At 33.3% G+C, this 72,089-nt stretch overlaps 1 protein-coding gene across 1 annotated transcript; it reads right to left on the bottom strand.

Annotated features, from left to right (window-relative positions):
• Positions 1-38,611: 38,611 nt before the first annotated feature.
• LOC149559899 (17.8 kDa class I heat shock protein-like) lies at positions 38,612-39,685 on the bottom strand. The gene is made up of 2 exons (XM_089824358.1): positions 39,381-39,685; positions 38,612-39,065 (listed from the first exon to the last, which is right to left on the bottom strand). Exons 1-2 carry the CDS (start codon positions 39,601-39,603, stop codon positions 38,797-38,799), a joined length of 492 nt encoding a protein of 163 aa, XP_089680484.1. The 5' UTR covers positions 39,604-39,685; the 3' UTR covers positions 38,612-38,796.
• Positions 39,686-72,089: the final 32,404 nt, after the last annotated feature.

The following is a 72,089-nucleotide window of genomic DNA, read 5'->3' as shown; positions in this document are numbered from 1 at the left end:
TTGCTTCATCTGAGCTCCTTGAAGGAAAAAAATCTTCAATCTTTTCTTCAACATACTTGAGGTCATTCATCTTTTTTCTTTTTAGGGATTGGGAAAGATGTTCGTTTGCTTCCTTGAGTTGAACTATGGTCATCTCTAGATCTAGCTTTTCATTTTCAATTGCCTTGTTAAGTCTGAATATCTCCATTTGTCCTTAGATCTTTACTCAAGCTATTAAACTTTATCCTGAGAACCACAATGATATAATACCAATTGTTGGAAATATTCAAGATCTGATAAGTTACTGAGAGGGGAGGGGTGAATTAGTAACTTCAAAAAAAAAAATTTAAATTCACCACAAATCCATCTATACTACTGCATACATTAGTACTGAAAGATAAAACATTCATCACACAAAAGAACACAATGTTTTGGTGACCTAGAAACCTTCCAAATAGAAAGTAAAACTAGGGTTGCAACACAAAGTTGGCCTATTAAGGCTTACATTGACCACTTCTGGTGATCTTCCCTGTTAGGAGCATAAAGGACTACTAGGTCCACCTTGTTAGAGGATATACAAACATACAATGAATTATGCACTCGGTTAAGAGATTTATACAAAGACTATTAAGTCTACCTTGTTAAAGGATTTAAAAAATGATTCACCTGCTAGGATGAAGCAATGGATCTACTTACAACTACTTGCTAATAAGATCCTTTATGCACCGATCACCTTATGTGATAGGTATGACTTTTCTGCTCATGTATTGACCTTGCTGCATTCCTTAAACTACTGTTGATAATCCTTTGCATGCACTTCTCAAAAAAAATACTTCATAGTACTTCAAATACAAATGATATCTTACAATTCATCTTACATATATACCTTTCCAATTTACAAAACTGCAAGGTCGGCCAAAATACAAATGAACAACACATTACAAAGTCAGCCTAATAGTAAATAACTTAGGTTCACTAAACTGACTCGGTGACCTTCTGATACTCGGCATCCACTGCATTACACGACATCACCATGCACTTAGTAGAAGTGAAGGCTCAGTCCATAATAATCACTCGATGTAGTTCTAAACTTGATGACCATTGTGACTCGGTAGATGTAGTGTCACTCAGTAAATACTGCATACTAAGTTTACCTTGCTTCACTCAGTAAACACTACTTCTTCCAATGTTTAGTTTACACTAAATTTCCATGACACAAACTTATTGCTCAGTAGACACTATGAAGTTCAGTAGACACCGTTGGTCTTCACATTGCTTGTATTCACTCGATAGGCATTGTTCTACTTGGTGTAAATTACTGAACATTTCAAAGCTTGGTTAACACTAGAATGCTTGGTGAGTGTAGGAAACTAAGTGTTAAGCTCGATTGCTACACTGATATAGATAAGTGTTGTCACTAATGGAAATAATAATTTAATGCCAACAAGAATGAACATTGAGTCATTCAACCGAAATGATTTGGCAAATTGACCTATTGCCTCCTAACTCAAAGGATTATTCCATTACTCTCAGAATGAGAAGCTGGCAACCAAACCTCTAGTACAAAGGATTTTGTAAAGCTATATGAATATGTAGTATTTAATCTATATGAGATGCATATTAAGCTAAGAAATAAAAGAACATATTATTCTAAATGAATTCATTTTAACACTAATATAAGATTATAATGCTATAAAATAGGAATCTATGGATGTATGAGAAAAATGAGTAGATATTCCAGCATAAATTTGTTACAAATTCAATTCAACCTCCATAATGAGGAATTGAAGGCCTCTTAAATAGAATTCTAGAAATCAATCAATGGTCAAGATCAACTGGCATGAACAATCAAGATTGGAGATAAGACTCAGTCGGAACAGAAAATTACTTGTGCAGATGAAGTTAACTATTTCGGATCTGAATGCGACGAAGTGTTAACTAATTTTCTTCTAAGTGTGAGAGAGAGTTAACTAATTTAAATCCATTTAAAGATATAGTTCTCTTAGAATTTCCATTTCTAAACTAAAGAGAAGATTTGGAGAGAATATTTAATTTAATAAAACAAGTTATGAGCTCATAAATGCATAAACCTTAATTAATTGAATAATTAAATTCAATAATTAAAAATGAGGATATTATTAAATTGAATATATTTAATTCCTTTATACATTAGCTAAAGAATTAATTTAATTGAATTAGGTATGACCATTTATAATTAAATTAAATTTAATCAATAGGTTTAATGTAACTAATTTGAGTCAATACTTAGGAATTAAATAAAGAGTGGGATTAATGCAGATTAGGGTTTTCTGCATTTGACACTTAGGTCAAGTAGCAAGTATCATAATAACAATTGCCTAGTACAATAGGACTTAGAAATGATTAAATAAACCAAAATTGGTTAGCATGAAAATGTGCAAATTTTGGGGTATTACACAAACCAGCACCAACTTTAAACTTCTAAAAACAACACATGTTCATAGTTAGCTTAACAATACTAGCAATCTTTAACCTAATATGCACAATAGATTATAAAATAACATAGAAGCCCATAAAAAAAAAATTTCCATTCAAGTCCTCTTAAACAACATAAACATAAAGACCCCATGGAGTCCCAAGTTCATAGGTGTAATCATAAACAAGAAAAAAGAAATAGACATAGGGCTAACTACCCTTTTCAAGCCCATGATTTTCCTCCTTCTCAGGCACATCCTTATGCCCATCCTCACCTTCCACTGTAATTGGTTTGTCCATGATGGTTTTTAACCAATCCTCATCTAGGAACTCATAGATGGATCGAGTTGTCTTAGTGACTTTTCTCGAGTCCTTCTCCTCTTTGTTAGCCTATAGAAAATAAAGGGTGGTGGTCATGGAGTGCATCACCTTGGTGCAAAACTCCACCAAGGTTTTGAACATCTAGTAAATAGTATTTTGGTTGTCGGCTAGGTCCCTCGTGGAATTCTCCAGCCTTTCTAGTCTCACCTTGCTATGGCTATGCTTTCTCTTCTTCCCAGCACCTTTGGGAGCTTCTTTTCTCGAGGATCTTCCCCCCAACTCCTAGCTAGGGTAGCCTTAATCTAGATCTTGTGTGTGTTTCAAACCTGGATGATGTCTTTGCTATTATATATGTGGGGCCCTTAGACCATGTTGACCATTCCACATCTTCTACCTCTTCTCCTACTCAGTTCTAACTTCTACTATCACTATTCAGCCCTCTCAACACTCTAGATTCTTTGTTGACATCCTCCCTAATGAAGTTTATTTTTTAGGGGATCCTTGGGATTGCATCGTCGAGAGTAAACTATTAAACATTTCTTTTTCTTTTATACAAATATTATACTAACATGCATAAACAATGAGAAATTTAATAGATTAAGAAACTGCAAAATTTATTACATGTATAATAAATCATCCAAAAATGTAATTAATTATATTGTAAAAGGAAAGAAAGATCTAGTTCTCTCATTGAACATTTCTCACAAAAATTGAATGACTTCATATTTTATACTATTATGCTTAGATTTTATATCATGTGTCTCAAAATTATGTGAATGAATCAAAATTGATCCTTTTATAAATTATTAATCTATTATTAAGGAGCACAATAACTAGATTTTTATTAGTGGGAGCCTCTTCAACCTTAATTGTGTTTTTGCAAATGAGATTATGTACCTTTTGCTTCAAGAGTAAAGGAAGATTATATTGCTCCTTTACAACACTTGTAAAAGTCAATTAGAATCATCTAATGGAAAAATAAAAATAAATCTAATCAGACTAGTACTCTATAAATTTTTAAGTCATTCATTAATTTTTGATGGTTAGGGAATCTCATGGAAGAATTTTATTTTATATTAAGAATTTCATTCACATTTTCCTAAATATCACTACCCTTGAAAATTTTGTTCATTTGTTATACTTAAAATGGTAAGAAGCATTTGAACTTCAAGATCCATATTTAAAGCCACTACATACAAGCCACTTGTATTCAAGATTTTTGTTAAGATTAACCACAGACAGAAATAAGAGTTACATGCAAATATAACTAATATCATAAAATAATAAATCACATATAAAAGAACACAAGATACAAAAATTTAATATGTTTCAGCCAATCCCTGGGCTACTCACCAACATCAAGTCAAATGTACTATTGTCCAGTAATTACAATCTACAATCTCTCATAGCTCAATACTATCACAAGAAGATACAAACTCATCATACATTATGAAATCCCTAACTCTAAGACATTCCATACGAGCTTTTTTCTGCTTACAAAATTAGGGCTAGAATAAATTGTGCAATAGAAAAATAGCAGCCAACGCTTTTTACAGTCATAAAGTTCAATGAGCTTTCACAGGTGTTTCCCCCAAAAAACCTCAAGAGGGCATTTCCCCTTGACCTTGTCTTGGGGTATTTTCCCCAATACCCCCATAGTAAAATCTAGGGGGGAATTGTGCTAAATAAAGTTGGGAAAACTCAACCTCTAATACTAACAAGGTTTCACATCAAAATAATCTCCCACTTGGAGACTAGTTAGACTCCACAATAAACCTTTGAGTTTGATTAGTCTCCACATCACAACAATCTCCCACTTGGAGAATGATCATAACACTCCTAAACTTGTAGTTCCCACTAGAATATCAAACCACCCTTGACTCTATTTTTCTATTATTTTGTTCACTCGAGAAGGAGAATCAAAGGTGAAGAGGAGTTCAGGTTCTCCCTTTTCACTACCTTGGTAAACATATCTATTGGATTATTGTATGTATGTATCTTCTCAATCTTTAACTATTCATCATCCAAAACTGACCAAATGAAATGTTACTGTGATTGTTGTGTTTTTTCTTTAAATACAGAGCAGAATTATTTGCAAGATAAATGTCACTCTAGCTATCTCTAAATAAATAATTATCCCTTTGTGGGTGTCCCAATTTTTCCATGAAGAATCGAAGCCATATCATCTTCTTGGATTCCTATGTAGCAACAACATACTCTACCTCTATAGTAGATAAAGCATTTACCTTCTACAACTAAAAAATACAACTCACTATTGTCCTACCAATAGTAAATACATAACCTGTAGTACTCCACTTGGTATCAATATCCCGTGACAAGTTTGAGTTGGCATAGCCTTGTAAATCACTAGTAGAGCCCCCAAAATGTAAACAATTATTGGATTCTCCTCATATCTGACAATCCATTTGACTACATTCCAATGCTCAATTCCTAGATGACTCATATACCTACTAAAAACTCCTATTGCATGTGCAATATTGGGCCTAATACATACCATAGAATACATTAAACTTCCTACATCTAAGCATAAGGTACCTTGGACATTTTGGCCTCATCTTCTTGTGTCTTTGGAAACATCACTTTAGTTAATTTTAAATGACCAAGTAAATGTGTGCTGACAACTTTAGCATTCCCCATAGAGAAATGTTGCAATACCACCTCAATATAATAAGACTAAGATAATGTCAAGTTTTTTTTCTTTCTATCTCTAAAAATTTTCATACCAAGGATTTTTTTTGCTGCCTCCAAATCATTCATTGAAAATGAATATGCTAATTTTCTTTTTAACAACTTAATGTCATCCATGTTAGACCTAGCTACAAGCATATCATCAACATATAAACATAAAATATGTAGATGTCATCATCCAATCTCTTAAAATTAAGACAATGATCTGAATGATACCTAGTGTATCCATGCTCATGCATAAAACTATCAAATTTAAGTTACCATTATCGAGGTGCTTGCTTCAAGCCATATAAATTTTTCTTAAATTTGCACACTAAGTTATCCTTACATTTGACCTCAAATCCTTGTGGTTGTACCATATATATTTCTTCATCCAAATCACCATGAAGAAAAAGTTGGTTTAACATCAATTTATTCCAAATATAAATCTTCGGTAGCCACAATACTTAAAATAGTGCAAATAGAAATCATTTTAACAATGGAAGAAAATATCTCATCAAAATCAATGCCCTTTTTTTGTGCATATCCTTTTATAACCAACATGGATTTACATATTTTCTTACCTCCATCATCTTCTTTTAGCCTATAAAATCATTTATTTTGTAAAGACCTCTTATTTGTAGGTAACTTACATAAATCCCAAATCTAATTTTTTAGAAAGGAGTCCATTTCTTCTATCATTGTAGACTCCAATAGAATCTTTGTAGCCACCTACACAACTTCATCATAAAATTTAGGTTCACCAATATCTATTAATAAAATAGAATACAAAGAGGGAGAAAATATTTTCGAAGGTTTTTTTAGCCTTGTTGATCGTCTAACATTCACTGGAGTGTATGGTATTTGTTGTTGAGGTTTTTGCAGAGCATAAGGTGCTAATGGAACATCATCATTTGGACTATCATTCAGCACTACATAATAATTTTCTTTCTTCTCATGTTGTTGCAACATATCTTTGTACAACACTTTCTTAATGAATATGACATCCCTGCTTTTACAATTTTCCTTTCTCAAAATCCTAAAGCCTATAACCAAATTCATCAATGTCATATCCAATAAAAAATAATTTTTTTATTTTTCTTTCAATTTGGTTATATTTTCATAAAAAGGTTTTGAGAAAATAATAACTTGCCTTCTTACCAGCCCATGCTTCTTCTGGAATACCATAGCCCAAAAGAGTAAAGGGACCTGTATTGATCAAATATACAATAGTATCGATAGCCTTAGCCCACATGCTTAAGGGTAGCCTAACATGCAACCTAATGCTCCTTGCACACTCCATTATTCTCTTATTTATGCATTGACCAACTCAATTTTCCTATGGAGTCCTTGAAATAATTTTTTATCTATGAATACCATTAGAGGAACAATAATATTCAAATTCATTTATACAATACTCACCAACATTATCAGATCTAAGACATTTTAATCTTTTACCAATCTCATTTTCAACCAAGGATTTCCATTTTTAAAAATGCTTGAAATACATCAATTTTTTTCCTAAGAAAATAAATCCATACTTTTCTAGTTGCATCGTCAATTAATGTAACATAATAATAAGATCCACCAAGTTGAGATACTTAAGCTAGTCCCCATACATCTATATGCACAAGCTCAAATTTTTCATTTTTCATTGTGTTCCAACTATTCACAAAACTAACTCTCTTTTATTTCCATACACACAACTTTCACATAAATCCATATTGACACATTTTAGACTTGTTAAAACTTTCTTTGAATGAATTATTTTCATACCTTTCTCACTCAGGTGCTCATGTTTCTTATGCAGAGCATTGTTTTAGAATCTAGAGCAATTACTTGTTCTCCCTAATCAAATGTATCAATTTTTCCTAAATATTCATTTTTCTCTAAAACAATTAAAATGGAAGGAATGGTATGACCTATACAAAGATATAAGGTGCCTACTTTTATACCTTTTGCTACTACAAGGGAACCTTTTAAAACCTTCCATTTTTTATCATTAAAAGTAATTGTGCAAACTTCAACACCCAGTTGCCCTACTGAAATTTAATTCCTACTCATCCTTGGAACATGTCTTACCTCTTATAGTAGCCAATGATTCACATTCTGTAACTTAATCATAATATTCTCCTTTCCAAGAATATGATAGGGTTCATTATCCCAAAAATAAAGTAGCCCAAAATCCCTATAGCTTGGACATAATCAAGAAAATAACCTCTATGGAGAGTAGCAAGAAATGAATCTTGGGAATCTAAAACATATGAATTATCAACACTTTCTAAATTAAAAAAGAAAAGATTCATCTTTAGATTCATTACTTACCACATTTTCTTCCTTGTTCCCTTCTTTTTTTGTTTCCTTCACTGTTCTTTTGAGTCTAGCAATCTTTCTTCTTATGCCCTAGTTTTCTACAGTACCAACAATCTCTTGGTCCTCTTGATTGAGAACACAAAATCAAGAGAGCCCTTATTCTTCATCAAAATTAACATTTACAAAAGATAATTTATGGGTAACTTTATTAAACACTTTTAAATGATTCCAATAGATCTACCTTCTGCCATCTACATATTAAATAAATGCTTTGTGAAAAATGCCTTGTTTGAAGCAGAGTTCTTTTTATACAACCTTGCTAGGGTATCCATAAACTCTCTTTTTTTCTTCATTTTTGTAATATTAAATGTCACTAATTTTTCCAAGCACAAATAAATAATTCCAAGTTTTTTTCGATCTAAAATATCCTAGTCCTCATCTATCATAGAGGTCTATTTCTTGGATTTTCCTTCCAATGGCCTTCATGAATCCTTCTGATAAAGATAATCCTCCATTTTTATTTTCTATAACTAAAATTTCTACTCATTAAACTTCTCAACCTTCAACTTACCCTCGTCTTCCACTGCTCTCACTCAACAATGGGACCTTCTTGCAAAGGATAGCCAAAAAATATGATGACACCTCACTCTAATACCACTTGATAGGATTAACCACTGACTGAAATAATATTTACATGAAAATATAACCAATATCAAAAAAGTATAAGTCACACAAACGAGAACATAAGATACAAAGATTTAAAGCGGTTCACTCAATCCTTGGGATACTACTACCAACAACAAGTCCAATATTATTACTATCTAGAGATTACAATTTGCAATCCCTTGCAGGTCAATACCATTACAAGAAGCTACAATATCATCATACATTATGAAATCCCTAACCCTAAGTTATTTTATACAAGCTTTATATAGCTTACAAAATTAGGGCTAGAATAAGTTGTCCAATAGAAAAATAGTAGCGAGAAATTTTTACAATCATAAAGTACATTGAGATTTTAGGGGTGCTTCCCTCGAAAACCCTCGTAGGGGCATTATTCTTCAACCCCACCCTATACTACAATAGGTAGCACACTTGGGGCTCTACTCTAAGAACCTATAAGGGGCGCTCCCCCCAAACCCCCAAAATAAAATCTACAAGGAAACTATACCAAATAATATGGGGAAAATTTAACCTACGAATCTGGTTAGGCTCTACATCACAACATTGTAACATGTGTACACATATCTATAGAAGAAGCTAAAAATTTCAAATACACATTGTCTTGAATTATTATTATTAGCTCCTTGATAAAGATAGTTAGCTTTTAAGTAAAATAAGGGGTTAAACAACTAGACCATAAAGATTGGAATAAAATAGCATAACTAATATGATCAATAAATCATCGGCCATGCATAAATAAATAAACAACTATTACTCAAATACCTATATTAATTTCGAATTGCTTTCGAAAAAAATTATTGAAATCACAAAAAATGGAAGAAAACACCAATTAGGATTCGGTAATTGTTAAATTCCAAGGATTATTGTAAATGTACTAAGCACTGCCATATTCAGTATGTGTTTTCCAAATGGAAAAATCCTCTTTTATATATATATATATATATATATATATATAGAGAGAGAGAGAGAGAGAGAGAGAGATGTCCCTTCATGAGACATGTCTATTCATTAATATAATGAACACATATAGATAAAGGATAAAGACATATGAATTGACTAAAATTTTAACACTCCCTCTTAGTCAAAAAGGATAAATACATTTTGATAATCAAAGGTAAAGGATGATCAATATTTTGAATAACCCAAAGATAATCAATTAGATGATATCTAAGCTCTTGGTTATTATATTAAGATCATTTGTATCATATCAAGTGCTCCTTAAAAGAAACAATTACAACTTATTCAAGCTCCTTGTGAGCAATCACACTAGAAACAACAATTGGAAGACCAAGAGTCACAACTTAGAATCCACTTTTTTACAATGAGACTAATACAACCAATAGAATAACAAGAGTTACAACTTATAATTCCACAGAGATGTCCCTCTTGGGATTCAAATTAGGGTGCCCACAATCAGAACTCATTGCTTCAACCAACTAAGTTAAACCCCTTGGACTTAGCTCTTAGTTATTGAAATACCTAGAATGCATTTATACAAACAACCCAAAGATAATCAATTTGATGATATCTAAGCTCTTAGTTGTTAGTCTCACAAAATGCATACTTACCTAATATGCATCTATACAAAAAAATCAAAAACAATCAATTTAATGACATCTAAGCACTTATTTGTTAGTCTCACAAGATGCATATTCTCATGATTTAAGTACAAAACTTACTCAAAATATATAATTTTAGCCAACCGAAGCTGCCACAGATCAACACTCCCTCTTAGCTAGGAAGGATAAACACATGACATATATTACACCATTAGTAATATTAGGAATGATAATTTTTAAGGATATATTTGATCAGAAGATATCCACCATTTTGATATCACATTTGATATCATGAGTATTGGTCTCCCAAAATACATGATATTCACCAATTACTCAAATGTTTGATATCATATCCAATATCAAGAGTATTGGCCTCCTAGAATATCAATGATATTGACCAAGTCCTCAAAATAAGGTTTGATATCATATCTAATATCAAAGAGAATTGGCCTCCCAAAATATCAATGATATTCACCAAGTAATCAAAAGGTTGATCTCATAATACAAGTTATTGTAAGATCATCACAGTACAATAATTTTTTTGAGTACAAGTGACATCAGTTGGAAGTCATCACTACCTCATGATTTACATAGGAGGTAGCCACATTAAAATCACATAGCCACAAAGTATATTTACAAATCATAGTCCTCTTAACTACTACAATTTATTGATCACTAGAGAATCCTTCTCAACATGGTTTACTCCCTCTAAATCAATAAGATCAAGATCAGCAAGGTTGACCAAATCACATCCTCTATCTAGTCCCTCTCTTTCAAGGTTTCCTCTAATGAAATGTCAAGCTCCCTTTGAATCTCAATATCCCTCTTCCTACAATACCATTCTTAGAGGAAAAGACCAAGGCAAATAACTCATATTTAGAAATACAAATACTGATTAAAGAAATAAGATATTTAAGGATAATACATATTTATATCAATATCCTTTTATTTAATCATTCATTCTATTGACATTATAATTGTAATTGAAAGCAATTTGCCTATTACATTAATTATTTTAGATGGAGATATTTACATCTATCATACACCACACTGAGGATTCACTTAATCTCCATGCAATCTATGAACCAACACAAAAGAATTTATATAATCATATTGATAATTTATTCATTATTAAATTTTATCATATGTAACTGTTCAATATAGATAACTATTATCATATACTAACTAATACTCATCTTTATAAAAAATAGAATGCATTGACAAACATCTTACCTCCCAATTACCCTCACCTTTAGTATTATCACTCGATCCTCTTAGTTTTCTATTTCTATTTTTTTCCAAATAATATTAAATTGTTGATCACTATCATGTCCTTCTCAGCCATATTCTATGGGGCCCAATGTCTACTCATATTGTATATTTTGCAAGAAATTCTCTATTGATTAATGTAGTGCACTTAAATAATTGACTTTGGATTTTACACATTCTTTTGAATTGAATAAAATTCTGCAACTCCTCATTATTCACATGATGCATAAATGGTAGCACATATCTTGCCCCTAGATTCATTCCTCTGAAAGTGTCTTCTAATGTGCGACCAACTCTGTGAATTACAAACTCAGACCTTCTTCCATAAATGTCTGCATTGTTGGCGATGGCTCCCCAAGTGCCAACATCATGATTATAGCAATAGTGGATGGCTTGGTGGCTAGAAATGAAGAGTTTGCTAAATTGTAATGTGTCCACTTCTAGATTGGATTTGAATGAAATAAGCTATTATGGTCTTAATTCTTCTAATGTATTCTCTTTCTCTATCTTTTAATTTATTCTTCCTTTCCCTCAAAATCTATATATATTATTAGAATGAGCACCTTCTCGGTACTCATTTAGTCACTATCTCATTGATATTTTCCTTACTCACTTATTTGTAGAGATTAGTTGATACTAATTTTTACTTTCTACTTATTTGTTTTGCCTTGTCTCTTTATCATTCCACACTATGAGTCTATGTCTTGTTCGTTTGCTCCTTGTTTGTCCACTATTCCACTATGTCCTCACTACTACAATTAGATTTCTTTATATTTTATCACTATTAATTTTCCTTAATCATAAACCTTTTCCCTAGGCCGATTTCTCTATCGATGAACATTGTTTCCTTGACTTTCCATCATGGCACATGCCACAATACCTGATAATTGTCTTATTGTAGTGGTCTTCCTTTTACACATCTAATAATTATGATCCTTATATATAATTGTGTATTTAATACAATACTATAATATAAATGATATTTAATGTACATCTCCATTTGTTCAGTAATTTAAGGAAAGCTTTGAATGCACATTACCTTAATTTACCTTTTAAAAAATCCAATGTTTATAAGGTTATGAGGACTACCGACCTTGGGCTTCAAATTTCATAATAATTCTAAGAGATTTAATAATACTTACAATAATTACTTTGATGGGATATATTCTATGCATATTTTCCTGTCCGAGTATATCATCCATGTGGCTGGTGACATACATATCTCCCGCAGTTTCCAATATCAAATTATTCGACTACTTTGAAACATATTATCCTTCCATACTTCTTGGTCTTATTTAACATCTGGGATTCCTATATCATTGAATAACTCCAACTCATGGACTGATAGGTTTCATATATTTCACGTTTCTGATTGACGTCTCTTTTTGTTTCAAATAACTCAAAACAATGAGGAGTTTATTGAAATCCTTCAAACAACGTTGAAGATGCCAAAGAGTGAACTAAAAATGGTGTTATGCTTGTGTTTATTTCCTAGAGGATTGCTATTATGGCCATGGCTTATCATTCACAGCATTTTGCACTCCATGATTGCTTGCCACACTATAAGCACAATCAGAAGTATATGATATTCAAGACCCAAGAGTATGGGTCGAGAAAACACTTGTGTGACTTCTCAAAATTTGCAGGATTCACCAGAAGCATTCCTCGATTCCCCAATAATGTTTACAAGGAGAATTTCTTCAAATCCCCAAGTGCTCCATTGGTTGTGACAGCTTTGCTATGCATCAAACATGATGCCTTTACATTGTATGGCTTGTCAGTACACTATTTTTCCACAGCATAAAGTAGAATCTTTTGGGTGCAATTGCCCTTGCATTTACGCTCTATTGGTTTGTGTATGATGTCGATTCAAAAATCTGAGAGATTCAATAGAATGAAGGTTGAAACCGTCAAATTACTCTAACTATTTCTTTTTGCCTCCATCTTCCATATGTTGAAAAAGTTTGTAAGAGTCTAGCACAAACTTCTCCAACATAACCCGCAAAGATATTGCTCACAAAGCTGTAGAATGCCTCTCCAACATATCTAGTATTTACCATAAGTGGAAGACAATATTTGTCACTTTTATCCCTATAAACTCCCATATAGCAGGGCCCATGAGTTTCACGACATCCTCTTCTTCTGATGACCTACTATAGAGAAGATCACCAATTAGCGAGGAAAACAACATGACCATCCTAGCCCTCCATCATCATTATGTATCGGTAACACCTCTCGCCATTTTGTAGGGTTGTTATATCACATTGATCATGATGGGGACACAATCCAACAACAGAATAGACACAATAGAAAGGGGGAATTATATTAACTGAGAAAATAAGCTAGTACAAACAGTGCAGAGAAAATAGACTTCAAAACATGCCCTACGGGCTTACAATAGCATAAATCTGGAGAATATTTCTCCTTTTAGCACCTCCTCTCAAGCTCCAATCCGAACTGCCTTTTACAATGCCAAAAATCTCCTTAAATAGACCCCGGAGGGTTAAGGACTAGGAGTACATTCTAGAAAGTGCTAGTAGGCATCCACCGACAAAATAGAAGGTTCCAGAAGCTGCGTTAGAAGTCGGTGCAAATCTAGAAGAATCCAGAAACGGTAGCCGAACTTTCGGGAGGCATAACTTTTGAACCGTAGCTCCGATTGACGAACCGTTTACATTTTCGGAAAGCTCTCGAAGCGCTCTATAGCCCTATGGACAAGCTTCGCTTGTCCCCCATTTTTCGACCCTTTTCGAGGTCATTTAATGCCCCAAACCTGACTTTGAAGCATTCTTAGGAGGTCTCCAAAACTCGAAAAACTGCAATAACTTTCAAACCGTGGGGCCTTTTGACCTGATTCTTTTTATGGAATGCTCTAAATCTCAATTACATTCATCTGGCCAAGTCACACCTTCTAGGCCACCAAAATGATGGCCAAATTGCATGCTCCTATTTTTTCAGGATTTTCAAATGCAATGATAGTTGAACTATGAGAGTTGGAACCTTTATTTGAGCCAAATGGGTATCCAAAAATGTAAAGACATGAAACAGAAACTAAGTCTAAGTACATTTTTTGGGTGACACAGGATTGCCCTTATACCTCTGGATGCTCCTACATCAGATCATGATCACTGTGAATTGTGCAATGAGACTATCACACATGTTCTGGTACTAAATTAAAATTTGAGGCTCATTGCAAATGTACTAAGTATTGTCATATTTGGTATGTGTCTTCTAAATAACCTCTTATATATATAAAGAGAACAATCGATGAAGAGATATGTTTATTCATTAATTAGATGATTAATATAATATGAACTTTAATTATAGTTATATATAAACTTATATCTCATATATGATGAACACACACATATATAAAGGATAAAGACATCTGAATTGACTAAAACTTTAACAATAATAACCACTTAATAGAAAAGTTATTTGAAGTATTTAAAATTGTCTTTGTTAATAACTTTTCAAAAAAATTACCCATATAGGTGTATAGAACCTAAGTTTTTTTTTGTTCACTAAATGATCTAAGCCATTTATTTTATTATATTTTATTATATTTTATTATATGTTTCATTTTACATTTTACACCCTATTCATATCAAGGAACAAGGAGGATAAAATGGGGAAAGAAAAATCCCAGTGTTTCCTATGACTTTTCAATCCTGAATACAATCATAGAAGATGCCCACCCTAGTTTAGTGGCAATATTATCAGCTTTAAGTTGGTTTATACTTAAAACCAGATTTACAGGATAAATAAATTTGCATGTGATGGTTAGATGAAGATTATAATCAATGTAGTGCAGGAAAACTCTTTCCTATTTTCTAAGAGAGTTTGGTTGAAAATTTTATTCTAGCTTTCATCTGTGACTAGGAAATTCAACTGATTTCCCTGATCTATGAGAATACCTGCAATTTTAATTTCCTTAACTAAGATGATCCAGATGTTAGTTTACATTTGTTTCATCATATGGTGAAATTTGACCTTTGAAGGGATTATTGTTGAGACTAATCCATTTCTATTTAAAAATTGATTTAAATTTTAAAATTTGAATTACCTTTAGAAAGAAATATTTATTGGATACATAAGAGATTAGTTAAGAAGATTATGATATCTATATTGTTGTGGCTTGATAATCTTATCATCTGGATTACACAAGATTATACATGCTATAATAGCTAATTAAAAATGAGCATCAGTGGAAGGATGAAAACCATAAAAATGTGCAAGCGAAGTGAAAAAAGGAGGAAAAATTAGATAGAAGAAGGAAAATAGGAACTCATATACAAGTGTTGTCTCCTTGTAGTCTTACTTTGAAAGTAAGACTACCAAGGGCATAACAATAGTATAAGGGAACCACGAAAGTGTAAAAGTACAAAGCTATGTCACCTTTTAGGTTGACTTGTTAGAATGGCTAAATTTGAGTATTTCTATCAAAAAATCAATTTTGTTCAAACATATGATCTAGATAAATTTATTCTAGCCAAGTTATATATGTTCTCACACTTTTCCAATTAGAAATATCTATTAAATGCATATTCTATATTAGTTTGTTTGCAATTACTAAAGAAGTAAAATAATTTCACAAAATTTACATTTCAATAACTCTTACTCTTTTTAATAATATATTTTTAATAACATATAAACACCATTTTATAGAAATGAAAGTCAAGAATATCCTCACATAGAGTTTATATTTTTTTAATTATATATAGTATATAATAATTTTAAAATTCTACAAGAATGTATTTTAACACTCAAGAAGATGTTGGTTTTGAGAAAGCAAAAAATAGTAAATCATATCAAAAAAAAAAGAGCATGATGCTCGAGAATCCTCTTCTAGAATGTATAAGTTTTCTTTTCATTAGAATAGATTTATTTTGAAAATGTGATGGGAGATGAGAACTATCAATTTCAAGTGAGTTGAAATTTGGATTGTTATAAAAGAGAAAACATAGGTCAAAAGCTAAATTTTATTTTTGATTGATCTAGTTATATATGTCATCTATAACATAATCTGATATCAAAGGGGAAAAGGTTACATCCATATTGTTTTGTGGTGGGAACTAGACCCCTAATTTTTAGCATTTTTCAGAAACTAAAATATCATCCTTAAAAATGAGGAAAACATATCAATTCTTATTCAAAATAATCATTAAAAATAATAATCCTAAACTTCATCCATTTCTACACATTTAATTAGCTTACTTCATTTTCAAATTCTAAAAAAATAATACTTGTTTTATGTCATTACAGTTGAATAGTTATAATTTTGTTAGTCTTTTCCTTCATAAAGGGTGACAGAAATTTGTGATTTTAACCAAAAAGACCGACACTAAAAATGCAAAAGGGACATCAACAAAAGGATGGATATGAAAGGACCATAATTGAATAGTTGCACTCAGCCAAAGAGGGATGAAAGCCAAAGGGATAAAGAAACAAATGAGAAAGAAGAAGCCCAATAGTAGCTAATAATAAGTTGAGAGATAGTACATGAAATCAAAAAACTAGAAGGAATGAAATCAAAATAGGGGAAAGGGCACATAAAGAGTGGAGCAAGGGGAGGGAAATAATGATATCGAGACACACCTAGATAAATAGAAAACTCAGTGGCTAAGAAAGGAAAGGAGGCATGGGTAAAGAGAGGGAATTTGAATGGAAGAAAGGAGATGACATAAATCATCCACCAACTATCAAGATGTTAGAACAAAATATGTGAATGTGAACAAATGGAAGAGGAGAAAATGAGAAAAGAGGAAAGAGAGATAAAAAGGATACAATACTAAGAAAAGGATTAAAAAAATAAGAATCATTATCTCATAGGGAGGATAGGATAAAATAATAAGAAATAAAAATTAAAGGTATTCATAACTTGGAGAAGATGCAAAACCAAATTAACACTATTGATTAACAAAAGATCTTTATAAATCTACATATTTTAGTTTAAACTAATATTAATGCACTAAAAATACTTAAATAGTTCACTTCTTTGGGAGCATCAGGGATAATCATTTTGTCAAGCAATATAAATTCTTGCAAGATAGTAATTATTGAATCTTTAATATGGTGGTTCTAAAATATGTCAAGCTTTGGTAATGTTAGTTCCTATGTGTGTTAGTTGGAATTTAGAATTTTGTATTTGCAAGTATTTGTATCTAATTTTAACCAATGTTGATGTCCATAATAATCAAATCAAATCTATTAAAGGTTTTTTTTTAAACTATGCAGATAAAGCTATGAGAGAAAATTGAATAAACCAAATTCATATTTCACCAATTTTAGGTGTACAGGTTGAGAGCTACTTATGAAAGGAACCGTTTGGTTAATTCATCAAGGGGGAAATTGATTCGATAGAATATTGCATGTCTAATGTAGGTAAAAATTCAAAAAGAGATTTTGAATATGTTATGGCATACTTATTGTTATTGATGGATATAGTATCTTGACATTTTCATCTAGGAGACAATTTAAAAGAGAAAAGGTTGAAGAAATTATAAGTTACAAGTTAAATTTTGGAGTCTACTAGTGCTTGGTAATTGTGAGTATTTATAGATGAATAAATTAAAGGGAAAGTGAAAAGTGAAACAAAATGTAAAAAGCCAAGATTAGATACCTTGTGATTCTATAAGGTGCACAGAGCATAATGGAAATGCTCTTCACAATATTTTACAATCTTTTATCAATTAAATAAACCAATTATTAAGATATTATTAGGAATGCAAAAACTATATAGGGAAAATCTTAGATGGCATATGCCATGTTTTTTATACTCTTGTACCAATAACATTGAGTTTGAAAATATCTATCCTAGTGGGTATTCTTTTAGGTTTCAGTTCTAGATTTGCAAATGGAAAATAGATACTCTAGTAGTTTGTGCCGATTTAAGTAATAAATTGAGTAACTTTAAACATATCTTAAAATTTTCTTATAATGAATAGTCTAGGAGGTAATAGAAATATATATGCCTCTTTTCAAAGGGTTTTAAAGTGATGGTTTGAATGTTAAATACGCCATAGAGTAATTATCTAAAATTTGAGCAGAATGTCTATACATAAAGTATTTTAGTAAAATCTAGACCATCTACTCCATTTTTAAATATTTCATCTTCTTATTTGTTTCCTTCCCTATATATGTGTTTGAAGTCTAAATCTGAGAAAGAAGATAAGAGATGAGGGCTTTGTTCTAGAATGAAATGGAGTTTCCACTTAGGAGTTTTTCTAGTTCCTAAGGAATTGATAACTATAAGACCTAAGTTGTTTTAAGACCACTTATTCCATTCCACAAAAATCATAGGAATACATCACAATATCATAAGATAGAGTCACATATCTAAGATCCTTAATTCATCACTATCACTAACATCTGATAAGCATTGCATCTATTCACTTTTCTATCTAGTATATTTTGTTGAATTGTTGATCTAAGATAAGAAAGGCATGGTGACTATATGGAAGCCACTATGAGGGGTATAGGTGTATGTATGGATATTAAGTGTTATGGAAGGAGCATATCCAATGGCTATAAGATAATGTAGAGGGTAAATGGGAAAGGTTTTAAGTATCAAATGGTTGTATTAAGATGTCATGATACCAAGTTAGGAGTATTAGTTTAGGTAGTACTAATTGTTGAACATTGGTCTATGGAAGAGATGGGAGTAAGGTTAGATGCACTGGTCACTATAAAGTAAGCTAGCTTAGTAGTAATCTATTGTATTAGGTCCAAGAAATTTACTTGTAAGCATATTATGACATATCCACATTGTGTATAAACATCTATATCCGCCAACTCATTTTTAAAAGTTTAAAGAGGAGAAATGGAGAAAACCACATGGGAAAAACCCTACTCCAAAAAGATATGGAAAGAATGTTCCAGAAGATAGGAAAAAAAGATGATCATGAAGAACACCACTGAAGCATGAAGCTACAAACACTACCAAACTAATGGTCTAAAGAGCCTCCACTATATAGAACATTACTAGGTAGAGAAGACTAAGTCTGAAGAGTTGATCAATCGAAGATGGAAGATATCTTCATGGCCTCCAAAAATAGGCATGAAAGAATTTGTATTTGGTAAATGATCCATCTCACCAAAATCCATAGGTGTCTAGCCACTACAATCACCTAGTACATAGGATCAAATACTAAATACATAGCTCACTCCATCGAACCAACAAAGCACTACAACCAACATAACCCCCCCATAATGCTGAGAGGTAAGACATGAACACTAAAACTAAATGCAAAATCTCCTATAGAAAGAAGAACCAAGACCATCGAGAGTGCAAAAGAAGTAAAAACACTTATAATGGCACGTTTCATCAACACATCATGAGGTTAATGTCATGGAAGGAACACTCACTTGACAAAGGAAGATGGCAAATATGGCCAATATGAAACCCCCCAAGGCACTTTATAATTTAGTGTGAGTACAACAAAACACAAAGATGTGCAATATCCCAAAATGCAATAGGGTGGCACTTTATCTCAATGAGTTTGTAAAAATACTACAAAACAATGTCAAAAAATATCAAAAGAGACATAAGGTTGATATGATAGATAGTATAACCCATGAAAAATCATCTAAAACAACAAAATTGATCCTTGGACCTAAAACAACCAAGATATCCATCAGAATGCAAAAAAGAAAAAAACTAAATGGGATGTGCCTAAAGCAAAATTTAGAAAATAGAATGTCTCAAAATATGTCTCTTGGAGTGAAAAATAGAACTTTCAATTTTGATAGCCAAAATAGACCACCAAAAAGAATCAAAAAATCCAAATAAACTGCACCATCATGATAGGTTCAGAATCAACTTTCCAATGATATCTCATTTGGCAAAAATGGAGTTCGAATGAGCAAGTAATGGTCAAAAAATACAAGAATGTCGCCTCATGAAACATGCCAAAAATCTTAATTTTTGAAAAAAAAATTGATTTGTGTGAAAAAGTCAGAAAATTGTTGCTTTGAGAAATGTGCCAAAAATCTTGATTCTAAAACAAAAAAATCTTGATTTGCATGCCAAAAATATAAAAATTACTACCTCAGGAAATCTTCCAAGGAATCATAAAATCAGAAACGTACCCAATCTAGGAGCAAAATTTTTTTGCCTCACATTTCAACTGTGCCCAAATTCAACAAATTTTATATGAAAATTGGGGTTTTTGGGCACTCTGAGCTCAACAATGATGTCTTTTTGGGCTCAAAGTGCACGAAAAAATAGTGGCCCCCCGAGATTTAATACAAAAATCCTCTAAAAAATAAAACCCTCTAAAAGAAAAGCATAGATTTGAAAGCCAAGTCAAACTTCTCATAAACAGAACAGGGGTGTCAAGATCTAGAGCTATGATACCATGTTGAAGTTGATGAAAGATCAATCCCACAGATCCCAAGAATCACCTATGTGCAAACATTTGTCATAGAAAGAAAGAAGCAAAAGGCTATGGAAGCTAAAATTGTTAGATCCATAGATGAGACATTCTTGATGAGCAAAAAAAGAGATTGTTATAATCAAAAGTGAATTAAATCTCCATGTATGTTTACAATGAGAGATCTTCCTTATAAAGGAGATTGAAACTCTAAAAAGGTCTAACCTAGGTTGCATCATAATAATTAATAAAAGAATTAATTACAAAATGCCTAAAGTTTAGCTTAAGAAAACTAGAGTTAATTAGGAAATATATAATTACTCTAACAATAACATCATTAATCGTACTCTAGATTGTGATCATTATCAGAAACAAAGTAGACTTTATTTCACCAAGTTGAGTTATATTAGTCTTTAGATGAAAACTCCTAATTAGGGGAAAAAAGAGAAAAATCATTGACCATCAATGATAAAAATAAAATCCTAATACATTAGACCAATTTGGATAGAATAGGAGAAAATGGTAACATAAAAAAGCACATAATCTTGTGTTTGTGCTTTTTTGTTTTTTGTTTTCTCTTAGAAATATCCACACTTGACTATTACATTAAACTTCCATTTTAGATTTGACATGTCTTTGATTTTTTAATTTTTTTTTTTTTGTAGTGTTTATGAAAAAGATATTACAATAAGCACACAATTTGTGTGTGTGTGTGTGTGTGTGTGTGTGTGTGTGTGTGTGTGTGTGTGTGTGTGAGAGAGAGAGAGAGAGAGAGAGACAAAGACAGAGACAGAGAGAATGTGTGTGGGTGAGTGTGCACATGCATATTTGTGTGTGTATGTGTGTGTTTGTGTGTTTGTTGATGTTCATGTGTGTGAGCATAATGTACAACTTTTTAAAAGAGGTAGATTCATAGGAGGAAACAAGTTCAACAAAAAATGTTCAAGGTAAATAGAATTATCTTAAGTTTACCTATGCTAATTAATTAAATGTGTTAAACTTGTATTTATCAACTAAGGTTCTTTAAATGTGTGTCATCTGTGTGTGTGTGTTTTTGGATGTTGGATAGAGATTGTTGGAAGCTTTTTTTGCATGTCAGAGATTGTTATGTGTTGACATTAGTGTTTTGTCATTAATATCAACATAGTATTTTATGTTTCCCATAGTATGTTTTTTTTGTTGAATTTAGATGATTTTTTTTTTTTCATTAATTTCAAAATACCTTTTTATGTTTTCTATAGTGTGTTTTGTTTGTACAGTTTAGATGATTTTAGTTGTTCAGGTGATTTATTGAAGATCTTGTGTTGCTATTCTAATTGGTGTTCAAATATGTTTGCAGTTGATCTTGGTCAACTTACAAAGGTTCATGTGAAAAATTAAGCGAGTTATGATTGATTTATTGGTAATCTGTCCATTAGGGATAACTTTAAGAAACCTATCTTTAGAAAAAAGTATAAAATTTTGGCGAATCGAACATTAGTTCAGTGGAAAAATATTAATTTCTATTGGTGAATTTTTATTTTTAAGTAGGAAAATTTTTAATCTTATTGGCAATTACTTTTCAATCATATGAAATTTCTATAAAATCCTGGCAAATCGTTCAATATTGATGAAATTTTGGAATAAAATACACATACCTAGACACAATGATTTTATTATTATTATTACTATTATTATTACTATTATTCTTGTTGTTTTTTTTGTTGTTATATGTAGCCTAATTAATTATCAAACTTTAAGGTTAAATTTAGCCCACTTTTATCATTATAGTTTCTTTCCAAATTATTTAGTGGTGTTTTGAGGGAAGCACCCCTATTATTTTTAACCATCTAATTATCCTATTTCAAGAAAAACTTTTAAAAGGATACCAAGTTTTAAAGAAAGTTCCCAAAGTAAAGACATGTGTCCCCAATCAAAACTATTTCGTGGAAAATTGCAAAAGGATAAAAGGTATGGACAAGACACCTTATGAACTATGGTCTAGACACTCACCATCAATCAAATATTTTAGCATATTTGGGAGAAAATGTTATATTAAGAGAGACGATGACATTGGTAAGTTTGATCCAAGAAGCGATGAAGGTATGTTTCTTGGCTACTTATTGAAAAGTATGGCTTATAAATGTTTCAACTATAGAACTAAGACAATAGTTGAATGCGTAAATATAAGGATTGATGAGAAATTTGGAACTAAAGACAAGATAATAAATTATACTTCAGATGAAGAAGAGAGTAACCTTAGAATTTTTGGATAGAATGTTGAAGTTTTGTTTAAGACTAACAATGACTTGTAGAATGATGTGCTAACTTTTTAGCAGAGAGGAGAACATAGTTCTGAACCTAGAGAAGAGATAAGAGTTGAGATGTCAACTCCTACCCCTAACAAAAATCTTACAAGGAATCACCCTCTATAGCAAATAATTGGAAGTAAAGACAAAGTCATTATGACAAGGAATAGAGTAAATAGGGAGATATGCTTGACATCTCAAGTTGAACCCAACTTCATAGATGAAATAGTCAAAGATAATTATTGGATCCAAGCAATGAAGGAAGAATTGGATCAGTTAGTAAAGAATGATATATGGGAGTTAGTTCCTAGACCAAAAGACAAGAATGTGATAAGAAAAAAAAGGGTTTTTAGGAATAAGATGAATGACCAAGGAGAAGTTGTAAGAAAAAGGTCGTACTTATTTTTAAAGGTTATTCACAGCAAGAAGGTATTGATTATGAGGAAACATATGGATATGGAGCAAGAATGGAAGCAATAAGGATGTTCTTGGCTTATGTAGTGAACAAGTCAAGATCTATCATATGGATGTTAAATTTGCCTTTTAGAATAGAGAACTAGAAGAAGAGGTTTATATTGAGTAACCTAAAGGTTTTCCTTTATCAGAAGACAAAGACATGGTATGCAAATTGAAGAAAGCTCTTTATGGTCTAAAGTACGCACCAAGAACCTAGTATGCAAGGTTGGATAGTTACTTGGCAAAGCTTGGATTAATTAAAGGTACGATAGACAATAACTTGTATCTAAAAGAAATTGAAGATAGTTTATTGATCATTGTAGTATTTTTTGATGACATCATTTTTGGAGGTAATTTGATGAAACTAGTGATAAATTTGTTGAGGAGATGAAAAATGAATTGAAATGAGCATGATAGGAGAAATGAGGTTTTTCCTAGGTTTGTAGATTGTGCAAAATAATGATGATAAATTCATTTCACAAGATAAGTACCTAAAAGATTTGTTGAAAATATTTAGGTTGGAAATTTGTAAATCTATTGGTACACCTATGATTATTGGTCACAAGTTATCCAGCAAAGATGAGACACCTACATTGGAGCAGAAGAAGTATAGATCCACGATTGGAGGTTTGCAGTATCTGACTCACATGAGACTAGATATAGCAAATGCAGTTGGGATTGTAGAAAGATTTCAAGCTAATCCTAAGGAATATCATTTTGTATTAGTAACAAGAATATCTAGATATTTGAAAGGGACATCTGATTGTGGAATTTGGTATGATAGATCAAGTGATTTTACTTTGTGTGAATGTATTGATGTTGATTGGGTATGCAGTATGGATGATAGAAAGAACACTAGTGGTGGACCATTATTTCTTGCAGGAAAATTAGTTTCTTGGTTAAGCAAGAAGCAAGATTGCATTTCACAGAGCATTGTTGAGGTGGAGTATATTGAAGCAGCAAATAAATGTAATCAGGTTATGTGGATGAAGCAAATGTTGAAGGATATCTGAATTGAGATTGAAGAACCTCTTATAATTTACTTTGATAACACAAGTATAGTGAGTATGTCTAAGAATCATGTATTGCATTCTAATACATAGCATTTATCTATTAAGTATCATGTGTTGAGAGAGAAAGAAGTGGAAAAGGAGATTAGACTGGAGTATGTAAGTACTAAGGATCAAATTACAGATATCTTTATAAAGCCCTTTCCTAAAGATACATTTAAGTACTTGAGAGGTATGCTTTGAGTTATGCCCCTACCTACTTTTGAATAGTTAATGTAGAGAGTGCATCAGTCCAGTGGTACGAAGCACTATTATTTGACTAGATTGAATGATGATGCTTCCTATGTGGGGAAGTATCTAGTATGTACTAATTCATTGAGGATTCTTGGTATTTGGTATTGAACAATAGCTTTGGACACTTGAGCTAGTTGATGACTTGGAGTAGCTAATTAAAAATTGGTACATTGAGATTGAGGTCTTTGACATTGTTGTTAATGGGGAAGAGAATATGCATGAAAAACACTTCCTAAAGCATAGGGTAGAATATGCATGAGAGAGGACAGATGCAGCAATAGAGTTTTACTTGTTATTCTTGGAACTTAGATGTTTTTCATCTATGTTGCCATCAATGCCAAAGAGAGAGATTTTTAGCATGAATTTTGATGATACTACATTGGAGGAGTACCCTGAGCGTAAGAGAGTATTAATATGTTAAATTTATCACTATATTTTTTCATTGATGTCAACATGCAATTGTTTCTATAAAGACTGGCAGAGTAGCAAATAGAGATCTTGATGGTATAGATAATGGTTTGATTATCTAGTCATGTGTAGTTATGGACATATACAACACTATGTCCTAATGGCATGGTTAAGTACGCAAAGTCTAAGTTGATGTCATATGAAAGTTGTAGAAAATGTATACAGAATAGTTCAAAGATCGTGTATTGGGAAAGTAGTTCCTGATGATTGTTGTCTATCTTACATCCTAGATGTAATGAAGAGATGCACAATCAAACAATGATAGAGGATAGTAATATGATGATGTTAGCAAGTGTGCAAGCCTAAGTATCACATGTGTGAAGTTTTTTATAGATTGTGAGCTGACAATGATATTGTAATTATCATTAATTAATTGTCTTATTTTAATTAATTAGGAAAGCCTCAAGGATGAGTCAAGGAATTATTATGAAGATATGGTATAAAGGAAAGATGTTTTCCTTGATTGTAAAGAGAGGAATCAAGAGTGATGTGTGTATATAAGTGTGAAAAGAAGTTGAGTGCTTACTGAATGCGTGTAAGAAATCTAATAGATTATTGGATGTGAGATTCGAGTTCTGGTTACAAGATCTGAAGGAGCAGAGGTTTGGTAGATAGGACAGAGATAGAGGAAGGACGTACATTTTATTTCTATTATTTTGCAAGATATATTACAGAGATAATTTGGGCAGTGGGTTCATTGGTCTTTCCCTTGAAGTTGTTTAGGTAGTGGTTCCAGCTGTCTTCCACAACTCCTAATAGGGTTGGAATCTCCTAACAGTGATTCAAAGTCTCCTAACAGGGATTCATATTTATTGAATTTTGTAACAGACTCCTAACAAGGTCCATCCTCTAACGAAGAATATTTATATTTGTACATCATCTTGTGGGTATCATCCCCACCGAAATTTTCCCTCTATTCAAGGGTTTCCCTAGTTAACATATCTGGTGTTATTATGTATGAGTATCTTGTTGTGGTTTTAGTTTACATTACTCATATGGTTAAGATTGTTAATTATGATATTAGTTGGTACACCCCCCCCCCTCTTAGTTATATCAATGGACTATATATTCTAACAATTGGTGTTAGAGCTTTAGGTCCTTGAAAAATAAGCTTAACAACTTTGGGAGATCAATGGTGAATATGTTCAAGGAGGATAGTTCAAGATTCGATTGGGCCATCTATGATAGTTGGAAGGAGAAGATGAAGACTTGTCTATTGTGCATGGGTATAGGATATAGGATCTTGACAAAAGTCAAAAGATAATTGTTGAAGAAGAAAAGCTTATAGGATGTGTTAGGATTAACTTCAGACAGAAATAATAGTTACGTGCAAATATAACCAATATCTGAAAATAACAAATTGAGCATAAGAGAACACAAGACACCAAGATTTAACGTGGTTCACCCAATCCCTAGGCTATATCCACCAATAGCAAGTCCAATATTTTATTATCCAGTGATTAAAACCTAATTAGAATCTATAATCCCTTGCAATTCAATACCACCGCAAGAACCAATTTTTGCATCACACATTATGAAAATCCCTAACCCTAAGCATTTTTATACAAGTTTTTTGCCACTTACAAAATGAGGGCTAGAATAATTTGTCCAAAATAAAAAATAATAGCCTACGCATTTTACAATATCAGGCCATTTTGGCCTCGAGGACGCGTCCCACGAAAACCCCTATGGGGGTGTTGCCCCTCGACCCCACCTTGTATTGTGATAGGCAATGAACTTGGGGTGCTGCCCCAAGACCCCGTAGGGGCATTGCCCCTTGACCCCATCTTAGGGGGTGCTACCCCCAAACCCTCATAGAAATAATCTAGAGGGAAATCACACCAAATAAACCTCTGAGTTTGATTAGGCTCCACATCACAATAGGTTGATGTAGTGAAGAAGAAAGAGATCTACTCATGTGTAACATGAGAGCAAGAGAAGCCCTACTCACAACAGTTCTAGAGAATGAGTAAAGTTAGGTAAAGTCACTTGTAACATCTCATAAAATTTGAAAATATTTAGAACCTACTTTTGAAGGTGATAATCATGCAAAAAAAATGAGATTATAGAATTGGATATGCACATTTCAAGATGCTAGAATGATGGAAGATGAATCTATAGGAAGTTATATTGGTAGAATATCAGAAATGGTTGTAGGTATTTGGTCTCATGGTGGAACCAAGGAAGATGATGAAGTCATATGGAAGATCATGAAAAGTTTGACACCGCCATTCAAGTCAATAGCTTAGATGATACAGCTAGTGTTGTTATGCACTAAGGATTTCACTAAGGAAACATTACTTCGAAGATCAGAATCAATTGAAGCATATCTAAGATAGTCTGGTGAACTTGCAAGAGTTGGAAAAACCTTTAGTTCCCTAAAAATTTGACCTAATTTGACAAGGAGTGCAAGCACCCATGGATATTTCGCTAGCAGTAGAAGAGCTGGTGAAGACAAGAAGATTGTGGAAGAAATAACCTTTCTGGTGAGAAGAGAAAAAGATGGTAGAAAATATTTAAATGTGGGACTTGTAATGAATTCGATCATTATGAATCTACATGTCCTAAAAGAAAGAAAGATTATAAAGGGAAATTTAACCCTAGAAGAGATAGAGAATCTGATGAGAAAGGTCAAAGTGAAAGTGATGATGAATTAGGATTTGTAACTATCAAGAAAGATGATCTTGATAGAGAAATTAAAGAAGAAAGAGCTTTGGTTACCCAAGTGGAAAAGAAGTATAATTGGATAATTGATAGTGGTTGTTCACATCACATAACGGGTGATATGAATAAGTTTATCAAGTTTAAGAATCACAATGGAGGTATTGTTAGAGTTGGTAACAATGCAGCCTATCATATAACAACAATTAGATCCATTACTCTTGATGTTTAAACTAACACTGATGATGTCTATTTTTTTGATGGAGTGAAGCATAACTTGTTGAGTGTTAGACAGTTGGTGGACAAAGGTTATCTATTGCAGTTCAACGAGATGACCTGCACTATCAAAGACAGAGATGGTAAGATGATTAGAATTGGCACTAGATCTAGAGGTAATGTATTTCAGTTGAATCCTACTAAGATGATATGTTTGGTAGCTAAAGTGCATAATAGTTGGTTATGGCATAGAAGATTCTATCACATAAACTTTGATAATATTGTGTAGGTTAGTAGTAACTTTGTAGTCAAAGACTTGCCTAAGATTGTTAATCCTACTAATGTTGTGTGCAAGGAATGTATTTTGGCTAAGTAGAACAAAGTATCATTCCCTAGCAAGAATTTAAATACCTCAAAGAAGCTGAAGATCATTCACATAGATCTGAGTGGTCCTTCTAGAACAAGAGGATTCTATGCTGAAAGGTATTTTATGATTTTTGTTGATGATTTCACTAGAATGGTGTGGATAGCATTTCTTAAAGATAAATCTGAAGATTTTGAGAAATTTAAGATATTTAAGAATAGAGTTGAGAATGAATCCTATACTAAGATTAAGTGTTTGAGATCTGATAGAGGAGGAGAATTCACCTCTAGAGAATTTAACATATTTTGTCAAGAAAATGAAATCAAAAGAAAACTATCTATACCTAAAACACCAGAGAAAAATGGGATTGTTGAGAGAAGAAATAAGACTATAGCAGAACCAGCTAGAGTGATGTTATTTGAGAATGATATTTTTAAGAAATTCTAGAGAGAAGCAGTTAATACATTAGTATATACTCTGAACAGAGTATAGATCAGAAAAGTTTGGACAAGATACCTTATGAACTATGGTTTGGACATTCACCATTAGACAAATATTTCAAGATATTTGGGAGAAAATATCATATTAAGAGAGATGATGACATTGGTAAGTTTGATCCAAGAAGCGATAAAGGTATGTTTCTTGGATACTCATTAAAAAGTAAGGCTTATAGATGTTTCAACTATGGAGCTAAGACAATAGTTGAATGCACAAATGTAAGGATTGATAAGAAATTTGGAACTAAAGAAAAAATGATAGATTATAATTCAGATGAAGAAGAGAGTAACCCTAGAATTGTTGGACAGAATGTTGAAGTTTTTTTAAAGACTAACAATGACATGCAAAATGATGTACTAACTTTTGAGCATAGAGGAGAACATAGTTTTGAACCTAGAGAAGAGATAAGAGTTGAGATGTCAACTCCTACCTCTAACAAAAATCTAACAAGGAATCACCCTCTTGAGTAGATAATTGGAGGTAAAGATAAAGGCAATGTGACAAGGAACAGAGTAAATGGGGAGATATGCTTGATATCTCAAGTTGAATCCAAGTGCGCAGATGAAGCAATCAAAGATAATCATTGGATCTGATCAATGAATGAAAATTTGGATCAGATAGTAAAGAATGATACATGGGAGCTAGTTCCTATACCAAAAGACAAGAATGTGATAGGAAAAAAATGGGTTTCTAGGAATAAGACGAATGAGCAAGGAGAAGTTGTGAGAAACAAGGCCAAAATTGTTTGTAAAGGTTATTCATAGCCAGAAGGCATTGATTATGAGGAAACATATTCATCTATAGCAAAAATGGAAGCAATAAGGATGTTCCTAGCTTATGTAGCAAAGAAGGAATTCAAGGTCTATCAAATAGATGTTAAATATGTCTTTCTAAATGGAGAACTAGAAGAAGACATTTATATTGAGAAGGCTAAAGGTTTTCCTTTATCAGAAGAGAAAGACATGGTATGCAGATTGAAGAAAACTCTTTATGCTTTGAAGCAAGCATGAAAAACCTAGTATGCAAGGTTGGACAGTTATTTGGCAAAGCTTGGATTTGTTAAAGGTACAGAAGACACTAACTTGTATCTGAAAGAAATTAAAGATGGATTGTTGATCGTTGTAATATTTGTTGATGACAAAAAGATTTTTTGAAAAGATTTGGTTTGAAAAATTGTAAACCTATTGGAACACCTATTATAACTAGTCGCAAGTTCTCTAGAAAAGATGAGACACCTAAAGTGGACTAGAAGAAGTATAAATCCATAATTGGAGGTTTGTAGTATCTAACTCACACCAGACCAAATATAGAAAATGCAGTTGGGATTGTAGTTAGATTTCAAGCTGATCCTAAGGAATATCATTTTGCGGTAGTAAAGAGAATATTCATATATCTGAAAGGGAAATCTGATTGTGGAATTTGGTATGACAAATCAAGTGATTTCACTTTGTGTGGATATACTGATGCTAATTGGGCATGCAGTATGGATGATAGAAAGAGCACCAGTGGTGGAGTATTATTTTTTGGAGGAAGATCAGTTTCTTGGTTAAGCAAGAAGAAAAATTGCATTTCACAGAGCACTACTGAGGTAGAATATGTTGCAGTAGCAAATAACTGTAATCAGGCTATGTGGATGAAGCAAATGTTGAAGGATATCAAAATTGAGATTGAAGAACTTGTTATCATTTACCATGATAACACAAGTACAGTGAGTATGTTTAAGAATCATATATTACATTCTAAGACAAAGCATATATCTATTAAGTATCATGTGTTGAGAGAGAAAGATGCAGAAAAGGAGATCATATTGGAATATGTAAGTATTAAGGATTAGATTGCAAATATCTTTATGAAATCTTTGCCTAAAGATACATTTGAGTACTTGAGAGGTATTCTTGGGGTTATGTTCGTGCCTACTTCTAAATAGTTGATGCAAAGTGTGCATCGGTCTAGTGGTATGAAGTGCTATTATTTGACTGGACTGAATGATGATGCTTCCTATATGGGGGAGTATTTGGTATGTATTGAGCCATTGAGGACTCTTGGTATTTGGTATTGAATAGTGTCTGTGGACACTCGAGCTCATTGATGACTTGGAGCAGCTGATTAAAAATTGGTATTTAACAAAAGGTATATTGAGATTGAGGTCTTTGACATTGGTGCCAATGGAGGAGAGAATATGCATGAGATGAGGAAAAAAGTAGCAATAGAGTTTTACATGGTATTCTTGGCACTTAGATATTTTTCATCTATGTTGCCATCAATGATAGAGGGGGAGATTGTTAGCATGAATGTTGATGATACCACATTGGGGGAGTATCCTAAGCATTAGAGAGTATTGATATGTTGCATTCATGACTATGTTTTATCATTGATGTTAACATAGAATTGTTTCTGTAAAGACTAGCAAAGTAGCAGACATAGATCTTGATGCTATGGACAATGGTTTGATTGTTTGGTCATGCATAGTTATGGACATATACAGCAGTGTGTCCCGATGATGTGGTTAAGTGCGTAGAGTCTAAGTTGATGGCATATGAGAGTTGTACCTAATTTACAAAGAGAATTTTAGAGACAGAGTATTGAGAAAGCAGTTCCTGATGATTATTGTCTATCTTACATCCCAAATGTTATGAAGAGATATATAATCAGATAGTGATAGAGGAAAGTCGAATGATGACATCAACAAGTGTGCAAGCCTTATTATCACACATGTGAAGTTTTGTATAGACTGTGAGCCAACAGTTCTATTGTAATCATAATTAATTAATTATCTTATTTTAATTAATTGGGAAAGCCTTAGAGCCAACTCAGAATTATTATGAAGATAAGGCATAAAGGAGAGATGTTTTCCTTGATTGTAAAGACTAAAATCAAGTGTGATGTTGTATCTATTATTGCAAGAAGTGTGAAGTGTGAAAAGAAGTAGAGTGCTTAACAAATACACGTAAGAAATCCAAGGGATTATTGGATGCAAGATTTGAGACCTGGTTACAAGATCTAAAGGAGTAGAGGTCTAGTTGATAGGACAAAGATAGAAGGAGGAAGTACATTTTAGTTCTATTATTCTACAAGGAATAATATAGTGATCATTTGGACAGTGGGTTGATTGGTATTTCCCTTGAAGTTGTTTGTGCAGTTGGTTCAGGTGTCTTCCACAACTCCTAACAAGGTTGGAATCTCCCAATAGGGACTCATATGTAATAAATTTTGTAATAGACTCCTAACAAGTTTTATCCTCTAACAAAGAATAGTTATATTAGTACATCATCTTGTGGGTACATCCCCATTGGGGTTTTCCCTCTAATCAAGGGTTTCCCTAATTAACATATGATCTAGTGTTATTATGTATGAGTATCTTGTTGTGGTTTTAGTTTTTGTTACTCATATGGTTAATATTGTTTAAGATTATTAATTGTGATATTAGTTGGATAACTAATTCACCCCCCCCCCCCCCCCCACACACACACCCGCTTTTAGTTATATCAATGGACTATAAATTCTAATAGACTTTTCATGTTTGACAATTTGGTCAATATTTGAATTTTAATTTATTGTTGTATTTGATGATTTGACATGTAGGATGAATTCATGTGTAATTAGTCATTTAAAACATTATTACTTAGAAAATAAATTATTATTGCTAACTCAATAAAAGTATTGTTTCCATTTGACTTTTTTGAAATTTATGGAACTTGGCCCATGTGGCAATGATGAGAAAATGTAGTCTTTACGGATTGAAGGAAGCTATGGAAGTAATAGAGTGAGAGATTCTCAGTCAATAGGAGAAAATTATTGGCAATTATGCTTTTGGATGATAGGATCACTGTAGTTAAAAGAACAATCAACCAAACCTTGGCATGCAATAAAATCTATGAGCTTTTGCACCTTGATTGTTAAGTATGGTAGCCCAATAGTAATTATAGTCTATAATTTGGCATCTCATTCTCTCCCAATATTTGGGAGAGAAAAGGTGAGTTGGATGAAAGTAAAATATTTTTAGGCATCTAATTGATAGTTTACTACAATCTTATCCATTGAAATTTACTAGCAGTAGGAGTTCTTACAACCATACTTTGATTTTGATTATCTAGGGAAGATTAGTTTCTTTTCCTTTTTTTGCAAAATATTTTTTTCCTTTGCTAGTTGATTCTATTGAACTTATCTCTACAATTTTAGATAATTTATCTATAATATTTGTAGTATTGTATTACACCACAGTCTAGTTAGATTAACTCTAGATGTCTAGATAGTGACTAGATAGAAAGGAGGCTAACAATGTAGACTACCCAATGGAGCCTAGCCTAACAAGAACCTCGCTCAACCACCTTGCAAACAAAAGGATGGACCCCTATTGCGGAGGATACCCACAATTCTATGGGGTAGCAGGGATCTAGTTAGTTACTAAAATTTAATCAAAATTGTCATATGAATTATTGGCCAGATCCAACATGTGATATGGTTTTGATCTAGTTTCATCTTTAAAATGGATGTAATATTTTGTAAACATGTGAAGAAACAATCTCAAGATAAACCAAAAAGATTTAGTTTATCATCTAGCCATTAATTACTAGATCATGTTCACTCTCACATTTTGGGGTGAGAGAAATTTGGGAGATATGAACACAAATATGGACAATCTAGGAAAAATATTGAGTCTCTATCTATCAAGATATTCCAAAGACCATTTTGGTATCTCTTATTCTCTATTTCAGATCTTGAGATATTATGTTTTTCATAGTTAAATTAGGGGGTTAAGTGGTTTCTAAAATGTTATCATTTTCTTTTTTCCTTTAAAATTTGTAATTATGGAATTTGAATGATATTATTCACTTACAGATTGATAAATAAATTTTCATCAACAACAGAAATGGGAAAAAATATAATAGGCTAGGATCAGTTATGGCTTGAAGTTGGAATTTTTTTTTTATTTACTTACCATAACCCTTATCTATTTGCTAAATCAATTTTTCTTGTCTTAGTGTTTAACCAATATTTTTATAACTTATATTGATGATTATGGGATTAAAGCTTGCATCTCAAGTGCACACTTTTCTATTCTCATTAATAAGGTTTTTTGCATCTTCCCAAGAAGTTCATTAAGGTGATCCTCTTTCTTCATTCTTGTTTATCATTATGGTGGAAGCCTTTAGAAGACTTATTAATTCTTTTAATCAAAAGGGTATGTAGAAAGGTGTTAACATAGTTGGTACATCCTTATAACTCACTCTCTTTCTGGTGATGATACCTTACTCTTTGGTTCATCTTCATATCAAGAAGAGAAAAATGTGAAGCAAGTCATTGATTTGAAAGCTCCTAAAGACATCATCTCTCAAATTGAAACTTTAATCTGCTCATTTTTTTGGTCAACAAATTTGAATGAACAGAAGAAAATGCCCCTTATTTCTATTTCTTCCATGTCAACCTCTTTGACAATTGGAGGTGTGAGACTTCACAACATTATAAATTGGAATAAGGCTTTTGGTGCTAAATTAATTTGGCAGATGTATGACAAACCCTTTTTTAAATGGTGTTGACTTTTACAAGAGAAATATTTGGATAACATGGAACCCGCTAGGATCTTTACTGCTCTAGATCTTCCAAAGAGCTCTGCCATCTGGGATTACATGATGGCCTCTAAGGGAGTTATTATTTCATTCATATCCTAGGAGATGCATAATGGGGAAAGTGTCAACTTTTGGTTTGATTCTTGGGACAGATTCTCCCCCTTTCATTTTTTGACTCTTTAAATGACTTTTCAAATATAGTGATGCAAGCTCAGGGAACATCTTTCTCTAACTATGTCTTAGCTATACATAGATTTAGATGATTGGTTATTTGGAAAGATCCATCAACCCTCCCTGTATCTCATAATCAGGCTGCTTGTTTGAACAAATATTATTTAAAAAAGAACATGTATTTATGTCTAATTAGTCAAATTGCCTCTTTTGGGTTCCAACCAAAGACAATGAATACTCTATTAAGAAAGGATACTCAACCCTTCAACAAAAATTAGCATAACCAAATTGCATATCGTGCTTTTAAATTCTATTGGAAAAATTTAGTTTTGTCAAAAATAGGATATTTTGCATGGCTTGCATTAAAGCATCAAATCTTAACAAGTGATCGTCTTCACAAACTAAACATCTCTAATCCCTTTAATTGTGTACTTTGTCACCAAGACTTGGAAACAACAGATCACCTCCTCTAAAATTGCCTTTTTTTCCAATTTGATTGTTGGCATTTTGTTCTTAGTAAGCTTAATTTTTTTATGTCACTACCCAATTCATTGTGGGATCTCTTTCAAGTATGGTCAATTCTACACACTAAATCAATATTTTCATGTCTTTGAAAGTGTATCTCTCCCTCTATAGTTTGTCATTTGATGGCAGAGATAAAAGAACTTTTAAACAAATTTTATCTCCAATATCCCAAGTTATAAAAGGATTAGAAAGATCAATTATCAAGCTTGTCAATGCTACAATATGAAAGTAAAAGGGTAATCATATTTTTTTTTCTTCTTGAGACAACTATGTTATTCAACATTGGAAAGACTTGGTCTTTCCTCATCTACCACCTCCATTATGCCCATCCAATGTACCTTTGGTCCAAGCACAAACTAAGTGTATTGCCCGAAGTAAGGGTTTTTATAAAATCAATTTTGATGTGGCTTCTAAAGGGAAGCCAAGTAAACCTAGTTATGGTATAGTCATTAGAGATTTTAAAGGTCAAGTGATTACAGCTAAATCTTCTCCTCCCCCTCCAATACCAATAGCAAATTAGTTGAAGTTATATTGAGTTTCTGGATTAGATTGTGTAAAGATTTTTTCATCAACATACATTGTTTTACACCTCTTTCTCTCTCATCCTGATGATGGATCACGTAGTGTGATTCGAAATGTTGATGAAAAAATCTTTACACAAACTAATCCAGAAACTCAACTTATGGATTGTGGAAATCTCATCACATTAAATTAGTTGAAGCCTTAGCCTTGCTCCTTGGTTTGGAACTTGCAAACTCACTGTCTATATCTAATTTGCATGCGAAAGGGGACTCGCACATTATTATTAATGCTTGTATTAAACGCCATGTGTATACCTAGTCCATTCAATATATAATACATCAAGTCTAGTGCTTATTTTAGTTGATATTCTAGTCATTCTAGGTTTTAATGGGGTTATTATTAATTCTTTACTTTCTCCCCTTCACCCTCTTGACTTCCCCAATCTAGTTAATATTATCACAAAAGAAAATCTTTAGAACCTTTCTAGTGTGAGTCTTCATTTTGGCTCCTCATTATGCTTATTTTGTAACTGCTAGCATCAAAGCATTTCATAGCAAAATCATTTTGATTTCTCTCTAATTACATATGTTTATTAGTCCCTCCCTATTTATAGGTAGGGAACTAATATTTTCATTAGACCTCCCTCTATTAATTATTTTCAATGTTTGTATCTTACATTCTAAGGTCTAAAATTGGTTTATTTTTTAAATCAATTTTTGTACAAAAATTTCAGAATTCTTATTGGTCAGTTTCAATTTTGCTGGGAGTAAAATTGATTTTTCTACAGCAAAAATAGGGGGAAAAAGTGAATAGATAACTGCATTAATTACTGTCAGTGCTGACGGATTTAGAAGCATGGGTGATTGTCTCCCACAAGATAGCCAGACAAATGGCAAGCATCTGAAGTTTCCTCCAAATTCTAGAAATATCTGGAATGTTCTCTTTCATCTTATTTTATCTATCAGTGAGAGGTCTATGAAACTGTAGGGCATATCCGCTACTCTGCACGTTGATGCAAATTATGATCTTTTGGATATGTCGTCAATGGCATGTGAGACATCATTGGTTAGAATCAGCAGAAGCCCTGATATTTCCACTTCAAATTGGGTCTTTCGGCAAAATCTCAAATTCTGAAACGAGCTTTGGAGGTTAAACACGAAGCGGAAAATACAAGTTGATACTGGAATAAGAAAGAAAGATGGAATGCTTAGCTTGATGCCATCAAAATCAGGGTAAGGCAACAATTAGAGATAGTGGAATTGTATATTGTAAGGTCATATGATATACTCGCAAAATATATAAGCAGATGAGCTTGAAAGAGTCTCAATTATACAGAGTTCAAGTGTAAGATATTAGAGGGAATTTCCAATGAAAGCCATCAATTTGTTTTGATCAGTAGAAATCAACATTTTATTTTCCAAGCTAAGTCGACCCTCAGTGGCCTTGACTATAAGCAGCATCTGTCGGTGCAAATACATAAGCATTAACTCTCCAAATGTAGTGGTGGCCTCTAGAGGAACCCTGCCACAATTGAGATTTGTGGCTGGAAGTCTGTGTATGAATTACAGTCTCCTCACACATCAATTCCACACAACTCGCTGCTTAAAGACTATAGTGAAAGCACTAAAACAAAGAATTCACAATGTTTGTGGCACAGCAAATTTTACAGAACTCTGTTATTGAAGTTAGTTTGAACTTAATTACAAGAATGTTGTATCTAGATGTCATCCTCTAGGGCAGAGGTCCACTCCTCTGTTCTTCAAACTTTTGCACCAGAATACCATCAAAGCGCTTGTGCAAGCTTCGCAATCCATCAAGAGAACTGTGCAACCCAATCCACTCTAAAAAAATGAACGAAATCCCCAATCCAAAAATATGCAGTCGTTCCCAAGAAATCATCCATTAATTCCTTTGAAATGCTCAGCCTCAACGTTATTTTTGTCGCAAAGTCTCACCTGGAAAGTCTGTTGTCCAAAAACATTACAAGCAAAGACATTAACAAAATCTTCCATATTTACAGCACAATTAGCTCCCTATTTAAAAGATGGATGTGAGAACTAGCACCATTTCTTCTTCTCAGGACATTTACTACTGAAGTCCATAAGGAAGATCACGTGATGTCACTTTTGTGGAAGACAAGGCTTTCAATCTGTTTAGAGGTGTTAGAAAAATAATTAAAATTACTGCCATTTACAAGGCTTTCTATAGCTCTATAGCTCTATCGTGCTCTTCCCCACTACTAGAGTTTGATATTCAGACTATTTATTGCAGCCTTGTCACCTGATGCCCGTGGTCATCTCTTTAAAGATAATTAATTGAGATCAAATTTAAGGCTTCGATCTCTACGTTCAAACGTTGAAAACTTGAAAATCCACACCGGGAAGTTGTTCAACTCTTCTAACTTCTATTTTTAATATTTTTCCTCGTCTTCCGCACCTTGGCATTTTCAGCTGTAGACAGAAGTGAGCTTAATCGTACCAGATACCATTTCAAACCCTACCTCGCCTTCTACTTTCATACTAAACACTCGCTATTTTACGCCATCATGTCTTCTCTAGCTAGCTAAAAATGTCAGAAGTTTTAATTGATTATGTTAACATCGCTGTTATGCAAATCAATGTTAATGCCAGTCTCCACAGCATTGGTACAGATTGCTGCCCTCCTCTGCCCTTTCCATCTACTTTTATGCATTACTTAGCTTGTATATTCTATTATTGTGTTATTTGATCACTATTGCTAAAATCTTGTACTAGAATGTTTTTAACTAAAGCTATTTTGAACTGTTTTTCCTAATTCCTTTCTACGTTTAGTACTGCGTATTTCAATAAACACTCTAAATCTCAACTTAAAATGCTGGTTCAAACATGTTCAATTGTTGAACCCTGTCTACCATCTATGGAATAAAAAAAGTTGGAAATTAGGCCAATCCATAGGAAACAGACAACGCCTTATATTAATAGTCGGAGGAAAATGCCACAGTTACAGACCTAATATCATTGAGGCCAAATGCCAGAGACACAGAGCAAATATCATTGATATAAAATTTATTATCTGCGCTAACACCATTTAACAAACTCGATTCACTTTTCAATTAGGGGTTTAATTTTTTCTGAAATCAGCCAGAAATTTCAATAGATTTGACCTTCGGCTTTGGCTCTGGTTGCTTTGGCACCGTCACAGTGAGTACTCCATTTTCCATGGCAGCTTTCACTTCTTCCACCTTTGCGTTCTCCGGCAGTCGGAATCGCCGCTGAAATTTTCCGCGTGAGCGCTCCACTCGGTGAAATTTCTCGTTCTTCTGCTCCTCGTCTTTCTTGCGCTCCCCGCTGATCTGCAGAATCTGTCCGTCTTCCACTTCTATTTTCACCTCCTCTTTCTTCAAACCTAAAAATCAAGAACACATTTTTAATTTTAACCCTAACAACACAAATACAAATGCAGAAGCTAAAGCCTAAGACTGACAGAATAACAATTCAGCTAAAAGCTCCTGAATATCACAAAAGCCAAAACTAAGACTCAAAAGCAGCAACTAGCAAAAATCCCCCTGAAGAACACAAATGCAAACACACAAACCAAAACTTAGACTGAAAGGTAAAAATTAGCGAAACGTCCCTGAAGAACACAAATGCAAACGCAGAATCCAAAACCTAAGACTGCAAATAAACAAATTAGCCAAAAAGCCCCTGAAGAAATCGCTACCTGGCAAATCTGCTTTGAAGATGTGAGCATCTGGAGTCTCCTTCCAGTCAATTTGTGTATTTGCTACAGCTGTTGTATCCCTTGAAAATTCTGAAGGAATAACCGGAGTAACCATTTCCCTTATGAAAGGGCAGTTAAATGCTCCAAGAGGATCCCAAACATCCAGAGAAAATGGATCTAACACGCTTGACCTCCGATCGGAAAAGCTTGGAATCAGAGACATCTTGAATTCTTTGTGCAACAGCTAGAAAATGTGTGTAAATTGATGATTCTCACTTGAGCTCTCGAAATCGTCTTCTGTGTATGCTGAACCGAGCAATACACGGAGAATTTATAGTCGAGCAACGGAGAGATCGAGTGTTTTCGAGACAACAGTCGAAGTTTCTTTTGGCGGAGTGGATTATTCTAGCACTTTCTACAACAATCTCCACGTCCCTGTTCAACACAGTTTAATTCCAGATTATGTATTGACTCTCTCTATTTAACTTGTTTTTTTTATTGTCTATTTTTTAAAGATTACTTCTGTCCCTCTTGTAAGGAAATATATCAACGTTTGTTAATTGTATTTTAAGGAATATTAATTTCTAAATTATTTTAATAATATTTCTATAGTTATTTTAAAATAATTATTTAAAATTTTTAAATTATAAAAATATTAATTTTGTATTTTGTATTATTTTAACATTATCATCTTTCTTTCATGTTACTCTCTTGCATCTTCATGATACAAAGTGTTGTGAAAAATCTTATACAATAGAATCTAAAAACTGCCTAAAAATCTAATAGTTTTAATTAGAATTATTTTATTTATAATTCTGATGTTTTATTTATTTTTAAAATATCATATTTATTATTAAATGTTGATACTTAAATTGTTGTTAAATTTAAATTAAAAAATTATTATAATAATTTTTTTTCATTATGCTTCACTATTTGTTATCATTATAGAATGTCTTTCAACATGAAAATAATAATAATTTATTCATATTGCATGTTTGTGGCTTCTAGTATCTAGTCTTCTTAGAGAAAGAAGTTTAAGGGAGAGACTCTCAACACTAGAGAACCTCTCCTCATCATAACTCGTACAAATTTAGATTACGGACCTATCATAATGTTATCTAGCAATTAGATTTTAAATATCATTATTTATGGAAACTATTTATTATTTTTATTTATCTTCTACATTCATAGATATATTATTATTAAAATAGTAAAACTATTATTGTTACGTATCATTATGAGATGTGTTAAAATAAATTGTGTTGTAACAAACTTTAATCTTCATATTTCTTTCCACGTACTTACACATATCCAACTATACTCTACTAACCATGGATGTAAATCTACATCCTTTAACCTCACCGAATGAAACTCTCTCTACAACTCTCATTGCTTTATCTAGAAAGATAATATGTTGGCATCAATGAAAAACCATGTCATGAATGCAACACATAAGCGCTCAATCATATCTCTAAACATATTAATAAACATATTAACAATCTCCCCTTTAGGAATATCATTAGCATAAATCAATCTCCCTTGGGAATTCATCCTAACAAATATGATTAGGAAGAGGTTGTGTTTTACAAGGTAGTATTGTTACAAAGATCGTTCCTTTTGTTATTCCCTAATAGTTACAATAGTTGAAATCTTGAAACTAGGTGGATCCTTGTAGGTTGATGTTGTAAATCCATTTAATATGGTGAAACTTTAGCTACTCTTTAAAGTTCTTTAACAAGGATACCTCTAATGGGGTAAAGCTCCTAATTAGACTAGAGGTAAATCTATTAATAGAGTGGTACATAACAATTTCTTTGTAACTCCTAACAAGGTTAAACTCCTCATAAAGCATACTTCAAAAGAGTATGTTGTTCAAGTGGGAACTAATCCCCGTCATGGTTTCGATCCAGGTTGGGTTTTCGTCTAACAAAAATATATGTATGAAATATGTGGATTTTTTTATGTGTTGAATGATTTCACGTGCTTAAATTGAGTTTCTTAATAGTTGAAGGTTAAAAATTATAAAAAGTTAATTGTTTGCCCAATTATTGATTCGAACAACCCACCCCCTGGTCTACTAATCTAATAACTTAGGACTAATAATTGGCATCAAATATCTAGTCCTCTATTATGGTAAAAGATTAACATCTTGAGGGAAAGATCCAAGATGATGAAGAAGGAAGCTTATAAGTTCACAAGAAGAAACTACCTAGTATGGTGTGAGAGGATGAAACTCTATCTCAGAGGAGTGGGAGAAAGATATTGGAATCATGTATTCATATGATATGCTTCTCTTATTGGAACTATTGGTGTAGATTATTTGAGAATACAACTAGAAGACACAACTACTATGGATGTTATAGCAAGTACTCTTTCAAATACAAAACACAAACATGTTCAAGACCTTAAGATCGCAACACGGTATATGAAGGAGACTCACATGTGAAGAAGGCAACTTAGGTAGATAGTCTAAAAGCAAAGTTTGATGAAATGAGGATGATGGAGAACGAGAACATTAAGTAGTACACTCAATGAATCAAATATGTAGTTTCTTCTATCAAAGGTGCTCGTGGAACCTTCATAAAAGATGATGTGGTTAGTAAAGTACTTATAACTCTATTGCCTCAATATGCTATTAGAAAATCACTATTCGAGAGGTTAGATCTTTAGGCATTGGTGCAGTCACTTTGAATTCATTAATTGGAAAATTGACAACTTTTAAGTTAAGTAACTTTGACAATAGTATGCCTAAGATACAAGTTACATTTAAGGCATCTATGAATCTTGCACCTACAAGAAGAGGAATGGATATTTCAAACAGTTCATTTATTTATGGTTCAAATGGTTATGAACTCAATATGTTATTGGAAAATCACTATTCAAGAGGTCAGATCTTTAGGCATTGGTGCAATCACTTTGGATTCATTAATAGGAAAGTTGACAACTTTTAAGTTAAGTAACTTTGACAATAGTATGCCTAAGATACAAGTTACATTTAAGGCATCTATGAATCTTGCACCTACAAGAAGAGGAATAGATATTTCAAACAGTTCAATTGTTTATGGTTCAAATGGTTATGAATCTATTTTAACTAAAGAAAAGGAACATGAGGAACAAGAAGTATTATCATCCGGAATGAACTTTTCCTTTAACTTAGTCACCATCAATTTCCATTTAGTGATCTTCATTTCACCTTCCTCTTCTCTGTCTCTTTGCAGTTCCTTCCACCAAAGAGCAGCATGTCCCTTCAACTTAGTTTGTGCCAACCTTACTCTCAATGGATCTTCAATACCCTCAAGCTCAAAGTATTCCTCTAATTCACCAATCCAATCAATTAGGTCTTCAGGATTCAAAGTACCTGAAAATTTAGAAACCTCCATCTTATGCTTCAACTTCAACTGAGATCCAGGTCGAGCAAACTGACTAGCCCTAATTCCAATAGGTCTCTCCTCATGATCACTTCTATCCTCACTAGTAGCTTCAAAGTCTTCAGCAACTTCATCATATCTGTCTTCAATACCCACCTGCCTAGGTACACCACCCAAAGCACTCACAATTTCAGCAATCATGTCACTCTTTATCAATGCAATCTCTGATTTGACCTCTGCTCTTATCTTCTCTAAGATTCTTTCTTCCATCGCTTCACTAAGGTCATCATTTTTCTTGGGGTCCAATCTTCTTGGAGGCATCTTCCAAAAATTTAGCAAACCCTAAACAAATCCACCAATCTAAAAGATCAATCAGCCACAAGATCAACCTTCTTTGCAAATCCTGGTGTAAACTGCCTCACGTTCGGCGATCTGTCCACACACTCAGGAAATCCCGCTCTGATACCACTTGATAGAGGGCCACACCACTCTAATAACTCACAACCAAGAATGCAACAATATAGAGACCAAAAAAAATGCTTCACAAATAATTTTATTATACTTGAAAAATCCTTACAACACCCACAAGATGATATGACTTCTTCAACATAAGAGAAATCCTAAATAAGAGTCTTCACACCAAGAGCTTCACCAATAACTTCTACTTGAAGAGCTACACCTTTAGATTTTTCACACCTTGAAGTCTTCACACCTTCTAGCTTCTACTTCTCAAACTTGATTAGAAATGCTCATATGCCTTGCTTAAATAGGCACTTACCACCCCATGCATGGCTTATCCACAACCTTCTAGAATTCCTCCTACACAATATCCACAACCTTCTAAAACTTCCATAACCTTCTAGAATTACAATTAAGCACCACCATGTGGCCCAATTAGAAAATTGCATTTCCTTTATGGATCACAACAAATATTAAATGCAAGATTTAAGAAACTTTCCACAAGCTTCTAAGATGCCACCTACACACCTCGATTAATGTAATGACAACTATTTTTATTTTATTTTCTATTTATGCCACCTATGCACCTCGAAAATAAAAATCCTCTTTTCCTTTCTTTTCTCCTTTTTTATTTTTTTATTATTTCTCCTCTAATTTTCGTCACTTTCTCTCTCCTCCAGAATTTTTTTTTTTTTTTTTTTAAATTTTAAATTTTACATTCAACATGTCTCCCCTTTATTTTGGATGCAAGATGCTCCTACATCAGACTCCCCAGGTCCGAAAAGATGTTCTAATAGCTAGAAGAACATCTTTCGGGATTCAGTACATAAATCCCAAACTGGTTCTTCACATATATGTCCTCCAAATCTTCAACTTTCACACTCTTTCCCTTGTTTTTCTTCTTCTCCTTTACATCCACCACAGGTGTTCTATAGATTTGCTTCCCATGCTAATTTTCAATCTTCTCAAAATCTGCCAACTCAACTCGACTGCCAACACTCAGGTTTCTCCTATCGAGCGCTTCATTTTGCAAAGGAATCAAGGAAAACTTCCTACCACCTTTCTCAATAGTAAACACATTCCTAACACAATCATGCATAGCCCTGCAATCATATTGCCAAAGTCTACCAAGTAACACAAGACAACTGTTCAGATCCACAATATCGCACAATACTTGATCCTTATACTGCCCAATCTGAAAATCAACAAGACATTGCTCTCTCACTTCCAAAGCATGCTCACCTTGCAACCAGCCAATTCTATAAGGACAAGGATGTCTCAATCTCTTCAAACCAAGTTTTTGAACCATCTCCTTAGCAACAAGGTTATCAGTACTACCACTATCTATAATCACCTTGCAAACTTTCCCACCAGACTTACAACAAGTTTTGAACAAACTAGTCCTCTGACAAGAATCCAATCTTCTTACCCATTAGTACTCACCGAGCCAACAAACTTTCTCCTTCCTTAGGCTGATTTTCTTGGACTTCAACCTCATTCACAATAGTAGTTGTCCTACCAATAGAACATTCAAAAGATCTATGCCCTTCTTGACCACACTTGAAACAATTACCTTTGAATACACCTCCACCTGTCCTTCTTCTTTGTTCAATAGGTTTTGGTTCACCTTCTGCTTTTGGTTTAGCTTGTACCGAACTATCTTGCTTCTCCTTCCCTCGGGAACTACCTTGATTCTTCCTCTTTAGCTTCTCCTCTGCTCTCAAAGCATACTGATAAGCATCCTCAACTGTGGAAATATTCAGCATACTAACCTCATCTTGAATATTTAATCTCAAACCATTGATATACCGTGCTACCTTTTCCTTTGACAGTTCTCTATGCCTAGACCGAATAGTCAACTTGTAGAACTCCTCAGTGTAATCCTTCACAGTCATATCCTTCTGTTTCAGATTCTGCAACCTCTTAAACAATTCAAGTTCATAATCAGCCGGAATGAACTTTGCCTTTAACTTAGTCACCATCAATTTCCATCTAGTGATCTTCATTTCACCTTCCTCTTCTCTGTCTCTTTGCAGTTCCTTCCACCAAAGAGCAGCGTGTCCCTTCAACTTAGTTTGTGCCAACCTTACTCTCAATGGATCTTCAATACCCTCAAGCTCAAATTATTCCTCTAATTCACCAATCCAATCAATTAGGTCTTTAGGATTCAAAGTACCTGAAAAATTAGAAACCTCCATCTTATGCTTCAACTTCAACTGAGATCCAGGTCAAGCAAACTGACTAGCCCTAATTCCAATAGGTCTCTCCTCATGATCACTTCTATCCTCACTAGTAGCTTCAAAGTCTTCAGCAACTTCATCATATCTATCTTCAATACCCACCTGCCTAGGTACACCACCCAAAGCACTCACAATTTCAGCAATCATGTCACTCTTTATCAATGCAATCTCTGATTTGACCTTTGCTCTTATCTTCTCTAAGATTCTTTCTTCCATCACTTCACTAAGGTCATCATTTTCCTTGGGGTCCAATCTTCTTGGAGGCATCTTCCAAAAATTTAGCAAACCCTAAACAAATCCACCAATCTAAAAGATCAATCAGCCACAAGATCAACCTTCTTTGCAAATCCTGGTGTAAATTGCCTCACGTTCGGCGATCTGTCCACACACTCAGGAAATCCCGCTCTGATACCACTTGATAGAGGGCCACACCACTCTAACAACTCACAACCAAGAATGCAACAATATAGAGACCAAAAAAAATGCTTCACAAATAATTTTATTATACTTGAAAAATCCTTACAACACCCACAAGATGATATGACTTCTTCAACATAAGAGAAATCCTAAATAAGAGTCTTCACACCAAGAGCTTCACCAATAACTTCTACTTGAAGAGCTACACCTTTAGAGTTTTCACACCTTGAAGTCTTCACGCCTTCTAGCTTCTACTTCTCAAACTTGATTAGAAATGCTCATATGCCTTGCTTAAATAGGCACTTACCACCCCATGCATGGCTTATCCACAACCTTCTAGAATTCCTCCTACACAATATCCACAACCTTCTAAAACTTCCATAACCTTCTAGAATTAAAACTAAGCACCACCATGTGGCCCAATTAGAAAATTACATTTCCTTTATGGATCACAACAAATATTAAATGCAAGATTTAAGAAACTTTCCACAAGCTTCTAAGATGCCACCTACACACCTCGATTAATGTAATGACAACTATTTATTTTATTTTTTTCTATTTATGCCACCTATGCACCTCGAAAATAAAAATCCTCTTTTCCTTTCTTTTCTCCTTTTTATTTTTTTTATTATTTCTCCTCTAATTTTTGTCACTTTCTCTCTCCTCCAGATTTTTTTTTCTTTTTTTTAAATTTTACATTCAACATGTCTCCCCTTTATTTTGGATGCAAGATGCTCCTGCATCATAGAGAGTACAAATGTGAGGAATGATAAGTACTCTAAATAGAACAATGAATGCAGTAAAAGAGAACCTCAAGACTATCACGGATTTTTCTATATACAACCGAATAAACAAAATGCTACACCAAAACTAAAGGAAGAATAAGAAAATACATAGGAGCTAGTCCAAGAAATTAAAGAAACTCCTAGAAAAAAATAATTGTTACCGAGGTATGTCAAGTTAAATCACTCCCTAAATTAAATCATCGCTGATAAGAATATTATGATATTGCTATCAGGATTTAACTGTGTGATTTTGAGCCAAACTCCTTGACCCATCTTTCACAAGTAGTGATTCAAGATAAATCCATATCTCATGAGAATAAATGGAACTCTTAGCACTTATTGAATCTAGGTGATGCTCACAGGGGTGAAGCACCAGGACTTCCCAGGAGGTCACCCATCCCAATACTACTCCAACCTGAGCATGCTTAACTATAGAGTTTCCTCCAAGGTTAAACCCAAAGCTTGCAACCCCATTTGAAAAACCTTCACCAAGTGTTGTGCCTTATAGACCATTCATTAGAAAGCAGCTTAAGCTCTTCAATTGATAAGCAGGAGATAATTTCCATAGCAAGTCAAATTATGATATTGCTATCAAGATTTAATTGTGTGATTTTGAGTCAAACTCATTGACCCATGTTTCATGAGTAGTGATTCAAGTTAAATCCATCTCTCATGAGAATAAATGGAACACTTAGCACTCATTGGACCTAGGTGATGCTCATAGGGGTGAAGCATCGAAACTTCCCGAGAGGTTACCCATCCCAATACTACTCCAGCCTGAGCGTGCTTAACTATAGAGTTTCCTCCATGGTTAAACCCAAAGCTTGCAAACCCATTTGCAAAAAATTCACCAAGTGTTGTGCCTTATGGACCATTCATTAGAAAGATACTTAAGCTCTTCAATTGATAAACAAGAGATAATTTCCACAACAAGTCAAATTATGATATTGCTATCAAGATTTAACTGTGTGATTTTGAGTCAAACTCATTGACCCATGTTTCATGAGTAGTGATTCAAGATAAATCCATCTCTCATGAGCATAAATGGAACACTTAGCACTTATTGGATCTAGGTGATGCTCACAGGGGTAAAGGACCGAGACTTCCTAGGAAGTCACCCATCCCAATACTACTCCAGTCGGAGCATGCTTAACTATAGAGTTTCCTCCATGGTTAAACCCAAAGCTTGCAACCCCATTTGAAAATCCTTCACCAAGTGTTGTGCCTTACGGACCATTCATTAGAAAGTAGCTTAAACTCTTCAATTGATAAGCAGAAGATAATTTCCATAGCAAGTCAAATTATGATATTGCTATCAAGATTTAATTATGTGATTTTGAGTCAAACTCGTTGACCCAGATTTCATGAGTAGTGATTCAAGTTAAATCTGTCTCTCATGAGAATAAATGGAACACTTAGCACTCATTGGATCTAGGTGATGCTCACAGGGGTGAAGCACCGAAACTTCCCGAGAGGTCACCCATCCCAGTACTACTCTAGCCTGAGTGTGCTTAACTATAGAGTTTCCTCCATGGTTAAAACCAAAGCTTGCAAGCCCATTTTCAAAACCTTCACCAAGTGTTGTTCCTTATGGATCATTCATTAGAAAGCTACTTAAGCTCTTTAATTGATAAACAAGAGATAATTTCCATAGCAAGTCAATTTATGATATTGCTATTAGGATTTAACTGTGTAATTTTGAGTCAAACTCATTGACCCATGTTTCATGAGTAGTGATTCAAGATAAATCCATATCTCATGAGAATAAATGGAACACTTAGCACTCATTAGATCTAGGTGATGCTCACAAGGGTGAAGCATTGGGACTTCTCAAGAGGTCACCCATCCCAGTAATACTCCAGCCTGAGTGTGCTTAACTATAGAGTTTCCTCCATGGTTAAACCCAAAGCTTGCAACCCCATTTGCAAAACCTTCACCAAGTGTTGTGTCTTATGGACCATTCATGAGAAAGCTACTTAAGCTCTTCAATTGATAAATAAGAGATAATTTCCACAACAAGTCAAATTATGATATTGCTATCAAGATTTAACTGTGTGATTTTGAGTCAAACTCATTGACCCATGTTTCATGAGTAGTGATTCAAGATAAATCCATCTCTCATGAGAATAAATGAAACACATAGTACTCATTGGATATAGGTGATGCTCACAAGGGTGAAGCACCAGGACTTCCCGGGAGATCACCCATCCCAATACTACTCCAACTTGAGCATGCTTAACTATAGAGTTTCCTCCATGGTTAAACCCAAAGCTTGCAACCCCATTTGCAAAACCTTCACCAAGTGTTGTGCCTTATGGACCATTCATTAGAAAGCCTCTTAAGCTCTTCAATTGATAAGTAGGAGATAATTTCCACAACAACTTAAATTATGCTATTGCTATTAGGATTTAACTATGTGATTTTGAGTCAAACTCATTGACCCATGTTTTATGAGTAGTGATTTAAGATAAATCCATCTCTCATGAGAATAAATGTAACACTTAGCACTCATTGGATCTAGGTGATGCTGACAGGGGTGAAGCACCGAAACTTCCCAGGAGGTCACCCATCCTAGTACTACTCTAGCATGAGCATGCTTAACTATAGAGTTTCCTCCATGGTTAAACCCAAAGCTTGCAACCCCATTTGAAAAACCTTCACCAAGTTTTGTGCCTTATGTACCATTCATTAGAAAGCTGATTAAGCTCTTCAATTGATAAGCAGGACATAATTTCTACAGCAAGTCAAATTATGTATTACTATCAGGCTTTAACTATGTGATTTTGAGTCAAACTCATTGACCCATGTTTCATGAGTAGTGATTCAAGATAAATCCATCTCTCATGAGAATAAATGGAACATTTAGCACTCATTGGATCTAGGTGATGTTCACAGGGGCGAAGCACTAGGACTTCTTGGGAGGTCACAAATCCCAATACTACTCCAACTTGAGTGTTCTTAACTACAAAGTTTCCTCCATGGTTAAACCCAAAGCTTGCAACCCCATTTGAAAAACCTTCACCAAGTGTTGTGCCTTATGTACCATTCATTAGAAATCCGTTTAAGCTCTTCAATTGATAAGCAGGAGATGATTTCCACAGCAAGCCAAATTATGATATTTCTATCAGGATTTAACTATGTGATTTTGAGTCGAACTCATTGACCCATTTTTCATGAGTACTGATTCAAGATAAATCCATCTCTTATGAGAATAAATGGAACACTTAGCACTCATTGGATCTAGGTGATGCTCACAGGGGTGAAGCACTAGGACTTTCAGGAGGTCACACATCCCAGTACTACTCTAGCCTGAGCACACTTAACTACAGAGTTTCCTCCATGGTTAAACCCAAAGCTTGCAAACCCATTTATTCTCATGAGAGATGGATTTATCTTGAATCATTACTCATGAAACATGGGTCAATGAGTTTGACTCAAAATCACATAGTTAAATCTTGATAGCAATATCACAATTTGACTTGCTATGGAAATTATCTCTTGCTTATCGATAAGAATATTTCTGTATTGACAAGAAGAAAGAAAAGAAAAAATACTTCTGCATTATCTCAAATTGAGCCAAGTACAGTAAAAGATGCATTAAAGGATGAAGATTGTATAAAAGCCATGAAGTAGGAATTGAAACAAACTAAAAAGAATTGAAACTTGTACAATCATTCTCATACCATTAGATAAGAATGTGATTGTAAGCAATGGGTTTTTAGAAACAAGATGAATGAATAGGTGAAGTCACCAGGATCAAGGCAAGATTAGTTTTCATTAGTCACAAGAAGAAGGCCTAAACCATGGAGAAACCTTTACAGGTGTGGCTAGACTTGAAATGGTAAGAATATTGCTTTTATTTTCTACTTATAAAGGACTCAATTTTATCAAATGGATGTCAACTCATCATTTTTGAATGGTGTCTTAGAAGAAGGGGTATACATAGAACAACCTGAGAATTTTTTCCAATTCAAAAGGTAAGAGAATGGTGTGCAAGATACAAAAGGCTCTATATAGATTAAAATAGGAACCTAGCTCACATATTATGAAAGTTTTCACTAATACTTAATCTAAATTGGGTTTACAAGAACAATTGATGATGGGTGACCGCAAGAAGTTGGGTCGCAATTCCGCAGAAGTCAAATCCGCGGAATTGTACTTCTCACCATTTCTAAAATTAAGCTTCGGGCACCTGAGCCAAATTTTAAAAATTGGGTACCTGATATTGAAAATTGGATCGGGTGCCCGAGCCGCTCAAATATCTTGTGCCCGCCCTTTTACAAATCGAGTACCCAAGTTTTAACAAATCGGGTACCCGATTGCTTACAAATCGGGTACCTGATTTGTAAAAGTTTATATAACTTCTTTTTTGGCATGTTTGAGTTCATTTTCATGACCTCAAAAATGGGAGCCCGATTAGAGACACATACGAGAGCCCTATTTTCAGCCCTACTAACTACCCCCTTGCTGCTAGTTTTTGATACACTAGGTATTTTAATATGTTTTATACTATTTTACTTAATTTTTTTCAATTTTCAATTTAATATGTATGTTAATTAATTGTTTTTTCACTTTTAATATGTACGTAAAATTGTAAATTTACATTGTTAATGAACTTAGATGTTTAAATTTTTGTATTTGTTAATTAAAATATAGTTTCGTAAATGTTTATTTAAAAAATTATTATTTTAGATCTTTTGAAATGTATTTAATTTATGTATTTATTACAATGTTGAATGATTAGATTAGATGTAAATTCATTGTTTAAACATGTCATTTTACAAATAAATATAACCTCGACCTAAAACCATATAACCTCGACCTTGTTTTAACTATAACCTCGACCTAAATTCATTGTTTAAACTATAATCTTGACCTAACCATATAAATAAAACCCTAAACATATATAAAGTACTTAATCACATAACAACCTGCCAAGGGATCCAAACAAAAAACTTATAGTATTTAAAATGATTTTACTTAAATTGTATTCTACTCTGTTTCATGGATCGAAAATGGATGAAGTAAACTATTTTATAAATGTATATTCTTTTAGCCTTTCATACCCCATGACATGTACAGTGGATGTTGTGGATTCCGAATTAATTTGCCAAGTGGCATTCGGAACAAATGTATATAAATTATTTAAATGGATTGAACTAAAGTAGTTAATATTCTTTCATGTGGATGTGTTATTTATTTTACTTTTAGTAGTTTATAATTATTTAAAAATGAAATGTAAATGTGCTCATTAAGGAATGCAATCTCTTATGTTTTTTATAAATGTAAATTATTGTATGTATGTTATTGCTTAGTAAAAATTTTGATTAGTTCTTTGGATCCCTTGGATGGGCATCATTTAGGATTAACTATAATGTCAATTTGTATTGAATTTAACTCTAATCATAACCCTTACTATCATCTTAACCTTAATCTTAATTTGCTAAAACCTACACCAGGTAATATATAAATAATTAAATAACTTTCCTATCTTACCTTGAGTACTAATTTTATAAATGTCAAACCTAAGATTGAAAGGTAACCCTAGCCCTTAACTAATTAATATTATACTTATAAACCAAATTGAATTAAACCATGATCATAAACCTAATTATATATCCCAACTTAAGAGTAGAAACCTTGAATTTAACCTTTAAAATCCTTTCCCCAACCATTAACCAAATTGAACCATTACCCTAGAAGATTGAACCAAGTTAAATGTTGACCTTAAGACTAAACCAAATCACCCTAAACTAGAACTCAATAATATATTGAACACTTTAAAACAAAATTCAAACCTAAGTTTTTTGAATTAATGTTGGTTTTTAATCTAAAAGCTCTAACTATAATTCTATATCTAAAACCAAATTTAGCACTTTAAAAGTTAATTCAATTTATTAACTCTTGTCCTGATTGAAACCTAAGCATGTAAACCTAATCAAACAGTACAAACCAAATTGAGCCCTAATTCTAAAACTAATTAAACATTGATATCAAGGTCTCAAAATGATACATCATAAAAAAATTAGAAGAGACTTGAATGAATCAAGCATCTAATTAAGTAACCCTCCCTGACCATCAAGAGGTGGAGGTGTCCACATTAGTGCGAGTAGGAGCTTGGACTAGATCCTTGGATGCCTAAGAATATTTCTAAAGAAGTGAATAACTTGTCTTTCCACTGGATGCCTAAACTTTTATATCCTAAGTGAGTATTCATCATGTAATATCTAATTAGGAGGGTATTGAAGTACTCTAACACCCCAATCCCTAACTAGATAATTATGTTAGGGTGGACTAATTTCTATTTATCTTGGGTTGGAAGTGCCTAAATTTTTTTTTTTGGAGACTAGAGATTCCCCTATTTGTTTCCTATTATCCTATATGGGTAGCCTAAATGTTTATTACCTTTGCAGAATGGAAGGTCACATAACAAAATATTGCCTTATTCTATAAAAAGAAATACCCACCCCCTAGTGATATATATAGTAAGATCTTTTTCTTAATTTTACTATCAATTTTTTTGGTTAGAAGATGATGATAGTTCAAAATGATTTAGAAGATAGGGATAAAATGAGAACCATCATTCCTAGAATGAAGATGCATTATTCCAAGTGATAAACCCATTTCTATCATAAATCAACTCCTCCATCCAAAAAAATAGTAATGAGAAATCCCTACATCAAGTAATCAATTGAGGGCTCATAAAATTGATCAAGTGATCAACGGAGGGCTCATAAAATCCCTAGGTCAAGTAATCAGTTGATCCCTAAGGGGAGATAAGAATCTCATTAAAAATTAGAGATAGGACACTCCTAAATACATATCATACAAAAAAATTATTGCCAAGGTCTTAGCCTCTAGACAAGAAGATATCCTACCCAAGATCATTAACCCTACACAAAAGTGTTTTGTTAAGGATATTTATGCATATTGGAGAACTTGATAACCTGTTGGAAGACTTTGGATTGAGAAACATTTCTAGGATAGAGTGTAGGCATGCTCAAGTAATTGATTATGAAAATGTCTACAAAAGGGTGGAAGGGAGTTTCACAATGATGATGTTGCAAGCCCTCCATCCAATATTGAATGTCAAATGGTGTCCTCTCTTATGATTGGTGTCAGGGTTTTAGTAAAGAAATTAATGGGGTTAGATCATAATTTTTAGGTCTCTCTAGATCAATTATGAAATGGTGTCCTCTTGCATCCTCTTTATTTTTTATTGTTGAACATTGACTCATTACATTATCTCCTTAGAGATAACCAGTTGTCTCTAAAAGTTAGAGGATCTACTCTCCAAATAATTAATAAGCATCTAACGTACATAGTTTGTTGATAGTATATTTGTATTCTTTTTAAGCTAGAAGAGTGCAACACGAGTCATTTAATGATCAAATTGGACCTCTTTTCTTTGTATCGAGTAGTAAGATTTATGTCTCTACATCTATCATATTGGAGCTAAATATTGAGTCCCCTACCTTGTGTAGTAAATATGGTATTGGATGGAGATTTCATAATTAAGTGGTTAGGTACCTAGAGATTCCATTTATAGTAAACCCTAACATATAAATGAAATGTGTCTTTATATGGACAAGAAAATCTTTGGAAAACTCAACAACTGGAACTCTAATTATCTCACTTTGGTTAGTAGAATTCAAGTATGTTAAAAGATTCTCTCCTTGAATATTGGGTGTAAGTTTCTCTTCTTCCTGCTCATTTTATTTAAATCAATTTGGTCTTCTATATAAATCTATTAGGAACATTTTGTGGATAGCCAAGGGATTACTTTGGCAATAAAATGGATAGCCAAAGCTTCATAAGGTAATGAATTATGGATTATGATTAGAATTAGGATTATTATATGGTTAGGGATAGGGTTCACATGTATTAGTTCATTATCTAACATGATCTACACTTATAGTTTGCATTAAAAAGCAGATAATAGTTAGGATTCAAACTACAATCATAAATATTTTTTAATCAAATCATAATTATATCTCTAAGCTTTCATTAGATAACTATAACCTTAACTCATCTTAACTCCATCTATTATATATCCTATACACAATAGGACCATAATAAATATCCGAAACAGGTAAATATAATTTTAACTAAAACCATAATCCTAGGTAAGTTCCCTAACATCAAAGGATTGCAATCATTATAATAATCTTAAGCTTAGCCATCATGAAAACTGTTAACATAACAAAATTGTAAACCATAACCTTGTCATAATCTTAACTTTGTTTCATCCTGAGACATGAACATGTATAATCCATAATGAGTTCATACAATCCCCCAGTGTCACAAAATAAGTGTACATGAAAGCAAAATTAGCTTGGTGGCTCCTATTTTAAGAAAAGAAACCTTGAACTAACCTAGATATATTTTTTTGGACTATTATTTTATGATTAGACTTAAAAATTTAGTATTTAATGTTTAATTTGACTTAAGTGTTTAACTTTATTTATTTAATTGATATGATTTTAATAAAGATATGTGCATTTATATAGATCTAGTTGATAAATTTTAGATTTAAATTTTATTAAATAGTAATTTTTTAATGCATTATGTTGTGATGTATTTTTGTCATGTTTTATGTTTTATGTTGTTTAAATATATATGCAAATTATATTTGATGGACCCACCGCCACCCCCTCCCCCTCCTATACCCCCACCTCTGCCCCCTCCATCTCCACCTCCACCTCCACCTCCACCTCCACCTCCACCTCCACCCACACCTCCACCACCCACTGCAGATGAGCTCCGTGAGACCATGAGGCGTAACTTCAACAACCTCATGAGTGAAATAGAGGCTATCCGACATGAGAGGCACCCCCCCTCACCTACTATGTCTTGCAAATAGCATGCAATGCATGGTTGACTCCATCCATCATTTTGATTTAGACATTGATTCATTTAGATCATGGAGGGAAAGCATATGTGCCTTTTACTCTGATGGCTTATCATACAAAGAGGTTTCTAACCTGCATATAGGTAAAGGGAATTTTCAACATTATTTTGTAAACCCTAAGATGGGTGAACCAATTAGTGATAAGAAGCCTCACATTTCCATTAGGTGGTGTACACATCCGCGCATAGCAACACATTTTTGGGAGCGGTGGTGGATGTTATTTGACCATCCACCACACACTAACCATGAGGTGCCCATGTACTTCCTTAGGAATTTATGGGCTGAGTTTGAGTTGGGTTTGAAACCCAACTATTTTGATATGAAAGCATTTCAGGGGGTTGGTAGAGGGATGCCTCAGGATAGGCTTGGGGCAAAGCTGAGTGACAGAATGTGAAACCATAGGTGAGCTGAGCCTCTTATACCTCTTCATGTGCTTGTTGTGTCTGCTCCTCACCATCATCATGCAGTTTCATTTTCTTTTACCCATTTGAGTGCCCTTTCGAGAAATTTAGTACAGCAGTGGATGCAAGTAGTACATGCTCCTCCACTTGGACATGTTTGTACTAGTTGTGGAGGCATATGCATAGGCCCCCAGAGCGATCATGGTGCAGCACACGATGGCCATTATGCTGAGGGTGTAGATTTTGATGATGATGTATACGCTTCCCGTGGTGATGGTAGTGACGAGATAGACATGTCATCATTTGTTGACCTCATGTAGCAGGGAGAGCCTGGAGAGAGTCAAGAGCAGCAAGTAAAATTTTAATTTCAATACAAATATAAAGTGCACATAATTATTTGCTTTCTACATACATGTCTAATTGTATTAACTATATTAATTTGTACTTTTCAAATAACAAAGGATGGATGATACTATTCCTCCTAGGAGGTAGTATAGTCTTTTTCCGAGACCTACAGACGTTGGCGTCCCTTATACGGTATGCACTTTGAATTACACTATAAAAATGTACATTCAAATTCAAATTTAATAACATGTGCTCATATGTTCTTTTTATTTGATTTTGTAGGGATTGTCTGCATCTACACATATTGATGTTAGTACAAGTCCTACTCCAGTTACCACTGAGGCACAACCTCAAATACATGCGGTATGAACTTTTGACTGAAGACAAATAATTTGTATTATTTTTATGTATGTACATTATTATTAACTTATAATCTGAACAGTTTTGACTCACATGTATATATTTTTTATGTGTTTTGATTTTATGAACAGGAGCATGGATATCATACTCATCCATACAAGCCTCAGTATAGTCTATTTTCGACTCCATCTTATGATTAGCATGCTAGCATACCTGTAGACACATCTATGACATTGGCTACCACTTAGGTATGGTATATACATTATATATACATGTTAAATTTATAGTGTATAAAAAATGTAGTGTACAAATTATGTACTTTGTAATTATTCATGTATATTTAATTTTGACTAAACATTTATGTATCCATAATTTTAGGACTACGTCACCACGAGTGTTGCTGAGAGCATAGGACTTAGCCAGATGGAGGTACCTACATCGTCCTTTGAGGTTAGTATTGTGATTTATGTACATAATGTGTAGTTCATTATGCTCTAAAATCAAATTAAAAAAATGTATGTATTTTAAATTATAGGACCTCAACACTGCTGCATTTGGTAGTTTTGATAGTGCGCCTCCTCCCGTTACTGAGGGACACCCATCTCATGTGGTATAATTTATTTTATTATGTAGTGAATATTTAATTTATTTGCAAGCTAGATTTTGAGACCCATTTCAATTAAGCATGTACATGATGAGACATGTCGCATGTTACACAAGGTGATAAATCTACCTCACAGGGTGTCTGACATGACAAGATGACTCATATTACACATGATGATCCATCTGAGTCCTTTTCGCATGGAGTAAAGAGGAAATTTGATCAGATAGATTAGGTCTTGTTGGTAGCTATAGATTGTGTTTTTATGATGTATATATTATTTATGATGTATACACTTTGTGTTAGGATAGTTAAAACTGTATGTTAGACCATGTATTTTTTCACTTCATAGATCATGTTATGATGTATCTTAGACCATGTACTATTTTTTTATGACTTCTTATCATGCTTGTGTATGTAGTATATATATTACTATGTTTCACCATGTTTTAAGTATATTCAAACCATTTTCTTTATTCTTACATATTTTATTCATGAACATATGACACATTTTGTAAGTATATATGCAAGATGAACAATAATTATAACTATCTATACAGCATTATTGGATAAATATCACATCAAATTTATGCATTGAGATTCATACAAATAAAATTGACCTACTAGATTAAAAAATGTATTGATAACGTACCTAACAATTTATCATAAGTGATCTTAATGTGTTGTTTAGTAATGTAAGACTCATTATCACCTAATAAGACCTATTATGTGGTAGTAAACATATGAATACCTATCATAGCCTATAACAGACATAACATGACCTATTAGGACTCCCATGTCCCCTTAAGACACACATGTATGGATAACGTACCTAACAATGTACATCATAAGTGATCTTAATGTGTTGTTTGGTAATGTAAGATATAATCAATACAATGAATACAATGAGTAATGATCTAACATATAATCAATACAATGAGTAATGATCTTTAAATTATCATGTGCAAGTGACTTGTTTTTAATATTACAATCAATAGTAATTTGAAACTTCAAACAAACATTAATTTAAACATGCTTGAATGTAAAAGTAATGGAACAAAAATAGGAGGTCATTACTTAAATTGACAATTAATTTATAATTTATCAAGTGCACATACCTTTAACTTTCAAATAGAAGTAAACTCTCATTTTTGAAATAGTTTGTACAACATATTTCACAATATATGTAAGACAATGTCAATGATATATTTATAGTTCAATGAACTCATTTGAAACATAAAATTGGTTGAACACATCTCTTCAAATGAGGTCCTATAAAATAATAATGTAAAACAAAAACACACATGTTAATAAACACATAAATTAATATTCAAGGTATCTGAACTATGTAAATATATATGTGTAATTTGTATGTACTTACTATGTGAAATTGCACAAGATGTTGATGTTCGATCCACTTTAACATTTAAATTTGCATAAATTGTAATTGAGACCTGAATAAGAGGTATATAAGTTCTCTAAATTGGTATTGACAACACAAACATACATGTAATTAAATTATATAAGTACATATATATATATAAATAATACAATAATGAAAAAACTTACATGTGATTGATTTAAATGTAGTCATCTCACTGTACCATCTGCACCCTCTCTCTTTTGCAATGCATCTATAATTGTATCGTGCTCGTCCATTGAAATTGTCCATAATACCTTATTGGCGGGTCTCCCTTTGTATCTTTCTAATTTGATATTTGTTGCCACAACCAAATGAGAATAGTGTAAAATCTTCTTTTCAGTTTGGTAGTCTTCAAATGCTAGCAAACCATTTCTTCTTGTTAGGTATCTACGTAGCCAAGTGCTAGCTACAACAATAGACCCGATTGGATACTCAAAACCATCATCGTCTACTTGATGACATGTCAATTTTTTCTTAGGTTCCACACATCTAGCTAGCCAATACTCAGTATGTTCATCATTATCACTAGGTGCAATAATAGCATAGACATGTCCTACAAGATAAGATAAAGTATAGAAACACTTTAATCACATGACTGTACATATGAAAATTATATAAATTGAAGCATGAGATCGCAAAAAAATCTAATTAAATTGTGCATACTAGGTTCTATGAGGTCTGAAATACGATCATAGTCTTCTGATGCAAAAGTAACATTCTGGCCTTTATTTACTATATCATCTTCAAAATGAATGTCAGTAGGTGCTAATGATCTTTGTTGCCAATATTCAACCCATTTTTTATTCTCATATTATTCCCATTCACCTGCAAGACAAAATTGACAAAAATAAGCAAGCTCCCTAATCCATATAGTCCAAGTGTTAGAATCTGAACTCCTAAATGAATGCCATTTAGTTAAACCACTAATTGTATCACAATCATATCTTGAAGGGATATTATTTTCTTCAACTAGGTAGAAGAAATGTTTGATTGTAGAGTTTTGACTTGATCTCGTGTATAAATATTTGTTACACCATTCGACAATCTCATGTGCATTTTTGAATTTAGCTTTTTCCTCAAATTTTAATTGCTCTCTACTAAGGGCTCTCTTCACACATGCACTAGCACCATCATGTTCTCCTTTACCATGTCCAGCTTCAAAAAAACTCCACACATGTTGGATGTTAGTTTGCTTATGTGTCCTACTCAACCAATAGAACATTCTAGCATTCTTGAATTGTCCTATACAATTATCTAACCATATCCAATGTTGTGTCATTTGAATTTGTCTCTCTTTTAAATTATCATAAAAGACCTTGAAACAATATTGGACAAACTCAGATGAATGGAGTTTATTATCACTTAAATGAAAATGGTACTCTCTCAATATTTTTCGATCCTCCTCTGTACTATCAGGTGCATGCCTATAAACTATATGAACATAAATTGTTACTTGCACTAAATTGTAATATTGTGGTTATACCTCTTCTTGCAGTGAAAGCATGTAATTCTCTGCAAAGTCAACAACTAAAAGTATAGTACCAATTGGAAATGTATTCTTACATATGCAAAATTGTCCATCAAGCCATCTAGAATATTGAGAGTGTTTAACATATTTTGGTATGATCACACTCTTAAACTCATCCATAAATGCATGACAACTAACTTTATCTGTAACTAGATCACACCTTCTTCCAATCTTCCCATCCTTCAATGGATATTCAATAGTTTTGAATCTTTTTACCTCAACTAATTTTTGTCCAAAATTAGTCAAAGCATTTTCATGCAAACATTCATCTAACAAAGAAAGATTTCCACACATATCACATGTACTAGAAAGACATGCATTGAAAAGAACCTGATATGAAATCTTTTATAGTATTGATCATTAGGTGGCTTACAAAAAAAACCTGATATGAAATCTTTTATAGTTTGAGGTGGTATTTTGATACCACATTCTTGCAACATTTCTTTACTATGCATGGTACCATGTATAGATTGAAATACATCATAATGGTAAAGAAATTGAATATGAGTTTTACAACAACATGTGATTCTTTCCTTGTTAATCTTTACATACCATGGTTTACACTTTTAAAAAGATCTTTGACTAATGGTAATATTTAATACCTTACCATCTACAAATTTTTTAAACAATTCAATTTGAGTCATGTCCAAAAGGTGTTTAGGATGTGGATCACGTATTTTTGACCCAATTCTCAATTTAAGAACATCTCTTGAATTAGGTGATACTCTTGTATTATCATGCCAAAAAATTTCAATCAAACTTTTGATTTCACTAGTAATTTTCATATCACATCTCAGGAGTCTACCACTAGAAGTCCATAAAATATTTGTTGGACCACATTCAAAGTTAACCCTTCTCTTTACAGCTCTTTCTAAAGTCTTACGATTCACATTAAGATATCCACTTATGTTGGTAATCAATCTTTTGTCAGATGTTGATTTGTTAACTAAAGTTGTTGTTATTGTTTGTCATGTTGCATTCTTATCTTTAGACCGACTTCTCTTTTCGATAACATCAAAAGCACTAGCAACAGTGGATACAACTAGTTTTAAAGACTCATTTTTAGTCTTAGGTTTTGCATACATTCCCAACCTTCTCATTACTTTTCACGTTTTAGACATTTTAATTAGTTGCAACATTAGCTGACATTGAAACCCAAATTTCTTATTATAGAAAAAATGCCTATACAACCTATTAGCATGTGTCCCAATTTGTCTCCATGAAACCAATCCCTCAAGATTATCTAACACATCATTAGGAATATGAAAATTATGTTCAGACACTTTACTATCATCCTAACATGTTTGTTCAGTAGTTGGTGTTTCTATGTCTACATTCATGCAATTTTTATTTTTAGACCCTTTACTATTTTCACTGTTATTTGGGATTTGAATATCATTTTCAAATTTTTTTGGTATTTCTTTTGGGGCAGGCATTTCAATTGGAGTGTTTTGTGCATGATTATTTGACAATTGCTTCTCATGAAGAAAATCTAAATCATTTAAATTGTAACCTACTTCTAAAAAATCACCAATTTCATCACGAGAGAAAATTCGAGGGTTTGGAGACACCTATATTGAACACATTATTAGAATGTGCACCTGAATTTTCTTGTATTAGGTTCTCTTCTTTGACCTCTTCATCCATCGTGTTATCCTCAATGTCTTTCTCCTTTGAAACATTGTTCAAGTCTCTAATTCTTTGTCTTCTCTCCCATTGATGTTGTCCTTCATTCTCTTTATTTGCTACAATCTCCTCATCTGTTAGAACTCTTGCTTTCTTCTTTCTTCATTGTTTTGATCCCATGTTTGCACCAATTTTAAATTTGAATCAATAGCATGCAAATTGTATAAGAGGACAAGAAAATAGAATAAGCATGATAAAATTTGGTGTTGCAGGTTGAAACTGTTGTTCAGTCATTTCAATCATTGAAATTGGGTCGGTGGGGCAACTTTTGGGGCCCAATGGGTACATTAGAAATAGGTACCCGATTTCTTAAAAATCGGGCACCCGATTCTTTAAAAATTGGGTACCCGTTTATAAATCAGGTACCCAATTTTTAAAAGAATCGGGTGCCCAATTTTTAAGAAATTGGGTACAACAGTTCAAAGCAATCAGGCACCCAATTTTAGAATTACAAATCGGGTGCCCGATTCGTGAGACGTAAGCAGAAATTTGGTATGGCTCCCAACTTTTGCATGGGGTTTTTCCTTGGGGAAAGGCATGGCATAGGCTTGGTCCCACCAAGCCATGCCTTTGTGATCCTTTTTCGTTCTAAAGCATTTAATCGACAATTTTTGGTATTGTCGTAATTTTCTTATAGTCATTCCTATTGAATTTTTTGACGAGACAAAAACCCATTATAGGTCTTACTGTTCTGATTTCAAAAATGTAAATTTTATAGTGTTATTATTTTATTTTCTATTTTTCCATTATTTATTAATCAAAACTATCTCCTAAACGTTAAAAAGTGACATTCACTAAAACTTTAATAACTTTTTTATTTTATAATTTTTCTTAAATTAATTTATATGTCATCAATCTACATACAATTCTTTTGATGTTAAAAAAAAAATTGAAAAAAGTGAGATTTTGATCAAATTATGTGGTCCATACACGAGAGGGTTTAAAATTTACCTTTATAGCCAATTAATAATTAAATAAAAAATTAAGGAAAAATATTGTTATCAATCTTAGGTCTATTAGGTAACTCCATTTAAAAGGATTTTCAAAAATTCATTTATTTGTGTCAAATTATGGTGTCCGTAGACGAGCATGGTATGGTCCTGAAACAGGCATTTTGAAAAAGTGGTTTTTAAAGATCCATACCAAAAAAGTAATCTATCATATGGGTACACAAATAAATTACATATTCAAAATCTAGATTTCGAACACTAAAAATTTTATTTTTGGAGTTTTTTAATATTCAATCTCTAAATACCTCAAATTTTGACATCAATTGACAAAAAATTTCAAAAATAGGAAAAACACTTCCACTTTTTGGCCAAAAGTGAGACCCAACTTCTTGCACTGACCCTGATAGCAATGCATACTTTTAAAAGGTTAAAAGTAATAATAGGAAGTTACTAATTGCAAAGTTGTTTTTTGGTGATTTTATCTTTGGAGGAAATGATGTGATAAGTATCTCATTTCCAGAAGAGATGAAGAAATAATTTTAAATTGCCATGATCGATGAGATCAAGTTCTCATGGGCTTATAGATATATCATCTCAAAAATGGCATCTACATAAGTATTCAAAACATGTGAAAGAGATATTAAAAACATTTGGGTTAGAAGACTTGACACTTGTTGGTACTCCAAAGGTAGCAAGTTCTAAACTATCCAAGGAAGATGATTCTAGAGTAGTGGATGAGGCACTATTTTGATATATAATCAGTAAGCTATGGTATGTGGTGCACAACAAACACAATGTAGAATAGGAAATTGGGTTAGTTCCAAGGTTTTCCTCTAATCTTAAATAATCACATCTAGTTTTAGTTAAGAAAATATTTATATATCTAAAAGGCATCAAAGATTATGTTCTATGCTATGGATAGAAAGGATACTTCACATTAAATGCATTCCCTAATATTGATTGGGTGGGAAATATAGATGGAAAAATGAGCACAATTGGTGGAGTATTCTTTATGGGAGATAGAATTGTTTCAAAGATAAGTAAGAAGTAGAATTGTCTATCTTAGTCAAACTATGAAGATAAATATGTGGTTTTTGTAATTAATTGGACACGTATTTATATATTAAAAAGATTCTTGAAGCAATACAAAAGAAGATAGTTGAACCAGTGGTCATCTACTATAATAATATAAGTGTCATTAATATCTCAATGAATTTAGTGATGCATTCTAAGACCAATTCTATAGCCGTCAAGTATCATTTTCTTAGAGAATAGGATCAAGAAAAGGGAGTAAGGATGGAGTATATGCCAACAAAGGAATAGCTAGAAAACATATTCACTAAACCATTTCCTAAGGATACATTTATGTAAGGGGTAGGTTAGGGGTCATTTCCTTACTTGAGTTGAGTTAGAACAAGATGAAGTTGCATCAATTCAAATGTATACATTGAATATCTTTTATGTTTTGAATTTATGAGAAGAGACTACTCGTTAGGGGTAGCAAATGTAGTTGAGAAGTTAAGTGCTGAAGAGTCAAAGGATTTGGAAAATCAAGACATCAAGTGTGTATTGGCACCTTTGGCATTATTTTCAAAAGGGGTGAGAATTTATTAATTAGGTTAAGAAAAATAGTGTGAAAATAAAGAAAGAAAAATTAATGCGAGGTGGAGCATTTGTAGAAGAGAATTCATGGAAGACAAAATCAGAAACATTTCATTTCATAGTGATTGCTTTTGAAAAGTTTTGGGCATGAATTCAAGTGAATTATAGCATGTGTTTCCATCAATTCTAAAGGGAGCATAATTGATGATGATATCAATAATACCATGCGATGAGTGATGATTAGTAATCTCATACTATAGATTTGATTACATGGTAATTAATTTTTGTGTTGTCATTAAAGTCAACTATTGAACTAGTATTCCTAGTATGTTGTTGAGAATAATAATGATTAATAGAGTGAATGTAGTAAGGATCAATGGCTTTGATCATAAAGGTAGAATTGGGGATGTCTCTTGAATCATATATGGTGATGGATACTATTAAAGAGAATGTTGAGATGATTGGAAAATTAATAGTGAAACTGCTAGAATAGTTAGTGACAAGCAATAGGTGATTTTATTGGACTATCAAATCTATGTTGATTGAAGTGGAGTGATCACGTGATTATATATAAAATTCAGTGAAGCTCATGTGGTTATGTTAGCAACTCATCATTATTATAGGTAAAGCATTTCTAGGATGGAAAGATTATTGACGAAGTAGTGACAAGTTGATGATTCATGATGGGCAAAAAGTTTACATTGACTTTGGAAAATTTAGTACTGATCCACTAATTTGGACATACATCTAGAGGTCATGATCTAACATTAATTTGATTGAGAACAATGTATGGAGAAGATTCTAGAGGAAGCAAGTGGTTGGTTAAAATGTGTTTGACCTCTAGTACATAATTCTATGGATTAGTTAGTGCATTCATGTAAAAGTGTTGTAGAGAATAAGGTATTGTCTTGCGCCAGTTGCATCTGAGTGGGACATTTGAATTTTATAAAAATAATACAATTAGGGATTGGTTAACTCAGTGGAAATGGAAAACCCGTATAAACATGTGAAAGAATTATTTTTTTGATTTTTATTGTGGTCTAGTAAGTGTAGTAAAGAAGTGCAAGATGTGATCCATCCAAGAAGAAGTTAAGTGTGTTGAGAAGTGATTTTGAGCATAAGTGGATATAATCAGATAGAGTAAGTGATTTTATGTAGATCATTCTTTATGTTTTTCTCCTAACAGTTACAAAAGTTGAAATCTGTTAGCTTGGTGGATCCTTTTAAGTGCTTGTTGTAAATCCTTCAATAGGGTGTCCCTTTAGCTAGTGTTTAATATCCTTTGAGAGGCTACCTCTAATATAGTCAAAATCCTAACAAAGATAGAGGTAAGTCCCTTAATTAGGTGGCACCTAACAGTCACTTTGTAACTCCAAATAGGGTTAAGCTCCTTACAAGAAGTACTTCAGAAGAGTACATTATTTGTGAGTACTAATCCCCTCGACAATTTTGATTCAAGTTAATTTTTCACATCATCAAAATATATGTATCAAATGTGTGGATTTTTTCATGTGTTGAATATTTCCATGTTCTTATATTGAGTTGCTTAATAGCTAAAGATTTAAAATGTCAAAATGTTAATTGTTTGGTTGATTAATAATTCACCCACCCCTTAGTAATTTAATCACTTAGGACTAACACAATGTATGCTATATAAGTGGTAAACATGTGGCAATATGAACACATAAACAATGAACGAAAACAAATGATGGGCCCAAGAGTGGTAATGTTGCAATGAAAACATAATATGCGAGGGAAAGCATGATTCCTCAATATAAACATATGGGGAGAAAATCCTTGTGTACAATGGAAGATTTAATGTCTCTTTAATATGTATAATTAGCTTAAGAACAATAAGTCTATTGCTTTTAATTTTTCAAGATTGTAGGTTGATTGGTAGGAAATGAAAACTCTTAATTTCTTGGAGAACATATTATTGATCAAGAAATGGTGCTTTCATCTTGGTAAACATTGTTATGATTCAAAATATGATCCATTTATTTTGAAACTATTTAAGATTCTTTATCAAGTAGGTTATTTTTAGATTGGCATAGATTTTCTACACTTCATCTTCCTATATCCTCAAAATAAATTATCAGATGATTAGAAATTTATACTTGTTTTGAATATTTACTTCATGGGGAATAAAGAAATCACTATATAGTTATAACTTAAGTTCTATTTTATACAGGTGTTTTAAAATATTTCTTTATAGGGTATTTATAAAAGGGGGGGATTTTCTCTCATAAAGGATGTAGTTCAAATTATAAAAGAAGCTTTTGGAGGAAAAGGGGAAGGACCTTGTTATCTCATTATGAAAATTAGACATGTTATGACATTTTCTTCTTCATATGGGAGAGTTTATGCTTATCTATAATTTACTTGATTTCAAAACCCTCATGAAAATATGTGTTTCAAGTATGACCCTTGTACTTCAACTTGGTGATTTCACCCAAAAGTCACAACTAAGTCTATAAGGGAGGTTTATCAATTTGATGTTAATTATGGATCTATTTAACATGTATTGACTTGTCCAATAATTTGATGTTATGTGTAGGTAATTTTGAAGAGTTTTTGGAGAAGTTCAAAGAGAGTTTGTGCCAATAGTGGATTGTTCTATCTTTGTACGACATCCCATCCTCCTAGATGTACTATTATTAGTAAATTGATCAAGGAAGATTTCTTAATATTTTGACACTTTTGGGGACATTACTATCAAACCTTCACTAGTGTACATTATTTTGGTAAGATATCTAAGGTTTATGGGCCACACCTCATTATAATGAGCTTATATGAGTATGAAGAGGACATGGGAATCCAAGAAGGGAAGCACTTCTATTTGGGAACTTGTTGTGGTTTCACAATGGACACCCCATTTCTCCTAGAAATGAGGACCCCTTAGTAATTTTTTTAGTTTTCTTAGACCCCTAGTCCAGGGTCTGAGTCTTTTTTGGGACTCTACCGAGAGTTTAGGTCAAGCCCTAGTCCTAACTAAAAAAAGAACCCAAATCTCAGAAACTAAGAATTTTAGAGGAAAGGTGAGTTTTCTATGCCAAGGTGTGCTCTTGCACACCTAGCACACATGAGTGCCTATTCAAGGTGTGCAAGTGTGATAGATATGCTAATATGTTCTCCTATCTCCCTTTGGAGATGTGCATATGCACAAGTGTGTACCTCTAAAGGGTGCACATCATCCTGGGCTTATAAAAGCCTAGGACACCTCTCCTCTTCTCATCATTATCTCCTTCAAAGCTACCATGACCGCACCTCCACACTTTCAAAAATGCACCAACCTGCACACACACACAAACAAATAATTCATAAAGGTGTGCACATATGAACCAATTCAAGCTATGCATATGCACAACTTTATTGTTGCCCATAAACCTAACAAGAAACCTAAAGCTAAAACACCTAAGTGAAAGGTCCGCACATGTCCACCTATCCAAGGTACCTTTCAAACTCACTAAGGCAAGAAACATTAAGGAAAGGTGTGCACATTCACACCTTTCTTACACAATGCATTACACATTGAAGATGATGGTGCACAAATGCGCACCTTGTCAAGTTGTGCATTTGCACACCATTGTTTTAACCTAAAGCATAAATACTAAGCATAACGGTATGCACACATGTACCAATCAAGGTGTGCATGTGCACACCCTTAACATATTTTTAAGACTAGCTCAAGTCCCCCATTACAGATGCCCAAATGCATGTGCACACCCTATCAGGGCACATACTTGTGAAGGTGCGCAATTGCACACCAAATAACCTTTTTGAGGTTGCTAAGTGCACCTAGAACACCTATGAAGGTGCACAAGGTGTGCTAAATTGCATTTTAAGAATTTTTAAGGGGGACTAAGCTGATTTTCTAGTGTTTTGATGTTCTAGGTCTAATTCTTTAACAATTAGGGTTTGTTAGGGTTTAATTTTCACCTTTTTGGACTGATGACTTTCCATTTTGCATAGATAAAATAGCTTCCTCATCATCCTCACTTGTAGAGAATAATTCTCCAAAACCATTTATCTTCAAGTTCCAAGGAGTGCGAAGAAATCATGCTTTCAAGATGGACATTCAAATATTAGAGATACTAAGTTGGGACACATAGACTAGAATGCATTCTTGGTACTCTATAATAAACCTAAAGAGAGGTCCCCGATGATTTGGGCACTTATTAGATCAGGGTTGCTCAATGCAGCATCACATCCAACATCAGTATAATCTTTGAAGCTTTTAATGGCATTGGTAGAAAACTATGTATCAGAAGAAAGAGTTGTTAAGAGTATCATAGGGGAGATTGTCTTAGACCTAAGACTAAGGAACATTAAGAAAGTTTTCCATCTTCCTAGAGTAGATAAATATGTAAAGATAACTTATAATCAACCAAAAATATGATATAGGGATAATGATAAAAGGCTACAAAGATCATAAAATTATCATTTTTTAATTAATAGGACACCCTTGGAATGAAGAGTAGGAAAGGTGGATATGACTAGAGGATATATGAAGGACAACATTGAATACTCCATTGTACTTCTAAGAAAAGTCATTTGTCTACTAACAGTTGGGCATCTTAACATTTGGATGGTACATTTCATAGAGACCATTAGAATAGCCAAACTACCAATTGATTGGGCCACAATACTAAGTGAAAACTTAGATGAGCAGCTGGTAGGAGTCAAAGTGGACCCCAAATTTTCCATGACATCATACTTGGTGTATTTACTAGTGGCAAGGACAACTGACTATTGAAGAGGGGAAGCATGCAGGATGCTAATGCATGGCCTTATGTGGTATACCCCCAACTGGTAATGAAGAAGCTCTTAGATCATATTAAGGAATACCAGATAGTGAATGATGCCTTCATTTTTGCAATTATCTGATTCATAGAAGATGATTATGCCAAAAGGATATCAGTAGAGGTAGTAGAAAGGATTACAAAAATTGACACTTACTATATCTAGTTCAAGATATTCACTTACCTAAAGGTAGTTGGTACAAATGTGAATATGAAGAAACTCTTGAGATATCAATCAGATAGGCTCATCTTGTTGGAGATTGCAAGATAGCTCACATGTGCATACAATAGAGTGAGGAAACAACATAAGAAGACATGGGTATGACCCATTGCCATAGGTCTTTTTGAAGTAAAATAGAAGCAAGATATCATGACCTTTGACATAGAATGGGATCAATATCCCTTTCAGGATTACAACTCCCCTTGCCCTTATTTTTGATAATATCAACAGAGTACAACATCTGGCAGGAAAGCAATTTGTTCATGAAGATGCAATAGAAGATCATTGGATGAACACAATAGATGACTATGATATCTGAATAAGGGACTATTGTAGGATGACTCTATATCTAGCAGGAAGTGCCTTGAAAATAAAGGTCCTATTGAAGGTTGTCCAACAAGACACTTAAGATGTCATTAATCCCTTGTGCAACCATGATAAGATATTTGATAAACCAATCATGAATGTGGAGATCGATAGGGATAAAAATGTAGATATAAACCATAGGGCTAGGCATATAATTCCGTTGACAAGGGCCTGGGTCAAGAAGCTTTTTAACCTTGACCTAGTTCCATAGACTGTCACCTTCCAAGCCATAGCACGCCTAGTAAAGGGTAAAGGTGCAAAAGCTATAGTGCCAACATTCCCTACCCAATCTCCAATTAGGCTAGAAATGGTATATAAACATGATAGGGATGTTGGATACTTCAAGGTAGACAAAAGGAAAAATAAGAGGAAAGGAGATTCTCCAAAGAAAGTTGAGCCTAAAGCTGAAGAACCTCAACCTCAAGAGGTGGCTCAAGCACCTTAGAATCAAGAGCCTCAAAATGAAGAAGCAACTCAAGCTCAGGATACTCCACAAGTTCCTCTGTTAGAATAGGAACAAGAACAATAACAAGAACCAATGCAGGAAGCACAAGAGGTGTTTCCTCTAAGAAAGCTAGGGTTGGACCTACTGTCAAAAGGAGTAGAAGATAAAAGATATAGAAAAAGGTTATACCTATTCCTCTAGTCTCAAAAACTATCCTTGAGGTGGAGGAAGAAGATGAAAAAGATGAAGAAGACAACCTCCCTTTAAATCAAAAGACATGCCTGGCTAGGGCTATCCAAGAAGAGAAAAGGAGAGGCTCCACCATTATGCCACGATCTATTCCCACACAACCTATTGAGGTTATAACTTTAGAGGATGAGAAACAATGGTGGATGGATGAGAAAGAGGGGCAAGGAACAGATATTTTTAACATATCTAATTTTGACTATATGCAAATAGGAACTAAAATGGTGGGTGATAAAATATGAGATACACCCACAAACCAAACCTTTGGGAGAGGATTGGAACCAAATGCCATGTCTACCACAAGGATCTCTAGGTACGTTACCACCATCATTTTAGGATTTTTCATTTTTGGACAAAGGCTTAGCCAGTCCTCTCCCTCCTATTACCAAAGAAGAATGAGTGGAACATGAAGAAAAGATAGAACAAAGGCCACCTGATGAAGTATTAGAGGAAGGGTAGATACCTAAAGAACCTTAACAAACTTCTCAAGATACAGAGGTAAGGACTTTGGATACTATAGATATAGGGAAACCAAATCTAGATCTATCTCTAAAGGAGAAGACTCTGGCAAGGAGGGATAAGGGAAAAGGGCCTACTAGGAAAACCTCCTCTTCAGCCAAAATCATGTCTCCTATGGGCAATGCATTGGCCTAGCTAAAGAGGAAGGTTATAACTTGACAAAAGAGGCATTTGAACCTGAATGAAAAGGAGAGTATGGATGCACTAGTACAAGCCATCAAGAGACATGAGCCACCTATGAGTGATGTGTAATAATTTACCTTCATAATGAAGAATAAAGATTAGGACTTACTTGTTCATATAGCCATTCCTCCTCCACATGTTGAGACTAAATATTTGACTCCTAAGGACTATTAGATTAAAGAAGTCCTATTAGGAAATCCCACAGTAGACATGGCTAAAGTAATGATCATTATAGGTGTCCAATATATAAATGAGAATGAATTGATAAAGCTACATAAAGAGAATGAGCTTCTAAGAGACTATCTGCATGGAATTGTACGTCTGTTAGATAAAGATCACCTAGAGGTTACTCTCATTGTGGCATTGGAAAGGAGAGATAAGGGGAGTGTCCAAGTTGATTCATTTTTGGGAACATTTTAGCAATAGAATGATAATTTTGAGTAGAAAGGTGTAAAGATAATATAGGCTAATTTGAACCTATTGCATAATGTTCACTCTAGTGCAAAGAAACTAGTCTATAGTAGACTAGGATTTTGGGCTTATGGATGAAGTACATACTTGGGGGAAAGACCTTCAAGCACTCCAAACAATAAAAGGTCTAAGATATCATACACTTACAAAGGTGTATACAATAGATGAGATTGATAAACTTGAGGATTAGATTGAAAAGATAGCTGACAGAAATAAGGTCATGGAAGAACTTCATGAAGATATTCAGAAGTTAAAAGGCCAGTCTCAAGAGAAAATTTTGGATGCAAATAGGTATTATGATGCTATTTCCCTTGAGATTTTTGAAGATGAGTCGAAGACGAAGCTCAAGTCAGTGCTAGTAGTGTTTGAACAATTTTGAAG

The sequence above is a fragment of the Cupressus sempervirens genome, chromosome 4 (genome assembly GCF_028749045.1).
Source record: "Cupressus sempervirens isolate cs-2001-9-10 chromosome 4, ASM2874904v1, whole genome shotgun sequence".
NCBI lineage: Eukaryota > Viridiplantae > Streptophyta > Pinopsida > Cupressales > Cupressaceae > Cupressus > Cupressus sempervirens.
The sequence above is the reverse complement of the archived record's forward strand: the minus strand, read 5'-3'. Positions and strand labels throughout refer to the sequence as shown.

Excerpts from the sequence above, each read along its gene's own strand:
- LOC149559899 (XM_089824358.1), bottom strand. The coding sequence starts at position 39,603 with ATGTCTCTGATTCCAAGCTTTTCCGATCGGAGGTCAAGCGTGTTAGAT. Across the intron at positions 39,066-39,380 it reads CTTCAAAGCAGATTTGCCAG|GTTTGAAGAAAGAGGAGGTG; the intron begins GTAGCGATTTCT and ends CTTGATTTTTAG.